The sequence below is a fragment of the Dendrobium catenatum genome, unplaced genomic scaffold (genome assembly GCF_001605985.2).
Source record: "Dendrobium catenatum unplaced genomic scaffold, ASM160598v2 fragScaff_scaffold_450, whole genome shotgun sequence".
Lineage (NCBI taxonomy): Eukaryota > Viridiplantae > Streptophyta > Magnoliopsida > Asparagales > Orchidaceae > Dendrobium > Dendrobium catenatum.
In genome coordinates, this window is record NW_021318912.1 from 622915 (window position 1) to 695003 (window position 72089).

Genomic DNA, 72089 nt, shown 5'->3' on the forward strand with positions numbered 1-72089 from the left:
GCGAGCCCTTTGATTGTGTTGCACTTGTTTCTTTTTTTCTTGAATAATATGGTAGTCTATAAAATAATAATAATAATAATAATAATACTAAACAGTCAAGTGTAAGTCACATAATTTGATATTTTTTACACTTGTATTAAAAAAATTTCATTATATTCTCAAATAATTTATATCATAATAGTTTTGAAACTATTTTGAGATTAATATAATAAAAATTCTTACATATAATATTAATCTTAAAATATATTTAATAATTTTTAAAATTTGAGGACCACAAAGGAGCGCACCATGAAGAATTGTGAAGCACGTTTCCACTTGTTTTTAGTGGGCCCACAAGTCATGCCTTTAATTAAGCCACAATCCATGCCTATTCAACAGGAATTTATTGTCCAAGCATTAAGAAAAACAAAACATTTTTTAATAAATAAATAAGTTCATATTGAAAAAAAAAGCACCGAGTTTTTGAAAAACTCAATACACCTCGGTACTGCGGGATTTTTACCTACGAACCGAATGTTTCTCTCATTCGGTCGGAGGACGTAATAATTGTTCCAATCATAGAGCCAATCATTACTCATTTTACTATGCAATCGATGATTCACAATTTTCATTGCAAAAAATTAAATCTTATTTATATTGTACTAGTAGCAATTGACATAATCGAAGCTAAGATAATAAACCTGTAAATTATGAGATACATAAGATATTTCTTAACATTTATGATTTATTTTGGATGATCAATAATATTACTCAAAGATGAGAACTTAGCACTTGTATATATATATATATTAGAGCTACATTAATCTTGACACAAACTCAAGAATTTTAATGTCCTCCCTAATATGAGAGTCATAGGGATTTTGTCAAACAGTTTTGTTTTATATCATTTTTTTAACCAAACAAATCTGCTGAAATTCCAACCCTTCACTGATTTATGCTTTAAAAATTAAGGCTTCATGTAAATTATTATGTGCAGTCACAGCTCGGTACCGAAGTCATTTTTTTGCTATGTACTGCTCGGTATAGAATGACATGACGTGTTCTAATTCTCCTCTGGACTGTTCGATGATCGCAAAGAATAATTTTTCTCATATGAGATAACTTTCTTATTTCTTTCTAAAATGACTTTTTAGTGCAAATATTTCTAGAATTAAAATTTTTTATATAAATAAGCTGCATTAGAGAGCAATAATAAAACTGTCCCAAACAATTACAAACTTCATTTGGGATAGCTTTCTTATGGCTCTTCTTATCCTCTCTCTCTCTCAACTCCAACTCCCCTATCTTAGAACATCTCCCAGCCCAAATACATTTCAACCTCTCTCTCTCTCTCTCTCTCTCCACACATCCCCAACCTTTCACCCCATCCGCTACACCGCCGACTAACCGCCGCCTCACCTTCATTCCCCCACCCACCACACCATCTCCTCCACCGACATTCGCCGCCCTACCCTAGACCTTACTCGTCGCCTTTACATCTTATATCATTAGCTTAGAGAATCTTCATATTGTATTTATAATTATTATAAAGATTAAGAATATTGGAAACAACAAATCAATAGAGATTACATATTATTTAGTGAAGGCTTAAAAAGAATTGGATAGAGAACATGATGGTGGATGAGAATTAGAAGATAAAGAAGGGAGATAGATTGATTCTTCAAGTCATGGAGATAGCAAAACTTTTTTACACCTAGTGGAGGTGAATGTCAAAAAAGTTGACAAATTAATAAAATTATCCTTAAAAGTTGATTACTTAGTCTACAATTAGGAGTTTCAACTAATTTATTAACTAATATAACAATAAGTACTTGATAACTTTAATCTCTTTTATAGCATTCTTGATCATGTAGTAATTAGAGTGTTGGTTAAGGACAGAAGGGTGTCTTGATGCATCATTATCGTACTTCTACATGAAAAATTATTAGGTGCGGAGTGTGCACCGTCCGCACAAATATGGGTACCTTGCGGTACCCAACGGTACCGAGTGTCGGTACCTAGCGTGGAATAAGGCTTGTGCGGACGGTTCTCCCCGTCCGCACTCCATACCTAATAATCAGACGTGGTTTGAGTTATAATTTAATTTATTTCATATGCTTTAATGAATCCATTTACATAATAGCATATGATATTACTTCTTTTTTTTTACATTTTAAGGACCATTATGAGGGATCTTTTTGATCTCTTAACATCATTCATAAAGATGGTTGGAAGCTATATGTAGTAAAATTTGGGTAATTAAGAAATAAAATTATTTAAAAATAACCAACGATTGGATTATCATGACATTGTTAGTAATTGTGGTTGCGACTCTAATTGCAGCATTAATGATGATTGCGCATAAGTTACAAATGTAACATTAATAAGACATGAAGGAAGACAAGAAGACATTATGATATAGATTTGGATGAAGGATGATCCTATTAGCATGCATGTTATTGTGTGAATTAGTCATGAGCGAGCGACGAAAATTGACGCAAAGAAAGAAAGAAAATGCTTGTTAAGCCAACTTGAACCTCCTTTTGGGATGCTTACCTTCAGGCTTAAGCCTAATCAGAAGGGGAAAAAAATTATAGTTAAGCTTCTCAGACTTGGCAATAACAAAAAATAGTAACATTTTGTTGACCTGTATACGGCAGTTTAAAGAAAACAAAAAAAAAAAAAATCATTTCGCGTACCTGCCCGACATCTGCACGACGATCGCACGTCGTCACCGCTAAAATAAACTCCCTCGCTCAGATAAAAAAAGAAATCGCGCAGCGAATGGAGGCCGGGGCCGAATTTTCGGAGCCCACACATTTGATTTAGAGTTTTAAGCTGGTTTAAAAAAACTTAGAACTCCAACAACAACAAGAAGTCTTTATCCCACTATATGGGATCGGCTACATGATTTCTTTTTCTTCATTGTGTCATGTTATGAGTCTAATTCTCATTTAAATCTAATAAAAAATGTCATTTTTAATACTTTCTAAGTCTTTTTACAAAAACCTTTACTTTTCGTAATATAGGTCAAATTTAATACATCTACTCTCCTAACAGGGTCATCAAAAGTCTGACGTTTTGTGACAAAATCATCTAAGACGACTCCCTCTAATCTTATTTGTCACTACAGCTATTTCAACCTTTTCACGTATACACATGTTTCACATTTTATCTCTAAGAGCGAGAAGCCACATGACATGAATCCAAAAAACTTAGAACTCCATAAAAATTTAAAAAAGGGGAATGTTAGAACTTTTATCAATCTTAGAATAATGTTATGTTCAGCCAATAAAACTCAGGTAAGTAAAAGCTGCATGATGTAATTTAAATGATTGGATTCAATAATTTTATACAGTTATATTAAAAAATTCCTAGTGTTATGCTTACATAATTGCCATAAATTCTAATAGAATACTGATTTTTTCAAATGTAAGTGTACTTCGTTGATTATTCTTATTGAAGAAATTTTCCTTCCAAAGCGTTTTCCTCCTTTCCCTTATTAATTTTGTCGCATGTTCCCTTTGTAATAAAAGCTAACTTTACTGTAATTAATCACAGTTTATGTACAGTCTGATACCTTGTCTGGATCAAAAGCTTCTTAGCAGAATCAAGCTAAACAGGCAATTAAAATTAATTTTAATTAATTTCAGGCTGCTCTCAATCTTCCCCCATTGCAATCAATTAAACTTCTATTTTATAACTACAGTTCTCTTTATGATTTAATTCATCTACTCAGTTTACTTGCATTGAAATGCCAATGGGGATGGACGAGCGGCCTTCAATACTTCAGAATCTAGTCATTGGTGCAGTTCCTCGGCAAAGCGCCAAAGGAGCATGACAAACGATCTTTAGGCTTCGTTTATGACAATTTTATTACTGCTTTCTAAGGCAGCTTTTTAGTATTAAAAATTTGTGTACTAGAAAACTACTTTAGAACGCAGTAACAAAATTGTCCCAAACGAAACCTCAATCTTTTACAATCTAGTTGTTGGTGCAATTCCCCTCTAGCTTTTAGTTGAGCCTAACTTTTGTAATCCAAGGGGTCGAGGTTCCGTCGATCTACTTTGTTATCCCAGTATATAAAAGAATAAATTACTCCAAGCAAAGTACCCCAATAATATAGAGATCAGGAAAGGAACTGATATAAACTCTCTCTCTTAATCCATTTTTTGACTCAGAATAAGCTTTCTAAACATGAAAATGTAACCACAATAAGGAAGAAATGCTTTTTACTATTATTTTTTCTGCTAAATAATTGAAGGTAAATGTGAGTCTCCTATTATTTTTATACAGTTAGCAAATCATAGGAAGCAATCATCTCAATCGTCCAAATACTATTTGAACTCTAATTTATGAATTTTCATTCTCCATTTTAAATTCTGCACAAAACATTAATCTATACTAAGTGAATTATTTAGCATTTCTATCACAACCATAAACTGTAGTGAACAAAACCACAACCACTTCTATATATGAAGAGAAGCAATAGTTTTTTGAAGATATAAAATGATAAGTCCAGTAAAATATTGAATTATGCTGATTAAAAATTAACATCAGCAAGAATACTTTGTGTTCTTTAATTTTTTATAACATTAAACTCGTACCTCCTTATACTTAACAGAAGATAAACCAAGTTAGGAGGCCATGAATAGGCGCCGACTAATCTACAAAGTTCAGCCAAATACACAATACAGTGGGAAATAAAGATAGACTAACCTTAGCTTGAAAAGAGATGATCAGGTTCTGTGGCAAATTATTTGTATGTAAAGAGTCTATCAGACTCTTTACAATAGTTCCCAATCAGAGTCTAAGGATGTCTTTGAATGCTGATCAGCTTGATGAGTCACCAGCTGCCTTCCCCTAGATGCTCGCCATCTTGAAGTAAGCATTTTCTTCAGTTTTTTCTGATATAGAAGAGCAAAATAATTGGTTCATGTTTTCAGACAAAATGGTGGGGAGAAATATATTTCGGCGGCGGTTTATTAAACACCGCCGGTTAAACCGCCGGTTAAAACCGGCGGTCAAACCGTCGGCTAAACCACCAGTATTACCGGTGGCTATAGGACCGCCGGTAATAGCCGCCGGTAATACCTGAATTTCTTGTAGTGATATCATAAGTATTGCCTTATGTTTTCAGACAAATGGTGGGGAGAAAAAGAAAAGAGTTCAAGAACAGTGTAATCAATAACCACTCAACTTAGGCATTCCATCAAAATATTATTATGGTAGAGACATCAATACAAGTTCAAAAATTATAAGGTAATCCACGAATAAGTCAAATTTTGACTATGCTAATAGAGACAACAGTATTTACATGTTTAATAAGGCGGCTTTCATAAAATCATATTAATACCAAAGCCTAGCACAAATCCACTCCTTTAATTTCAAATCCAGGAAGAGCTTCATAGAGGCCTTCATTTGAAATTTAGCTCAAATACGCTTTCACTATTTGCTAATCAAATTGGCTAACACCTTGCTAATCCTAATTTGTACATTGTCAAGCTGAAAATTGTGGGCAAACAAAACTTCATGGTAAAAACACACACGAGTCAGCATCCCCTCAAAAAACATCAAAGCTTTTGATTAAACCTATCCAAATATTATTCTGATATTCATATCTGTGTGGCATGAAAATAAATTCAAACGTAGGTAAAGTGAAATAAATTATAAAAAAAATACAATGCATGGGTTTTCTAATAAAGCGATCTGTTAGACCGGTCCCTAGTGGACCGGTTTTTGTTTATTCCAGGAGGGGCGGCGGTAAAGAGAGAGAGAGGAGTGGGGTCCACTAAGAATTCAAATTCAAACTCCTTGGAGGGAAAGGAGGGGGCGGCAAGGGCTCTGTAATAATTTTGACTTGATTAATTAATTGTATGCTTTAAGTAGGATGAGGGAATTACCAAAATTAATATATTTTTGATGTGATTCCCCATCAGATTTGTGAGTTTATTTGCTGATTTTGTCTCTATTGATGGAAATACATGAGATTTACAAGTATTCCCTATCACGATCCATATTTAAATCCAAGATAGTGTTCAGTTAACTTACATAATTAATAGTGAAGCTGATAACAAAATTAGTGATGAAAATGGATTATGCTGCAATATAAGCTTAAGCATGTAAAGAAATCTTAAAAAAAGTATAAACAACAAAAAAGAAAAAAAAATTGCATGAAACTGTGTACGGTATTAGATAAGATAAATACTGTGCATGCCCTTCATGAAGAAATGCTTCTACTCATCCTACTGATGCTAAAATACATAATTCATGTTTTCCAATACATCTCAATCAATTTGACAGATATTGCATCTAGCACTATAGAGAAATGGCTATGGATGATAAAACTAAAATTAATATTTATAAACACTGAAATATAAAAAATATACTACCTTGGATGACTCTTTTTTTGCCACTTGAGATGAAATCAAGGCAATTTCAGCCATTACCATCTCATCCCAGTCATTCTCAACCTTTACTGCTTCAAAATCATCTTCAAGTTTTACATCCTCAAAGTCGTTTAAGTCTTCGTTCTTCAGATTGAAAATGGAAGAGTTGCCAAACTCTTCCCTGCTAATTATATTTAAATTTTCTTGGAAATCTGCAGCTGAAAGCCTAGTAGTCAGCTAATGTAAAAGGAAGAAAAAGATAACAACAGAGTCAACTGCATACGATATAGTTGAGGTATTGCAGGAAGTATGACATATGTATTAATAAATACATCGAGACAGTCATAGTATCGTGGATATTGGTAACACAGAAAATTCATATGCATTATTTAGAGAACTTGGTTTCTACATATAGGAATACAAGAAACAAAAAAAAAAATCCTCAATTAAGGGGATTAAAAAAAGTGTATATCCTAATATGATGCTTTCCAAAGAAAAGATATCCTCAATTAAGAAGAAAAAAAAAAATCTTTACTAATATATTTCTTTTCAAAGATAGCAAATTCCAATCTTCTTATTTTCCCATAATATTACTCTCTCAAAGGTTGAAGTATATCAAAATTTCCAGCAAAGATTGAAAAAAAGAAGAGCTCCCAGAGCTTTGACAATTGTTCTTCAATATATTAGCTCCATGATTATTATAGTTAAGGTTCATAGGCCATGTGTCCAAAAACCTAAATTCTTAATCATAAGTTTTGATCCACATCATTTCACAAATGGAATGAGCCATGGTATGGTATTCAAATTTAGCAATCCATCTAGCTACCATCTATTTGCTTCTTTTTTCCCAAGATGCAAGATTATCACACACAAAAATACAATATCCTAAAGTAGATTTCCGGTTTTTAATAGATCAAGCATTGTCAGCATCGAAAAAGGCTTTGATTTTCTAATGATTTAGTTTCTAATAGACCAGACATTTTGCTAGAGATTTCTTGATATATCTCAAAATTCATAAGACAATTTCCAAAAATGTTTTTCTTTTTGGTTTTACATATGCTAATGACTAAGGATATGTAAGTAACAGTGACAATCCTAAGAAAAATGCTGAGTTTCTCTATTATAATAGCATGCTTACACCCAAGAAGATTCTTTTCTTCAAGGTCTACAACGCACTTCCTTGAAGAGAGATAAATACCCTTACAGCTATATGCATACTCAAAGCTGAGGAAGTGTTTGAGACATGGTGGAAATATCTTCTACATATAATACTTATTTCAGTGATGCCAGATATATCTCTCTTAGTGTGAATATGTCAACAACATATATAACAGACATAATAGCGTATGAGGACGAATGTTGAATAAAGACTTCCAAAACTTTGGCAAGCCAGAATGAAGTAATTGTTTCAATCCATATATAATTTTTTTTTAAAACTGCGAAGTTTATTCCTCCCTGAGTAACATGCATACGAGGTTGCTCCATATATATGGCATCAAGAATATCCTCATAGAGATTATTAACTATCCATTTATAATTTTGGTAATCCTTGATTACCAATAGATAGAAGGAAACTTACAGAGTTTAGTCATGTAACTAATGAAAAACGCTCAAAGTAGTTGATGACATGAATCGGAATAAGCCCTTTCACCACTAGGTGAGCTTTCTATCAATCAATGAAGCCATGAGGATAGGACTCTTAGTGCGAAGGATGTCAACAACATATATTGCCAAAATAATAATGCTTGAGGAATATGTTAAACAAATATAGAGTGGTCAGACGTACTAAATCATATGATTTAAGAACTTGTTTGAGGCGCACATCTCGAGGGCTTGCCTCAAGTTTAGATGCACAAGGATGGCCTCAAGGACTAAGCCTTATTGGCATCAATGAGGCTTATGCCACAAGGCATTTTCATGCGACTTCTTATTCAGGTTAAATTTTATAAAAAAAATTCATTATATATTATTATTATTATTATTTGATGTGATACATAAAATGAATTGCATGAAGTTAATAAAGAATTGTAAGCTAGCTAATTTTAAAATTAATGTTTCACAAGATTATATTATAGGATTTCTTAGTTGTTGTTGTTGCGTTGTATGTGGACACAAACTAGATTAGAAGGGCAATTTAAAATAACAACAAAATTATAGTAAAGCTAGATGCACAAGTAACAGAAATCTACCGGTTAACAAATAGAAAGTTCACCTTGAGTTCCCCCTCACTCCACTCTTGAGGGTTGTTTTAGCGGAAGAGTAATTTCAGCAAACTTAATGACGCCACTAAAGAATAGAAGATGCCTACGGTATTGCCCAACGAAAACTTAGCCAGAGGGGAAGAAGTCGGTGGATGTTAAAGAACTTGTCGCTGTCCGGAAGTTTGATGCTTGTCGATGGTTGACGTCAAAGTGAAGAGGATCTAGTCGACGTAATTATCAATAGTATGGTCGATCTCTAAGTTGAGGTTGAAGAAGGGGTGATCTCAACACATCTAATCGTCCTTGATGATCGTATACAAATCCATGTTCTCTTTCAGGATTGGCCATTCATGGGGAGTAGGTTGGGGTTGTGTATAGCTCCTTCCTTGGATGGTGTATGAAGTTCGGGAGAAGAGGAGAGGAGGAAGGGGAGGTTGGGGTGGTCGGCCAAGGCTAGGGGAAGAGGCCACTTTAGTTTCAGATTTTGGTTTAGGTGGGTGGAGGGGAAATAAATTAAAATTTGAAATTTAATTTCATATTTCATAATTGGAAAGAAAGGAATAATTTTGAAATTTGAATCTCCTCTAATTGGGGAATAAGTGGGGTGGCACACCTTGAAGGGAGGGCGTTGACTGAGAGCATTAATGAAGATACTTAATTAAGAGAGAGGGAATAAGGGGGTCGATCAAAGAAGGGTGAGGAAGGGTGTCCACATTCAACGAATGTGTCTACTTGCAATAAATGTGTGATTTGGAATTAAATCCACATTTTTTTTAGAATTAAATCCACATTAATTTCTGATTGGGAGTGATTTGGGGAGCTTCCTAAATAGATTTATTAAATAGGAAAGAGTTTGAATTTTAAATCTATTTGAACTCAAATGAGACTTTCCAAATTAATGATAGGATAAATTAGAAATATGTTTAAGAGGCAATTTGAATTTGGAAACAAGGGCTTGTGGGGAAGGAGGGGCCGGTGGCATGGACTTGGGCTAGGTAGGCCAGCGGCTAGGGAGGAGCCGGATTTGAGTTCGGTGGGGAAATGGGAGGGCAGAGAGGCTAGGAGCCGTAGGGTTGGGTGGAGAGGGGAGGGGGGCGGTGGCCTGAGGTGGAGAGGGAAGGGGGCCCGGTGGCTTGAGGTGGATGGGAGAGGTGTGACCGGAATTTAGGGGGAGGTTGTGGGTGGCCGACGGTATGGGGTTAAAAAGGCACCCAAATATGGACACTTCAACTGGAATGAGGTTACAGAGGAACGAAAAAAAAAAAAAAACAAACAGGATTGTAAGAAGTTATCAAATTTTACGGGGTCAGTAAAAAAGAAACTTAATCAAGGAATAGTAAGGTAAGGGTTTAGGAAGGGAGACAAAGAAGCATGCCTCAAAGACATTGGCGCATAGGAGCAAAGAGAAGCATCAAATAAAAAGGAGATGCAAAGAAGAAGCCAACTCATCCCAGAATTTCTCTTAAGCGAGGAAAACCTGGCAATAGTTCATAATAGCTTAGCAAGAAGCATAAAAGACAAATTGGCAATGATGTTTAGCATAACCAAAAAGTAGGCCAATTTAAGACCTAAATAAACAAGAGGTCTTCTTTGGCACCGATGTTAGAAACTATGGAAAATTGAATCTGAGAAGAAGTTCCGAACAATGTATCAAAGAAACTTTCTATTCGAGGTGGTGTCTCAACTCATTAAGCCCCACAAGCCCTCGTGTTCCCTATCATACAACCTTATGCCTCAACTATGTGAGATTTAGTACCTCGAGACATAGCATCACATGACCTATATATATGTTCTCCTCATTCTCACACCCACTGCCACTCCCATACGCCATCACAAATTTTCTCGCAACCGCACAAGCAACTCTAATTCTACTACAAAGCCCCTAAACAACACAATCCCTATATAATCTATCCTCCTAATCAAAATCTTCTCCTATTTGTGTTATAAGTTCGCCGGTACCACATGTCCTTTGCATCCATTACTGAGCAACATGTGCTCAATCGAACCACATCTGACCCCATCTCTTGCCATAAGTCCTCGGCTTAGAGCATCAACACTTTCGCCCTTCAACTGTATTGCAAATGGCTTGTCCTTTGGACATTGCCTTAAGCCATTGGAACTTCTCTCACCTCTAAAAGCATTTTACAGATAGCCTCTATCATAAAAAATAGAAGCATTTGATCTCATTCTCTATTTCTCATATATCTACAATCCTACGCACATTTGCAATCTACATTGTTCTATAGCAGCGAGTGCACCGATGTTCTTTTCCTACACCATGTTGACCTCAAGCATAATCTTCAATGACGCTCTCCATCAATACGTATGCCAATGCTCTTTATTGCTACCTCAATTCAAGGGGTTTCGTTGTGCTTTCTCGAGCATGGACATTGTTTCCACACAACCAACTCTTTGCATCTGATTCATGCTACTATCTCTTTCACGAATCTGTTGTACTCCTCTTGCAACACGCATAACTTGTGGGCAATTAAACCATAGTTTACATCATATTTAGTCATTGTTATTTCCAAATTTAAGCTAACATCTTCTATGCCACCTTGGGTTTGCAAATGAGGGTTACCATACCTAAGTTATCACATGCATTAGCTATTTATAGAAGGACTATGTATTATTTATTAATTTTATATTTCCTCATCATTGAGAATTCTCCTTAATTTCTTTTTTTCTTTATTATCTCTTCTCTTGCTCATATACAAACATATATATATCCTTGTGCTAAGAAGACAATACAACCTGATGTATTTCTTTCCAATTATCAAAATCTTCTAATCTAGATAAATTAATAAATGCATTATATGGAATCCAACCAAAAGAATTGGTGAGGAAATAGAATTGATGGACAAAGAAAATAAGTAAGAATTTGTCTAACTTAGACATCATGCATATCCAATTATCATGATAGAAGATATATAAGAAGGTTATACACAATGATCTTGATAGAAGATATCTTAACCGCAACCTCGACTACTATTTTAACATTATTGACAAAACATCTACCCTTATTATAACGAAAATTAAAAGAAAGCTAGGTAGCAAAGGCACCAAAGGATTACTGCTTAACGAAGCTAAAGCTTAAACAAGAGCCAATGTACTAGCAACTTTAATGTTCAAAGCACAACAATAATTTCATATACAAATTGAAATAGCAGATAAAAAATTAACTAAAAAAGATGAAACCCATAATATTCAGATAATTGATATATTAGAAAACAACAACAAATATAGGTACAGAATAGGCAAAAGAATACACAATCAAAGACAATTAGTAACCCATTATACCATTTTTTGTCAGGAATTCCCCCTCATTACGTCCTTTTCTCCATGTAAGTTTACTTCCATTAGATTCCGAATGACATGAGGCTTCCAAGGATTCTAAATCCAAAAAACAAATTGAATAACATGGTGATAGCTCACCAGTTACAGTACTTTTATGGGTCATGGGTGAATTTGCTTCAGCAAGCGATAGCGATCGAGTAAAATTAACATCGAGCGCAGCTGCATTAGAGAAATTCTCAGCTGAGTAATTCAATCCTTCAGCTCCGAACATAGGAGTTTCCACAAGCATACCAGTAGAAACCTCCATTTTGTTTGAAAACTGTGGTTCACTTTGCAATCTAACCTGGGCCTGGCTAAGATCTTCAGTAGAACGAGCTCTTTCAAACCTATCACAAGCATACTTTTCAAGGAAAATGCTCTCGTCAATCTCTACCCTTGCTCTTTCATGTACCATGGTACTATCTCCATGCTTTGAAAGTGAATCCACTGTGGAAGAAAAAGCTTCATCCAGCTCACTTGCAGCAAAAACTGTCCCATCAGAGGTACTCTTTTCAGACCCTGCGCTCAAATTTCCCAAAACTTTAGGTGCATGATCATGTTCCAAAGATAAAGTTTCCATCAATGGAGTTTCTTCTCCGAAAATACAAGAAGAGGGTTTTTCATGTAAAAGATCGCCAATAAGCTCTTCACCCATTTTTCCAGAAGACTTAACCAGGGAAGCATGCCCTGAAGTTATTTCAGAAAATAGTTCTAAAACATCATCAGCCTGGTCGCATAAGTCATTTACAACAGTATGAATCACCTTTTTGAAGTGTTCACCAACAGCATTGACATATTTTCCTGGATTCTGTTGAATTCAACAAGTCATCAACTAAAAGTTCAACAATTTTAAGGAGATATATTTATTTGAAAATAAAGTTACGCTTGAGGACTAAACACAATATTCAGGATTAAACTAGAATATATTTTAGAATTGCTTGTTATTGAAGAACGCAAAGAAAAAGTTTGCAAATGAAGCATCCGATAGCAAATGGTACAAACCTGAACCATGTTATTCTCTGTGCATATATTTTCAACTCTTTGGCATATATTTTCAGCCCAGGAAAATCCTTCAAGTGAAATCTTCATGAATTCTCCCAATGAAGGTTCACTATCTTGTTTCATGATGTCCAATATTACAGTCTATTCTGATGAAAGTTTTTTCCCCCTATCTTTGACACAATTGTTATTAGTTGCATACAAAATACATAATATGCAATATAATAACGAAACGTTTAGCATATAATAAGCAAAAAAAGGAAGATAGATAGACTAGAAGGCTTCACAACATTAATGACAAATTTGATATAATTAGAATAAAAGAACATTTTTCCCAAAAAATTACAATGAATGCATAAAAAAATTTAAATTTCCAGAGTTCTGTTCACCATTGTAAGACTCAATTCAATATAATTAACTTAACACTGGTGATCTCCAGTTCACAACCACCACTATTTGTTTGCCATCTTATCCTTCTACAAACTTCAACCCACCTGCCTGAACTAACCCCACCTTCCCTCCATCTACATTTCCACCACATAGAGAGACTACAGAAGACACCATTGTTGATTCCATGACCAGAACAGCCATCTACCATCAGCTCCCCTCCCTTTTCCTCCTCTATAACCACTCCAAAAGTTTCCCTGACCTAGGCCCATCAACAATCAGGTCTAATTGGGTTGGCATTGAGATCTCAATTAGACTTGGATCAGATTTCCAGTCAACTTAGAATCCCCTACTTTGTTAAAATGTACAAGCAACACAGCAAGTGATGAGGTATAATAATAAGCGTTTGCTATGTTTTGAACTAGGATGCTTCAGCACTTCAAATTATATGAACTTGCAATGTCTAACATTTACTGGACACAGCAAAGGTATATCAAATATTAAATCAAATTAATATATATCTGCTGATTTCGTTATGAGGGGACAGAGGATTTCAAGCATGACTTTCTCAATACCAAAGGGCAATACAATCCATAATACAACTCATTGGAAAAAAAATTCAATATTTTATTGTATAATACTTTAATGTTAAATTACTTTTCATAAAAGTAAAAGAACTTGTTGTTCATGATTTATTAACTATCACATTAGGATAGTATGATATCCCTATTAACTTTCATATTTGCTAGAGCCGTTTGGCAATATCATTTCTAAGCACATAATAGAACAACCTCCTTGTCACGGTTTTTTCAATTTCCTCTAAGAAAGAAGAATAACTACAGTTTTCAAAACCCCCGCCCCAAAAATCTCCAGCTATAAATTTTGTCATCAGAATGGAGTCCATCCATCCCCTTAGGTTCAAGTTAGCATCTTTATTCCTGGAAAAAGGCCTTATTTAAAAATAGAAAATAGAAACTACGAAGCACAGAGAATAGAAACGACAAAGAACATAATCAAACAAGCGATATTCAAATACAGAAAATTTGCCATTAAAAAAAAAGTCCAAACAAAAAGAACTCAAGTACTCGATACTACGTTAAAGACTGCATGCAACATAATACCTAGAAAGCCAAAAACCAAACGAGATTACCCCTTCAAGGCCTTGGACAACAAGAGAATACCAGAGCTCAAGAGAAACAAAGAGAAACCGAACGAGCTGTTGACGAAAACAAGAAAACCCACGGATGAAAAAGAGATGAAGGAATCTTTGAGAGGACATGGATCACTTACAGGAAGAAGGAAGCTGCGCCAAAGAAAGAAAGTTCGCGTGGAAAAGCTAAATTATCGGCGGACGGCAGTGGTGAAGGCCAGCGGGGCCTCTGCCCGCAATTGTGCATATATGTAAATAAATTTATATCCTAATTATTTGCGTGATGAACAAAAATAAAAAATTAAAAAAAAAAAATTATTCAAATTACCAATACCGACCACCCGTTACGAATACGAAGTGAAAGATACCTTTATTAGAATATTGAATGTGAATTATATTAAAATAGATTTAAAGATTATTAAATTTATTTTAAATTAAAAAAATATATACAAAAATAATACATAATTTTAATATATTTATATAGCGAACACTTAAAGTTTGATATTTACTTATATAATATTTTAGTGCCTCAATTACATCTAAATATTTACATAAAAAATGTGTATTTTACTTAAAAAAAGTAATACAAGTGGCTATTCTAATTGCTACAAATAAATTAAGCATTCTATGAATTACTTTATGGGAAGCTAATGTATATTTAAATTAAATAATAATTAATATTAATTTATTTACAATAATAATTTAATTCATTTTTAATTTAATTTTCTTCCAAATCTAATAATCTAAAGTTGCCTTAAGGCTCTAAAACATGAACTCCCCTATTTTCCCTTATGACTCTAAAATCTAACCTAATAACCCAAACCCTCATCTTTCTCTCCCATGATATTTTCTCCTAAAATCCCAAAACCCTCCGGCACAAAGACGCGAGAAATATCAGTGACTAGTGAGATCCAGCTAAAGAATACATCGACAAGACCATCGGTATATGAACAAAAAAAGTAATTTGTGGGACTTTACAAGTGACAGAATTAATGTGGAGAAGGCACATCGAGATCATATTAGAGAAGCTTTGAAGGGATCAAAGGCATGTAAATAAGAAGAGGAGTTCATGAAAATGGCTAATTTTGCTCTTGAAGATATTCTAAACATTTTAACCCAACCACAACTATGTGTCTAGGATTTGCTAACATAGATGCAGATTATTTCTTGCTAAAAACTACTATTGTGATTTCACAATTCTACCTTCTTATTATTTGTTCTACAATAATAAGTATTTTTCATGCTTTGACTTGGTTGGTCAACCACTTAAGAAAGTTCAATTGGAAAGCATTAAGTGAGGATTGTTGACCATTGGAAATGGGTAAACAACATTATTAATAAAATTATATTAATTTTATAAAAAATATAGAATCATAGCTTCATCCCAAAAGATTGAAGTATAGTTAATGATGATAAGTTGAATACTTTATGGATATTATTTTAGCACATTTAAGACAAAAAAAAAATCATGTTACATTTATGAAATTATCATTTTCACATTAAATTATTTTTTTTGTGCTAATTAGATAGGCATAATGATATTTTAAATATTACATATTTTTAATGTAGTATCATCATGATATAAGAGGCTATATGATACATACCCCAATTTTTTTCTAAACATGAAGTAGTTACTTGTTCAAGCATGATTATTCTATTGATCATTTATTGATAAATGGCAACATGGAAATTAATCAAAAAAAACTTTTAGTAACAAAAATGTTATTTCCACCTCTAGACTTTTAGTAAGATGTAGATTTATTATTTTAAAGGTTTTTAAAGATATTTTGGCTATGGTTTTAGTAAATTAGTGTCACACTTTTACATATTTTTATTATATTTAGTAGTTAATATATTCAAAGAGGATAAGATTATTTGATTTTTTATAATTCAAAATTATTATTGAGAATAATTTGAGAATAGTTTATTTGAAAAAAATTATAAATTAAGTTTTTATTTGGGACAATTTTCTTACTGCTTTTAAAATAATTTTTTAGCATCAAAATTTTTTGAATGAGAAGTTTTTATACTAAAAAGTTACTTTAAAAAGCTTAAAAAATACAATCATAAATAAAACCTAAATTTAAAATTCTCCTGAATATGCCAACAAAATAAGGGTTTGTATCAGAACTTTCTTATTGCTTTAATTTTTAAAAGCAATCACAATTTTATTAAGCTAATATTTTCTTAATGTACTTCAAAAAAATTTTATGATAACAAAATATATTTTATACCCAAAATTGCTAAATTACTTTTCCCACTTTACAATCAACTTCTTAAAACAGCCCCTAAATCTTATCAATTTGATTTATTGAATTAAAGTATTCACTCTCTATCTCACCGAATTTTAATTAAACATCGTTCGAATTCAAAGATTTGATAAATCTTTGGGAAAAAGGGTTTTAGGGATTAACGAATTTAGGTTAAAATCGAATTCAAAGATTTAGATTTTATTTGGGACAATTTTCTTATTATTTTAGACAACGACTTTCTTGCTCAAAGATTTTATAAAAACAATGAACAAACAATAAACAAAAAAATGCCCCAAACTAAGCCTTAAATTTTTTTTTTAATCTTTGGGAAAAAGGATTTTAGGGATAAAGGTATTTAATTAAGTTAAAATTCAAAAAATTATCAATAAGCTTATGTTCAAATCTATGGGTGCAAACAAGAACTAGAGTCATCCTCAACTTAAACTTTAATTTGCAATCAAATGCGAAATTGAGCTAAAGCTTAATTATATAAGTTTGAGTCAATTCATGAACCAGCTCTTTTATCATAAAAAGGAAAATCTTTCTCATTCAAGCAATTATTATAACAAAATAATAAATTAAATAAAAAAGATCAAAATCACTTTTTATAGGAAAGAAAATATAACTTCAAATGTTTTTAACATTTCTATACTAAATTTATCAAATTTTTATGTTGTTTGAGTGTATTTAATATTAACATTTTTTTAACAAGCTAGCTCTTAAGCTAACAAGTCGAGTCGAGACTAGCTTAAATTTGACTTATTAGCTCATCAAGTTTGTTCATGAGCTATTTATCAAATAAATTTGAGTTGACACACGAGTTTGAAATTTTTGTACTAAAAACCTGCTTTAGAAAACAATAAAAAAACCGTTGCAAACCAAGCCTCAATCATGCCCCTATTCACATCCATGGCACTTCAAAACTTTACAGCAAGTTCTGAAGCATGGCGGTGCTAATTGATACATTGTCACGACTCCTCACAAACATTATAAGAAAAACAGCATAAAATTATAGATATTATCATAATAAGAAAGTAATAATTTTTTCCAAGTTCTTGACAGCTACATAGTTCCACCCATGGGAAGTACAGAGGATGGGGAAGATAAGGATGATTTTCTTTTGCAAAATTGAATGAATTTGACTTACATTCAGATCAAAATGTACAGAAGAATGAATCCTCCGCAGAGAACTATCATGCTTGCCCTCCAAATGTGCTACATCAATGATCATTAACATCTTTCAGAAGTGCCCCTTGAAACGGCTGTAGATCAAACATAATCTGATAACCTGATCAGGTTGAAAACAGTAAAGAACTGTATGATCAATCAGAATCAGAAGTTGAAGTTGGACCAGCTGAACAAATGTCCTTTTTATGGAGTTCCAACATCTTCTTTTCAGGATTGCAAAGCCCTACATGACGAGTTTCAATAACGGTTAGTTCCTATATTGAACAAATATTATATCCACTTAGTACTCGAATATAGTCGAGCATAGAGCTTATAGGTTTAAAATGAATAAAGGTTGGTAAATATGCAAATTAAACTTTTCTTGGAAGGAATAAATTAGTTATGCATAAACATGACGTAAATATTTACATCTTAAATTAATAGTAATAACAAAAAATATTAAAAGCTGCGAGGCAGACTGTCCAGCGAAAATTGGGATTCCAAATAATGGTGTGCTGGATTCGGAAAACACAAAATCAACATAAACTGTCTGATGTGAAACAAACAGGAGTTACTTAAGAAATTAAAGAGAGCACATTAAGAAAATAATTCCACAATAAAGTTATTACTTATAACAAAGATTGGTCCTCGGAGTTCCTAGTCTTTAACTTGCTTTAGGCCAAGAAGAGCAAAGTCGATTAACCAAACAATTCAAGAAAACACAAAGAGTAATTATAAAGCTACGACGATAAACAAGAATCCATGATTTAATAAGGAAAACTTTCACCTTTGGAGCTCATACGCTCAAATAGTCTAGGCTTTAGCGGAAGAAGAGTCTCCGCATTAGAATCGAGGTCACTCCGAGGAAGAAGGAACCTAGGATCGTCGTTCTTGGATAGGTGGCCAGAGTGGTGGAGGATGATTGTCGTCCAATGATGATCCAACGTCCCTTTGACCTTTGCTCGTCGATCACGTCAACTAAGGTATAATGGATACGGTCGATGTATTCTTCAACGGTGTCGTCGAAATCAAATCTCACGTCAAAGAATGGCGATTGGAGAATGTCGACTTGATCTCGATCATCATGCACAAATCCAAAGTTCCATTCGGGTTCCAACATGCATCCTTGTCGGGAGATGAAGGAGCACCGTTGGAAACCAAGGGAAGAGGAGGGATGGATGTGGCGGCTAGACTGAGAGATCAAGAGAGAAAATTTCATGAATTCTGAAATTATTTCAGGTTTTGGGTGAGAGGGAAGGGATTAATTGTGAATTTCAAATTGAATCCCATTAAGGAGGGGGGCGGCAATGAGGGGAGGGATTTGGGGCTGATTTTGTGGGGAATTGGAGTTAATTAGGGAGAGAGGAGCCCATGAAGGGGGCCGACCACATTTGTAGGAGAGGGGGGCTTGAGTTTTGGTTAAGTGGGGACCACAATATTAATTACAGATTTTACAAAAATCTGAAATTAAATTTCAGTTTTCTTAAGGGGAGAAAACTTCCTATTATAGAGACAATCAATTGAATCAATTTGAATTTCAAATTCGAAATTGAAATTCAATTAAATTGATTGCATAAATTAGGGAGTCAAATTAGAAAACATTTAATGGCTCATGAAACTTTGGAATTTCAAATTTGAAATTCAGAGGAGGAGGAGGAGGAGGGGGGGTGCAGTTAGAGGAGGGTGGCAAGGGACGGCCACGGTGTGGGGGTTTGGCCGGCGGTCTGGGCGGGTTAGGGGGGAGGCGGCGGCAATGGCTGTAGGCGGGTGGCTGGGCTACTGCTGGCCGACGGTTTGACAGGGAGGGGTGGTGGAAATACTTGGAGGATGAGGTCGTAGGAAGGAAGCTTAAGAAAGAAAATATCACGGATGGATTTGCCTTGACTTCTCACACAAATTGATCACAATACAATGGGGGGAGAGGGTCTAGAACTCACAAAGAGATCTAGCTCTTCCCAAAACTCACTAAGAGATTTGAGAGAGAGATGAACTCACAAAGAGAACACAAAGGAAATTTTCATTTCATCAAAAGCTAACTCTTACATAAGAAAATGGCCATATATATAGGCCTCAAAACGACCAAGAAAACAAAAAACTAAAATGCCCCTGGGGCTACAGTAGCGACCAAATACCCATAAGGCCAAAAGCGGAAAAACATAAAATAAAATAAACTACTACATAAAATGACTAAAAATACAACTCATGATCGTGGCCGTCGATCTCCGGCATCTCCTGATGGTACATGTGTCGAAATCGCTGACAATGTCCTCATCACTGTCATTTGAAAAACATAAAATTGAAGTTATTATGAATGAGAATAAACAAGTGAAAATTTTGATCACATACTTCCGATGAATTTGCATTTACCTGGGTTGCAATTGGTTTTTTTTTTTTTATATATATTTGTTCAAATATTAAGATCTTGACGAAATTCCATAAGAACACTGCTCTTTTACCCTCAAACATTGCATGCCGTATTAAGGCTTATTTGTCCTATGTTCCATGTCAATTAATCAACACTATCCCCATCCGATCATAAACATGGAAGAAACAACATATCTAGGGGTGTCAATATTTGACACGGCCCGAAAGCCCGACCCGAACCCGAAACGGGTCGTGTTTGGGTTCATAAAATCGACCAGTTTCAAAAATTGGGTCGGGTTCGGTTTGACCCAGTAACCCGTTTTTAACCCGAAAATCCAAGATTGACCCGCTTTTGACCCACTTTTGATCCTAAAATCGGAGATTGACCCATTTTTTTACCTGAAAACTAGCAATTTTTTGTTTGTTCCGGGTCATTCGGGTCGTGTCAGGTTGACCTGGACCTGAAGCGGGTCGGGTTCGGGTCCGAAAAACCGACTCGTTTGCTGAAACATGTCGATTTTGGGTTTACCCGAATAGTGTCGGGTTAGTTTCAGTTCGACCCAAACCCGACCCGTGACCCGAAATTGACACCCCTAAACATATCCTATGATTGTTAGAAACTTAACCGGCTCCTGCAGTGCGTACTAATCATGATTGCCACAGAATTTAATCACGTGGTGGATGGAATCATAAGCCCATATGTCAGTAAGATGCTCAAAGAACTATGCAAATAAAAGAATTTAGTAGCCGAACATGCCTAGTAAGGCCAGGTAGAGAGAATACGGTACGTGGGCCCAAAACCAACCAATCTATCATGACGAAGCCATGGCCAGGGGAAACCTACACAAGCTTGGGGATCTGAACTTCCTTCCCAGTTCACAAGTTCTTTGTAGGCAAGGCCAGCCCATTAATCCACCAACCAATGGATTAGACCTAGTTATAACAATCAAAGCCCAGGACATCCCCTACCGTTTTATAAACATTAATTTGCAAAGTTACATTACTAAATCTCATCGGATCCAAGTATTCAGAATCTATATTCTGCGTGTTTGTTTTCAGTGATTGATTGATATCAACATCAAAATTAAGCTTAACAAAGCTAAGATCGAGTAAAAGCTCATGTGATTCACCAACAAACAGTAGGATTGTGCAAAATGTAATTTTGAGTCAATCCCATCTTGGCCAAGATCTCAAAAGCAATTCAACTCGATCTCGAGCAGAGCTAAGCCTAGCTATAGCTTGGCTCAATCCATTCTCATAAGAGCTAGTCTTGATTCGTTTATTTTGATTTGAGATCAAATTTAGACAAAAGTTTCTTCAATTTATATTGATTTTTGAACCAGCAGTCATCGTTATCATCAATAGTCTTATCCCAACCATATGGAGCCAGCTTTATGAATCAAAATTTTCCATTCATTTGTGCTAACTATTGTCTAAGATGTTAATTCTATTCTTGAATAATTCTTTTGAACATCTTTTATACATGTTATCTTTAGTTTCTACTCTATTGACACTAATTTTATTTCCTATTTATAAAGTAATTCCTATCCTTCATTGTAGATGTCCAAACAACAAAGTCTATTTTCTATTATCTTATTGTCCATAAAAATTACTTTAACCATTTTTTTAATATAATCATTCCTTAGTTTATCCATCCTAATTTTCACACATCCAGCTTAACATTTTCACTTATGTCAATGAGTTTATAATGTCCAATACATGGATCCATATGCTCAACTTTTGTTTTACTAATTCCAAGTCCTCTATATTCTAAACATTTTCTCAATTGTTTTAACCTTTCACATATTTTAATGGAAGTAACACTAATTAGAACTATTTCATTTGCAAAAAAACACACATCACACACTTACTTTAAATATCTGTTACAATTAGCATCATAAACAATACAAAAAATACATAAAATTAATGATGATCCTTAATGTATTTCTAATATAATTGAAAAATCTTTGATAACTCAAGCAGATACACTATATATATATATATATATAAGTTAGCCAAACTAAGAGATACGATTTTTTTCCTATTGGTAGATTGACGATCTCCCATGTTTTGTTCTTCTCCAGGGCCTGCATTTCATCATTCATGGTATTTTTTCAATTTTTATCAGATAAGGCCTCAGAAATATCTTTAGGAATATGGATATCTTCTAATGTAACAAAGAAATTTTTGTGTGACGATGAGAAGTTGTTGAAGGATATAGAGTTGTTTATAGGGTATAAGGGAGGTGGTGAGCTTACCTTATTTCCAGGAGATGGTTCAGATTCTTGGATCTGCTTTGGAGCACAGCTTGAGCTTGTACGTTTGGAGTAAACCTTTCCAAATCTAATGATAGCTTTGTCATTTGTTTCCCTAACTTGGGTTTCAGGAGGATTGTTTTCAAGTGGTGGAGGAAGGTCAAGAGGTTCTAGTTCACTTTCCTCATCTTCCTCAAGTTCAGTCTCCCCCTGAAGATGAGTTTTTGAAAAATAAAAATTTTGCTCATCAAAGGTAACATCAATAGAGACAAAGGTTTTTCTTGTGGGTGGATGATGACATTTATACCCTTTTTTGGGTAGCTGAATAGCCAACAAAGATGCATTTGAGTGCTCTTGGATCTAATTTTCCTCACTCCTGGCTATGAATATGAACATAGGCAGTGCATCCAAAGATTTTGGGTGCAAGATTATGATGGGTTCGAAACTCTGGGTAAAAAGAGGACAAGATCTCTATTGGAGTTTTGAGGCCTAAGGCTGTTGAATGTAATCGGTTTATGAGATACGCTGCAGTTAAAAGAGCTTCCCCTTAATAGAATTTGGGTGTATTGTAGTGAAATAGGAAAGCTCGGGTGGTGGCTAGAAGGTGACCATTTTTCCTCTCTGCAACCCCATTTTGGGGTGGAATGTGAACATATGATGACTCATGAATGATCCCTTCACTCTGGAAGTAGGAGGAAAGGGTTTGGTTGAAATAATCTTTGGCATTATCAGAGCAGAATCTTCGTAATTTTGTCCCGAATTGATTTTGGATCATGGAATGAAAGATGTGAAGAATGGTGCTAACATCAGATTTATTTTTAAGGAGATAGATCCAAGAGACTCTAGTGCAATCATCAATGAAAGACACAAATCAGCGTGCCCCAGAGATATTGGGGATTTTTTAGGGTCCCCATATATCACTATGAATAAGGTAGAAAAGAGTGTCACATTTCTCACTTTTGTTTGGGAATGAGGTTCTTTTATGTTTAGCCAACTCACAGGTTTCACAATGAAAATTTTTATTTTCTGAAAAAATTGTGGATACATGTCTTAGAATATCAAAAGATGGATGTCCTAGTCTATAATGATGAAGCCAAATAGTTGAATTCTTATTGACTAGGGATAACATAGAGCAACTATTTTTAGATTGGTTTGGTTCTCCAGGTAGTACAATCATGCTTTCTCCTTAGCAAGTCCAATCTTCTTCTCCGATCTCTGGTCTTGAAATAAGCAATAAGTAGAGTTAAATAAGGCTTGACAACTATGATCATTGGTAAGTTTTTTTATTGATATTAGATTTGTGGATAATTGTGGTACGTGGAGGACATTTTTCAGGGTGAGTGACGGAGATAATATGATGTCTCCTTAGCCAGCTACCGTGGTAAGAGAACCATCAACAATGATGATTTTCTTGTTATTTGGACAAGGAGTATAGTTTATGAGGTGGGTAGGTGAGTGGGTCATGTGATCTGTGGCTCCTGAATCAATTATTCATAATTCCTTTAGATGATTTCTGGAAGCACTTGAACTGAAAGAAATTGGAGTCTTACCTGAGAGTGCAAGTGAAGAAGAAGCATTTGGTTTTTCAAGAGATACCATGAGTCGTTTTAATTTATCAATATCTTCTTTATTGAATTCTCCAAGGCTGAATTATGCTTCTGGCTTACTTGTACTGTTGTTGGCATGTGATGTGCTCCTTGTTTCACCCTTTTGATTCCACTCATTGCTGGGGGGTTTTCCATATATTTTCCAGCACATTTCTTTTGTGTGTCTTGACTTTTTGCAATAGATACACCAAAATGAGTCCTTGTCTTTGAACTTTGAAGAATCTTTACCCTTCTCCTTCCATGAAGATTCTTTATTCATCACCATTGCTGAGCTTTCAATTGCCTTCGGTTTTAACATCACTCCTTGTCGGCTTTCTTCTACGCGGATGAGAGAAATGGTTTCATTGAGTGATGACGTCTCCTCCTTGCCAAGAATTTGAACCCTAACTTGGTCAAATTCTGCATTTAGTCCTGCAAGAAAATCATAAACTCTATCTCTTTCAATAAAATTCTTTAGGATCGCAACATCTTCCGGACATCTGGTTTCTATGCACCTATAGTGATCAAGTTCTTGCCACAGATTTTGTAGAATGGTGGCATACTCCATCACGGTCTTACTCCCTTGCTTTGTGCTTCCAACTTTGATTTTAATTTCAAAGATTTGAGCCGCATCTTGAGCTTTAGAGAAGGTCTGTTTGGCAGCATCCCATATGTCCTTTACGGTCGAAGGAACATAAATGTATCACTAATTTCTGAAGTCATGGAATTTCACAACCATGACATAATCATGGAGTCTGTTTCATCCCATGCCCCAAATTTAGGATCACCTTCTTTTGGTCCTCCTCTAAGGAGGTGATGTACTTTCCCTTTCCCCTTCAAGTAGGTCCTCACAAATTGAGACCACTTTAAGTAGTTCTTTCCATTTAGGCGATAGGAATGTTGCATGCTTTGAAGGTCACCTCGTCCTTGGTGCACCATCGACTCCTCCATTTGGTCAATACTTTGGGAGGAATTGATTTCTGACATTATGATAGTGATTAAGACTATCTACCTTGGTTAGCAATGAAGGCTTCCCGGAATAAATTTCCCTTGTCAACAATAAAGGTCGATAATAAGGATTTTTTTCTTTTTATATATATAAAAAACGAACCGTCCAAGCCTTAAAGAAGGCTCGGTTTAGACTTAGGGCACGGGACGGTCTTCTCCACCGAGCAGGAGCCAGCGACAGAGAAAGGACTCGCTTGTGACGAGTCGGTCTTCTCCACCGAGCGGGGCTGACGACGTTCCTTCGTCAAATTGGAAGTCGCGAAAAATTAGCCAGTCTTCCGGTTGGATCGGACGTAGCGACGGGAGCTTGCTCGTGCGATTCTGGCAGCAAGACGGAAGAGGGACTTCGTGCGGTATCCTCCTCTCTCACTCGATCGGCCGATACCTGCTTGCAGTCCTCTAGTCGAGCAGCGAAGGGTCGGACTCCTTCGTCTCGTTCTTGGATGTTCGACTATCCTCCTTTGACGACTTGTCCTTCCTGTCGGATCGGAAGTTTGGATCGGGACTTCCGCTTTGTCTCAGCTTCCGTCTTTGGCGTGTGGGGTCGGCAGCGATGCTCCGATTTTTTTTCTTTTCCTCCTCCGATGATCTAAGATCGTTCTCGGACGACAATTAAGGCCGTTGGCTCTGATACCATGTTAATTTGAGAGCAACGAGAGGGAAAAAGCTTAAATTTTATTATGCAAGCTACTCCTATTTATAGATCTATACAAGGTGTATTGATAAGGAAACAAATAATTCTAGAATAATGAGAATACAATCATTCCTAAATCAATAAATCAACTATGGAAGGAATTAATGTGATCCAGGCGATCTTCCCACGGATTACTGTTCACAGCCGTGGATTCTCTTTGGATCGTGAGGTTGAGATTTAACAATGGATTTCAAAATTTTTAGTACTTTTGCAAAAAGAATATGGTATAATATCAAAACAAGGTTTGCTAGATTAATACAAAAGTTACAAATTGGAGTTGGACAATAACTTGGTGATTACAAGAGTTATTAAGTAGTATAGCAAACCTAATTGTTTAAGAAACAAATTCACAAAATTATGACTTATTCTCAAGATTAGCCACATTTTCTACAAAATTCAAGATACTCAAAAAAGAAAAAAAAAAGTCTAATAGATTACGTGAAGTGCAAAATGTTTCCAGAAAAAAAAAAAAATCATTGAGCAGATCTTCAAAATGTGTAATGCAAAAGTTTTGGAATCTTGAATACTATAAACCTTGAAATTATCATCAATGGATCAGCTTAATCTACTCCGAAGTAGGATACCTTACTTCTGTAGTGCACTAAATCTTATGTAGAACCTTGTCTGGAGATTCAATAATTCGCTTGTGTTAACTTTTAAAGACCAACTAATTTATCATAAACATCCTTCTTTTATCAATTAAAATATTCGCTGCAGTGGAGTGAAAATTAGCTTCAAATACAGCCCTCTACAATGGCAGAAAATAATGTTGAATACCATAAGTTCATAATCAAATCTGATCCTTCAGCAGGGTATATGACCATGACTTTTAAAAGGCATTGAGTTGGTAGTTATGTAGCCTATGGGAAATCAATCAGAACTGGCTAACGATCCAAATGCAAAAAACCAACTTCATGCACTCTAATTGTTTCTAAATCATCATAGTCTAGGTATGCTAGAGTGTTTACTATCCAACCATAAAGCTACAACTCTCAATACCTCTGTGTTTGCTATCAATACAAATGCACAATAGAAACTAAGAATCTAGATTGCAGATTTCCATCATGTAAATAAATTGCCATTCCAGATGGATTTAAAGATTGGTTGAACAGGAAGTCACCTGCCAGAAAAATTTAAGCACAAGTAGAAATTGCTGGGTTGTTTCCTTTCCAAATGCATTTAAAGATTGGCCTAACAGGAAATCAACTTCTAGATAAAACTTGGGTACATTTATGAATGCGCCTAATCAACATCAAAAAGGAAGTTGACATCTTTTTAACAAGAGGAAAAAGAGCTAATGCATTTATTGCTCAGATAAAGCCAAAGGCTACTAGCATGAATTATTTTTTAAGAAGACTTTTTAGAAATTATGTTTTGAACGAACCTGAGCACCTGGGAATATCCCAAACAGCAATGGATGATGGAGTACAGTTTGGTGAACAGAGCGCTCTGTTATCCTCATGATTGACATTCATCGCAAGCATCCAAGCCCCAAGTGTAACATCTTCATTGCTGAACATGCGAAAACTGCCAAAAATAGTTTTATATCAATAATTTTTCATTTTGGAAGATAAACTAGGGCTATCAGTTACAGAAAGAAAATGCAATTTGCCTACTAAAAAACATGAACTCTTCGTATAACTATTAATTACAAATAATAACTTCTGAATGCGAGCACAGAAGTGAGTTTTCTATTCCTTCTTTCATAACTTTCATAAATTTCATTAGATTGAAATGAAACTTGTTTCTATCTGTTCAGAAGAAAAGGTCTTTGTATGTCTTATTGACTGAAAATAGTTACAAATAGGATAGGGGTATAAAAAGGAAAAAAATAAGGAGAATATTCACATCAATGGGGATATAAAATCATATATCACCTTTATAACATATTCTCTTTGATCTTTCCTAACACTACTTTCTTAATATCTTAACACTCCTTTGAAAGCATATACATTTATTAGCTCCAACTTGTTCAATAAGAAAAAAATTGATGGTGGCATGATTGACATAGTAAAGTGTAGGCTGAGTGGTACGAAAACCAAACTCTCCTAAAAGGTTTACTATCTTCATCAATCATTTCACAAACCGGGTGGGCCACAACTTTCAATCTATCCTCTGCACTAGAACTAACAACGATAGTTTGTTTCTAACTTTTTCAGGTAATCATAATACCTCCAACAAAATGTAATATCCTGAAGTAGACTTCCTACAGTGAACTAAACAAGTATAATACACATTCAATAATACTTGATCATTCAACTGCCGAATTATAGTATTTAAAACAATCCATTTTTAGAAGATTTTTTGGTATATCTTAGAATTATAGAACAATTTACAAAACTTCTTCTTAATATTTTTGCATGTGCTGACTAATAACACCAACGTTGAATGAGATGTGATGCATGATAACAAGCATATAAATCAACTCGTCAACTAACCGTCAATAATTAGATTAGTTATAAAGTAGCTCTTTCATCAAATGTGGTTTGAGTCTCTATAAAAGTTTGATTTGGCTTTACTCCAAGGCCGGCACTTTCTTTAAGAAGATCGATTTTTTTTTACCTTTGAGATAGTGATACCTCTATTTTTATAAGAAAACTCACTCCAACAATATACTTGGGTCGTCCCCAAATCTTTAGTAATAAAAAATATTTTTAGGTGATAAATTATCATAGGTATGTTGTTATGATAACTTCAGATGAGTAATAAGCCATTAATATAAACAACTATGACATCATGAGGTAGTATGTCTTATGAATGTTATTGCGAAGACCAATCTTAGCAAGGACATTGCCAAAATTTTCAAACTAGGCCCGCATACTCTATTTAAGGCTATAAATCATCTTCATGAGTAGATTTAAGGACATAAATAACCTTCATGAGTAGACATATGCAATTCTCCGCTTGAGCAATATATCAAGGAGATTGTTCGATAAAAACAACTTCATGAAGATCATCATAAAAGAAAACATTACTCACGCCTATTTGAAGCAAAGTCGAATCTACACTGATGGCCATAAAAAGGAAACTTCTAAGCACAAAACTAGGAGGACATGTCCAAATAATTTTTCCATTTTGTTCGACATTTGATAAGTAGATATTAGATATATCCTTAGCAAATGTATGTCTAGTCTAATCTAACAACGTGGATGGATGTCTTGCAATGAAGGAGGTCAAGGCCATCATGATTAAACTTGAAGTGGCTGAAACATAACAAGAAGAGTTTCTGGAGAAAGAGGAACATGAAGTGAAGATGACTTTGAGGGGTCAGAAAAGAAGTGTTTAATAAAATGAAAAGTGACCTTGGCCAGGATATGTAAAAAACATATAAGGGGACCAAAACAACAAAATTTTTTTGTGTGAGAATGCCCCAAAAACATACATCGAATGGCACAAGGAAAGAGCATCTCATATAATCAAATCGCATGAACAAAGAAGCAAACATAACCAAATATTTGTAGAGTTAGAGAAAATGGGGTTGGTTGGGATACAAAATAGAGATATGTGAAAAGTTATCAAAGAGAGGGGATAGAACCCAATTAATGAGATAGCAGCCAATCAAAACTGCATAATGCCTTAACTATCAAGAAGCATTAAAGTTTGAGCAACATAAAGTAGATGGTGTTTTTTGCATCCAATCAAACCGTTCTATTGAGATGTACAAGGTTAAATAACTGATAAAATTGTCAAAACATAAAGTTTGAAATAGAGATTGCATAAAATTTAGAGCATTGCTATTGCGTGAAGTTTTGATTAGTGTAGATAATTGAACTTTTATTTTTTGAAAAAAAATGTTTGAAATACATTTAGAACTTCTAATCGACATTTGAGTAAGTAGACTGTAGACCCAAGTAGACCAGAACTAAAAACAAATGAATATGACAAAATACCGAAATCCCAGGTGAGTGAGAATCACACTAGAGCCCTGATGTAGCATATCAAATAGATTAATCAAGTCAAGTTAAAGATCCAATTATAAAAAATCATGCCTAAATACCAAACAAGAGATCAATGAAAAGGCTTAATTACAAAAATATTCACAAGAATCTATGAAAAAAACCAAAATTAAAATTTTTAAAAATATTAAATCTTGAAATAAGTCTCAGACTATTTGAATGTGACCAATTTAGTCCCAGAGTATCACATTTCTCCAATTCAGTCCTCCAAAAAAATGAAATTTTTAAAAAATGATCCATCGTATAAACATTTTGAAACACAATTAATCCTAACTTGGCCCCACTTCTATATAAAATTAATCTTGATTTAGTACCGGAGGGATTGTTTTGGATTAATTTTATATAATTAAAAAATAAAATTAGAAAAATATGATATTTTGAGACTAAATTGGCCACATACAAATAGTTAGGAGGCCTTTTTGGAATTTAAATCATATTTATAATATAATTTTCCATTTTTAAAATTTCTGCATATTCTCTCTTGGGACAATGTATGGTTGGCCCCATTATGGGTTAGTATGGATAATTGCATGCATTTAATGATATTTCAGAACTCTTCCTTGCATTAAGTGGTCAACCACCCCATTTTCCTTCAAACATTTTCTCCTTTTATATTGTAATGTGGTAGCGCACAGATCATGTATTGCCTATATAATGGGGTATTATTCAATTAAAAATTTTCTAGTGAATGATTAAAGTGGTCTAGAGAAGTTCATTCTATGTTGGTTAGTACTAGGTGGCTTAGCTTGACTTTTGGTGGTATTAGTTGTTTCTCTTGTGAGTTCTTGTTATTCCTCTCAATATCTCTTCTAAGCCTCTCCCACATCATCCTTTATATCATAACCATTACCTAAGACCAGTCATTCACTAATCAAGTTCTTAAAACCACTTCAAAACCTTCATTGAAGTTGTCCACCAAGCTTAGGTAAACACCTACCTAGTCTTATTCTCAACTTTATAGGTCCTAAAATCGTATAAAACTTCATCTAAATCTATAGATCAAAACTATGCATCCTAACATACCTATCCACATCCATTTCCTTCCATTTATCCTCATAAATGGAGGGAACTAAAGAACTAAACCAAATCATCCCGAACTAGCCCATTTTAAGCTAATTTTGGTTCTTTCACTATCTTACCCATCAAAGATCATACCAACTAACCAAAAACTCCAAATCACAATCTCATACTCACAATAAAACCAATTACCTAAAGAATTAAAACAAATCAACTCAAACTAGCCCAACCTAAACTAACTTTGATTTTTCCACCATCTTATCCTCAAAGACTATAGCAACTCACCATAACCTCCAAATCATATCCTCATACAATAAACTAATTAACCACAACTATTTATAACCACCAATCCACGTATAAGGCCTCCCAATACCACTAGACCCTAAATATTTTATGGTCAAGATTAAAAAAATGACACTAATGACTAGCTGGGAAGATAGTAAATAACACAATGTTGTATGTTGAATTTATGGGTAGGACACTCAAACTTGGTAAGCAAAGAGGAGAAAAAAATTAATCTTGAATTCTATGAAGAAGAGAAATAGAAAATTCCAATGATACGAAGTAGTGGTGAAACAGAGGGTATAAGGAGCATTAGTGGTCAAGTAGTAGGTGTCGTCGATTTCAATATCTCCACTAATTGTGTTCCTCGTTAAAAAATTATGACTCTTGTTATGATAATGAATAAACATCAAGTTGACAAGAAAATGTGGAGCACATAAGATGTACAAAGTTCTCTTAAAAAATAAGAAAAGGGGAACCAACAACAGCAATAATAGATAGTAAAGATGATATGTGAAGGGTAAATATAGAAGGTGATTAATTTTCAAATGAAAAGGATAATATGAATCTAAAACTCAAGAATACCAACAAAAGCAGACGCAATGAATACAGAAGAAGAGACGATATAAGAGATAAAGAGAATATTTTAGTAGTTGATCATAATTTTCTATAGATATAATAACTAATCCATAATATAAGGCATTAGGTGGGATAAGTGGAGTCGAACTGGATGTGGAAGCATACTAAGCAGTGGAGAGCTAGCTGAATCTTTCTCAGCAACATTTAGGATGATGCCTAGTGTAGTTGCAATGAGGATGAAGGGAAAAAGTATTCTAGCCATGGCTTCAATTAGTCTTACCACTACATCCATGACTACCCTGGATAAGACTAGACACAATCATTAAAGCTACTTGATCAAGAGCTGGTGAGAAAGAGGAAGAGAGTTAAGTGATGAGAAGAATTCCAGAGAGAGCAGTCAAAATATAAAGCTTAGCAAAGTTTGCTAAGCTGGCCAATAATTGAAATTCTTTGTTTTGCTTTTGCCAAATAGTTAGTCAATTCTGAAAGGGCAATACTTAAGTAACTCGTCATATTTATCACTCAGAGTGTTATAGTATTCTTGAATTTATAGGTCATTTTTGTTGGGGGGAGAAGATCTTGAAGTAAAGAGTAAACCTGAGAAATATTTCTCCCTTGAAAGTAGGCGGAACAAAGAAGTTTCGTGTCTTCTTAGTTGAACTTGAAACATAACTAATAAGACAATTGAAGGTATCAAAATTATGTAAGGGCAGTACAGTTAGATGCTTGACACTTAAAAAATTTGATAGCATCACTATTGTTTGGAGGGCATGCGTTTAAGATGAAAAGGAATTTGTCATGAGAACCAAAAAAAAATAAAAGTCCCTTAAGCACAAGAAATAATTGATACAATTAAATTTGATTATTACATTGATAGGGCATAAGGGATTTGAATCATTGAGAAATATTTATGACGTTATGACACAGTTTGAGAGAAAATAGTTGGAGAAGGGAATTAACTTAGATTATGATAAATGAGCAAGAGTGCACTTAGGGTAATTGGCTAGTTGTGCAATGCATGATAAGCAAGAGGCAAAAACAAGGTCTTAGATCAATAAAGTCCAAGCGTAATCACACAAGCCCATAATAGCATGAGCAAAATTGAGCATATTGATGAAAAACAATAGGGAGGTGGTGAAGGTACGCATGAGTGAATCACTAACGCATGGATGCAGAGCATTGCAACGGGCATACATGTGAAAGGTAGTGAACTCACAACATTAAGCGACATATGTGATGGGTCATGCCAGAGTCACGCTCTAAGCACAATCGAGAGTAGCACTAGCATGGGTAGAGTATAGTTGCTTGAGAGTCAAGGAAACATTAGATTGTTGGATTATGATAGCAGGTTATTGGAATATGTATCATAACTTTACATTTATACCATACTGAGGAGGAAATTTCGACGTATTATTATGATTGAACATAAGGGCCTATAAATAGACATATAAAAAGGAAATAACAAGAAAATGAATGGAGGAGGGTAGTCCTATCTATGGGGATATATAAATATATCATTCTAATAAGATATCCAACAAAGATGATTTTTTTCTGATATCACTTTCTTAATTTACTAGGACTATTAAATGTGAATGAAAAGAATAAAGAGTTGTGTGTAGCCTCTTATGTCATTAAGCAAGGTAGAAGTGACTAATGCCTTTATAATCTATTATAAATACTAATGGTAAAAATACAATCAATTACAACTTGTTTGGCATTAAATAAGGTGAACTAAAGGCCTATAAGGCATAATAAATTCACCAAAACAAAATGAAAAATATTAAACCTCATCAATCTTTTTTAAAACCATGAAAAAACCTTGTTATTTTTTTCAAACATAAACATATAAAGATAGAATTATAAAGTTTAGCTCAAAACTCAGGCAATGAACAGATATAGTTGTCTCCCAATTCAATTGTTTCATAGATACCTAAGGAACAATGATCCATGGGTGAACAAAGAATTAGGATCTTAACACCAACATAACACTTCTAGAATTTAAATGTCACAAAATAAAACTCATCTTCATCTCAGCCCTTGCTTCCCATATCATTGAAACCCTAAACATGCTAAAACAACTAACATTTCCTATATATGCAAAGCAAACTTCCCTTTCTCTAATGTATGACCACATCAACCACTCACAACCATTTGCATGCACCAAGCAACTTAAATCAATTTAGTTTCACATGGTACCTGTTTAGAAAAAATCAGAGCACTCTTTCCAAAGCATGTTTTTTTATTCTCTTAATGTTCACACTCTAGAATACGTGAAAATACTGAGCTGGATCTCATATTTCATCCTCAAAGATTAACCTTAAACTTTTATTTCCTTCTCTTTCATAAAAAAAATTATCCACCATCCCCTCCAGATCCTACCCCTTCTCTTTGTCTGCATATTTTTGTAACATGAAGTCTTCCAGTTCAAATCAATTACATCATTCCGATTTACCATCAGAGCAACTCATTCCATGCATCTTTTTTGTTCTCCACCTATAAACTCGAAGGAATCTAGCTGAAGATATATTTCAAAAAGGAGGGAACTTCCTGTTGCAGTGCTAATATTGTTTGTGATGCCTGCATCCATGTAACAGAGATTTCATAGAGAGAGGAGGAATTAGGATTTATTAAGAGATAATACAACTGATAAATATATCTCTTAAAAGGTTAATTAAGAGATTAAAAATTGAATTCTCGGGATATCTTTGCATGCAAAAGTATGTTTATTTTGTAAAGGGACTCATGCAAATAGATTTAAAGGCTTCAAAATAATGGTTTTAGGCAACAAGAACAAATTTAATATTATACAACACATACAGTCAAGGACTAACATTTTTATCATAGGACTTGTTTAGTGACCATGATGTAATATTACTAAAAATCATTTACTAAAAGTCTAAAAGAAAACAAGGCTAAAACATATAAATATGGTGATGATTCAAAACAAATAGGAATTGTGGTGGGAATGCTATACAAAAATGAAAACATATTAGAAACAACAAAGATAAGAACATATGCTTGAAAAATCTATACTTTATTTATCTTCATATATTTAAATTATTGGTGCAAATGTAATTAAAAGGAAAAAAGAGTGATGTAACAAACCTATCATTTCTTAAAGATACCAAGCTTGCAACAACTTTAGCGGAGAGAGCATAAATGGGACCATATGCATGCAAAAAGTATTCACTCCCAAGCAAAAAAGATAGAGGCTCATACCTGAAAAATAATCATCGTATAGTAAATTCACTTGCAAACATATATAATGAACCATCATAAAGTGGTAAAGGATAATGTATCAAAATCAAAATATAAAATATATGCTCCTAAACCATGGTTTAAAATTGCGCAATATGTGGCTCGCCTTGAGGCCCACCTTTGTGCAATTCCAGTAAAAAACGCATCGATGCTTACGCCTCGAGTTTTTTTTATGAGGCTTGCGCCTCAACTTGGTTGAGGCCCGCCTCGCCTCACTGGCAAGAGGCTTACGCCTCACGCTATATATATATTAAAACTTACATAAATCTTGAAGTAAATGCCTGACATTGGACTCTATAGGAGAGGAGGAAGGGGAGAGAGCAGTTCACCATAATGATGATTCAAATGAAGAACCCCTTGGTGATGACAGTGCTGATGACTTATGAGTTCTTATGTGATATGTCATTGATATTTATTTTTGGAAATTGGAATTATATGTTAATGAAAAGAATACTGGGATTTGGGAAAGATAGAATTTTGAGTTGAACTATATTTAATGTTGTTTTATTATTGAGATATTTTGATTTCACTTCATATCTTATGCTTTTTTATGTTTTATATTATTCACTCATTAGTATATAAAAAATTTATCATTTTATGTTTACGCAGTCTTTTGATTTTGAGGCTTACGCCTCGTCTCACGAATGAAAAACGCCTCAATACCCGAATACGCAATTTTAAACATTGTCCTAAACTAAGACACTAGATTGTTTCAAAAGAGATAACAGGTTGACATCTCTAGAATTGACCCACATCTATATGAATAGTGGAATGTCAAGTTTCACTTATAGATCATATTTATGAAGGTTACAAAGTATTAAGAAACTCATTTGTATTGGGTATACAATCACGTAAATAATCTCCCTCATTTGCCACTATTGAGAGGTGCATTAAAATATTAGAAAGAAAAAACCGTAGCAAGAGCTTTCATGATAATATGAATTATAAAAAATGAAATAAAAACTCTTAATTTTTAGATATAATTCATTCAATAATGTAGTGCCATTAAAAACAGGAAATCAATATGAAACTCTAAAACTTATATAGCCAATACCAACCACTTAAGTTTGGGGTCCGTGAATACTGGGCCCTTCTTCATGCATCCAAGGTAAGTTTGTGAGTTTGCACGTTCTTTTGCTATAAGTAGTGAAAGGCGATCTGGAAAAAAATATTTAGAACCCCAAGTGAACTAGCAAGAATAAAAAATCACAAAAACATTCATTATACAAAAATAAATCACCTGGCCTTAAGTATATGTCATCATCAGCTTTAACATAGAAGTCACAATCAAACAATGAATAAGCAGATTTGAAGAAAGCTAACCTATGGAAAGAAAGTAAATTAGATAGTAAACTTTGCTGGCAAATAATAAAATAAACTTACATAGATTATCAGAAGAGATAGCACATTTCCTACGTTTTATATGGGAGTTTGCTATATTCCTCCTCAATGTCTAATAGCAAAAAATCGTCATATTCTTGAACTTCTCTTTTTAGCTCGGCCATCTTCATTTGATCTTTAGTCTTGCCTATCACAAATCGAAAAGCCAGACCAGTTGATTCTTCCAAACTATGAAGACACATAAAATTATCAAATGAGAATATGCATAACTCAAAACTTCCAGAATAATCCATTTTTAAGTAAAATAGAAAAAAATATCTTAGTAGTTTAAATTTCTAAATAGACATTTCCAAGAAAAAAAATCTACCAAATAATGGAATAACAAAGAAACTTCATCAAAAGAATGTTTCAAAAAAAAAGTGCTAGTGCATTTAGGATTAAATCAAGAGAAAGGCAACAAATCATGAAAAGAGCTATATCAAAGGGAAAAAAGTAGCATTCTTAATAATGAATTGAAAATTCCACACATCATAATTAAAAAATTATAGCAAGTTCAAACTCTACAACCTCAACACTGATAGCTAGCAACAACACATAGGAACCCCGACAAAACAAACTACTTTCTTACAAAGATTTAATTCAATTAGGATGTAGTAAATCCAAGTTTAGTAAAACTTAAAGGTGTTAAATTTTTAGAACTAATTGGCATCATATATGTTAAATCTGATTAAAATCTAACAAATTATTTGACTAATATTTTTGAGACTTCGATTTAAATATAGAAGAAGATACATAAAAGTGGTGTAAATCTCAAAAACCATACTTTCAAAAATTTACCCAATCCGATATTTAATGGTAGGATTTGCATAGTTTAAAAAATTATTTGGTAAAATTTAGCTTAGGGTCTGTTTGGTTGGGGGGTTTTTCTGGTGATCTTGACTGAATCTAGCAACCAAACAGCCCCCGAGTTCTAGTGATATAAAATAAAAATGCAAAAAAACAGCAACATCAATACAATTAACGGTGACTTATATAAGTCAATTAAGATACTAAAACAACTCCTAATAACATGCTTGATGTAATTAAGCGCGAAATGGAAGTAGAAGAATACAGGGGAGAGTTACCGGAGAAGACCTTGGCGATCGGAAGGAAACCACGTTTTCCTGAGAGATCTCCGCCTGCCAACAGATGCAAACCCCGTCTGAACGCCAACAAAGCCCATTACTTTGTGCCTTTCTCTCTGAACTCCGCCTACGCCGGCGCCGCCATTGAGGTCTAGAAGGCCAGACAAGGTGTCACTGCGGCGCTCCCAAGCTACGGAGATGGATATGGGATCTGCGGCCAAGCACTTGGGCCCGTAGATGAACCCTCTTAAGAAGGCAAAGGATCCGAAGAGGAAGCCAGCGAAGCCAAAGATCAGGAAGAAAACAGAGAAATTGAAGGAGGAGATGCGGCGGAGGCGGGAGGTCCAGCAGGGCAAGGTGCTATGGGAGTAGAAAACCTTGGGTGATTTAGGCATGGCGCACTTCGGTTCATAACAGTTCGATGAGCCTGAGATCCGGGAGGAAGGAGAAGGGGGGAGCGGGGTCGTCGGAATTGGCTTGCTCAGTTCTTGGGTCTGCCGCGATAAAAAAAAAAAATTACAAATATTCAATAAAAATACAGGCAAGTATCTTGACAAAAAAATATTACATTATTTTTGGATAAGATGCAACTGAAAACCTTAAAGCTTATTACTGCCCAACTATAGAGAGTCAATTTCTTAGTTTCTTTTTAAAATAATTTTGTTATGGTAATCTCATCATGAAGCATTAAAATGCTCTCTTTTTTCAATGACTTGCATTTTATAGGTCAAAAAACATTTTCATATCTCTAATAGTATAGGCTAACTTAAGATAATATTTTTAGAGGCAAAGTATCAAGCATATCTTGATCTTGAATTCCTCATTATTGCAAGCTCTTCTTGGCATTTCTAATTACCCTTCCAACCCTCATTATAGCTCAGCCATCTCTTCATTCCCTCCAAGATTGTCAACCCTCATTATAGCTCAGTCCTCTCTTCATTCCCCTCAAGATTGTCAAATAATTAAAGTGGCTTAATTATATTGAGTTAGCTTTTTGTAATACATGTAGAAATAGGTGAGACTAACATATGGAAGGCAGCAAACTTCTTGAATATTGTTATAATTTTCATATTGAGCTAGAGTGGTCATAAAAAATTTTATTTGAATAAGATGCTTCATCTCTCCATCACTTTGTTATTCTTTAGTAGACATTACTATATGCACTGCTTCCAATATCAGTACCATTTGCGCCAACATTATTTTCAGGGAAGGCCCCTAAAATCTCATAATCACTAGAGCGTGATCCAAATATGATATAAATATATAGGACACCAAAATTAGCTCTTTTTCTCTTCTCAGTCACCGCTATATATCTCCCACTCTACTCTATATTAATCAAGGTAAAAACCACAACTATTCCTTTTGCATGAAAAAATGAGATATTTTGTTATTGGTAAGTATGATTGAATGCCTTAGGTTGGATAAGTGATCAGCCCATTTATTAAATTAGGTTATAAGGACTTTAAGATAGGACACTTGACAAAATTTTATAAATGAATTTGTATACATGTGTATGATAATTTATTCAAAATAATTGATACCACCTTACAAAATTAAATGTCCCAACAAATTTGAGTCAACAAAAAATGACAAAGAATTATGTTTTCAAATTATCCTTATCATAAGGGTAGGAGGAAATGACAGTACTACCACAATCATTTGATCACTTCAAGATGCATCAAGGCCAATCCAAAATATTCATAAGATTAAGCACATGTCATGAGATGTCGATCATATAACATATGGTAGTTCAATACAAGGCACATAAAAGTCCAATCTCTCGATCATTCTCTAGTTTATATTTTCATCAACATATAGACATTAAAAGTGAGGTTCCATCCATTTGTCCACCACTCCCTAAGGTAGAAAATTACATAGAAATCTTTAAAATAAGATGTCTCACTTCTTCACCGACTAATTGACTAATGGATCAAAATGTTCTTTACATAGGAGAATTTTTTTCTTGCTTGGATCTCAGATGTGAATTATCTTCTCATCCACCATCAATTTTTATTCAACTATTAAACTATCATTTACCATCATCTATATAAATATCATTTTTGGGGATGGTAAAGAGTGCTTCTATTGCAAAGTATGATGTATTCTTTTGTATGAGTGGCCACTCTCTATCAAAAGGTAAACTCCATTGAATCAGCTTAAACACTTATGAGCCCTTAATCTTAGTCACATAATTAAGCATTGGAGGGTCTTCACAAGGATAAATATCTAAAGTTGTTCTACTAACCTTTTTATTTTTTATTTTATAATGTGTAATACAAGTTCTCAAGGCTAAGACTACTTAACCACCCATGTTGAACAAACACTCAAATGTTATTTCAAGATACTAAAAAATAAAAATAACAAAAGTATAGATTTTAAGGGTTTAATGAACCTCTTTTGTGAGGAAGTTATGACAAAGTTTATATAAGGTCAATTATGAGTCATGTGGTACAAGTTTATTTAGGTCATTATGAATTATATAAAGCACACCAACATTGATTAATATTGATGTCAGGGATGATTTTTAAAGTAGTAGATAAAAAATTCCAAATATTTCATTTTTATTTATAGAGATAATATTCTTTACTTGAAGCTTCTTATAAGCACGTCCTTATAGTTATTTAACCCAATCACATGTTTGAGATACTTATCAATAAAGGCTTATTTTTAAGCTCTTTGAAGATTGAATGATATGAATTCTTATAATTTGATTGATGTTATGATTTTGAAAGAAACATGGCTTATAAAAGCATGAAAGATGATAAACACATTCAAAATCATATTGTTCCGTCTTCTTAAGTTTTTCAAAGTACCTTGATCTATCATGGGTTCTAAAAGTCCCATAAACTTTAATTTTGTTTCCTTTTTTTCTCTTGGATATTCAAAAAATGATAACTTTTTTTTTATTTTTTTGTCTCCTCATACTTTATTCTTTTATTTTTGTTATTTTTATTGTTGTGTATGATTTGTTCGAAAATCATATTTGGTGGTAAGGTCTTTAGTAAAAAAAATCTTTTTTGTCAAATCTAATAAATTAATAATCAACTCTAAATCAATTTAGAAGAAGTTTTTATTTAATTAAATTTCATGGTGTTTGAAATAATTAACAAAATGATGATCTTTGATCTTTTTTAATGAGGCATAGAGTTGATCTTTTAAGCTATCAAATCCTCTAACTAATTTAGATTCATAAAGTAATATACGATCAAAGTAAAAAATTGATATAATTTTCATTAATGTTTGTTTAATTTTAATTTGATTGGTGATTATGAGTCTTGGAATGCTTAATAAATCATTAAGTCAAGAAATTAAATGGAGAAGTGAAGTTTAAATTTACCAAAATGACATAAATCCTAGAGCCACAATGCCCGGAGAGGCAGTACCGTCGAATTTGGCTCTTTATTTTGGGAGGAGAAAATTAGGGAGTGCTATAATGCTGCACAGCACCATCACGGTGCTGGGTGGTGCCGCCACAGTGTCAAGCCCTCTGTTTGTGAGATTCTAGAAGAATATTGTAGACTTTCTTAGAACACAATGGAGCTCAAAGGTGGGCACCATGGCACTACGTCAAAATGATGATTTTTATATATATAAATGTCTAAATCCATTTATGAAAACATTTATGTAACACCCTAAAATCAATTTTTCAAAGAATTACATATTTAAATATCTTAATTAACCAATAAGAGCTTCTATAAATTTAACAATATAAATCAATCTAGTGGAAGCAACTAAAAATCATATACATCAAAATATAAAAATACATTCATCCCTCAAAATTCATGTACAGAAACTAGAAGATCAATTATTACATTCGTTCAACTTTCTAAACTTCTGACTTTGAAATAATAAAAATAAACAAACTACAAAAATAAATTAAAACTTTAATTCTTGATCTATCCTCACTAAATTGGATCATAATCTCTTCAAATAAATATGTAAAATCATAAAGTGAACTAACAACTCAATAGGTTACTAGAACCTAAAACTTAAATTATTGAAAGATAATATGAACATTATGCATGTTATCATTCAATTACTATCAATATGAACATATAACTATAAAAGCATGTAATAATCTTCAAAACAATAATAGGTTATATGATAAAAAAAATCAGTACAACTGTATATCATAAGATAAATGATCAAAAACCAAGTTAATAGTGATCAATAAGTTATATGAATCATATACCTACTAGTTACAAAATAATTTATATAGCATCTTATTATATTAGTACACCTATCATTTTATTTACATGTTATATATTATCTATGATATGCATTATATCATGGAAATCACGTGATTCATATATATCAATACATTTGTATCAATTTTATTAGTCTTATCAGATATTTGTATCAATCATAGCCTATATCTTATGTAATTGATATCATATCAATTATGTAATCTATCATATATGCTCCTATAATATGCATAGATAAGCAATGAAATTAATGTAAACAAGATAGGACACGTGGCTGCTTGTGATGTTTTCTTATATCTAGTCATATAAGCCATTCATATAGGAATGAGTCTAAATTATATTAATCATGTGTTGCAACTCGAGCTCACTAGTTTATGTTTTTGATAATAACAAACATTCTAACTCACATCCATATGTCTACTTGTATTTGCAATGTATTTTTATTTGTGTGCGTACTAATATTTCAGAAACATCATTCACCATCCAACAAAGATTCAAGGCTCAAGATTGGGTAGAATATGCTATACTGCAAATATTTTTGTAATATTCATTGATGTATTTGTGATTTCTTGAGTTAAGTCCTATAAAGGTGTATGTTATCTTGGTGACTATGCACATACACACTCAGAGGGAATGAGATTGATTCAAAATCAGATGTTCAAATTTTGAATTAATCATATTATATGATTTATATCATATTATAAGATCAGCTCATCTAACTAACACTATAGGAAATTCAGCTGTTACCAGAGCCTATACCGGCGGTTTTCTAGACGCCAGTAATAACGACGGTTTAGCCGGCGGTTTGGCCGCCGGTTAATACCGGCGGTTATTCAAACATATGTTGCTGGAACTAGTGGCGATCATAAAACTATCGGATTAATCGCCAGACTTAAATATGACCGGCGGTATTGTACCGGTGGTTTACCGACGCTCTCCGGCGGTTGTTCGGTGACATGCCGGTGGCTACAACCACCGGAAAATGCCGTCGACACGGACCACTGGTTAGCCGCCGGTATGGTTTCCGGTGGTTAACGACCGTAAAGCCGCTAGTACTAACTCCGGTGATAACTGACGGCATCGACTGCTGGAAAGCCGTGGGGGAAATAAACCGCCGGAAAAATAATGCTGGCAACGGTTTCCGACACCATTTTTTTTTGACGGCTTGGCAACCGCCGCAAAGCCGCCCGTTTTTTTTAAAATCGTCGGTAATACCAGGTAAACCGCTAGAAAGAACCGTCGGTAATAGCTAAATTTTTTGTAGTGTAATCATACTGGGTGATTTAGATCATACAAGATGATCATTTATGATCATAAAAAATAGTTGCCAAACATAATTTAGATAAGATTTTGAATTTCATATTTTATTCTAATCATTCTGGATGATGTACATCATACTAGATGATCTATAACAATTATGCCTAAATTAATCATGTGATTAGGAGACTAATTATGATTAATTTGTTCAATCCGATCTTCCAGGATGATTAGTGAAGATTGTACTTGATGACTCGAGAGATACATGGGAATATACTTAATCATCTCAGATGAAATACCATAATTTTTCTTCTAATCTTTCAGGATGATCCCCAACATCATATTGGAAGATCCTGTGATCCTATAGGATAATATTTGCTGCCAGAATTGAGTTTCTAGGGTTTTTTCAAAATCTGCACATCATACTGGACGATCCTGTGATCTTACTGGATGATCTTTGATGCCAAAATTAAATTTTTAGGGTTTTTTAAATCTCTCTTTTTAATATTTCTCTTTGGCATACATTGAGTCTCTATTCTTTTGGAGAAAACTTGATGAGAGAGCTTTGAAAAGAAGAGAGGAAATAGTGGAGTTTAAGAGGGAGAAGATCCTTGTGTGTTTCAATGGAGTGTGGAGGGGGTTTCATACAGTTTCTCTGACAAGCTTGCACACGGTTGCTCTGACAAGCTTGCACCTCAATAACATCGGATTCAAGGTTTATCTTGAGGGAAATTTTGGGAGGAAGAAGATTTCTTTGATGTCAAAGGACCTGGCTACTCTGCCGCATGTGGGAAGATGAAAGTGATTCAAGGTTCTCTGCCTGTGAAAGAATTTGTGGTTCTCTGCTATCTCCTAGAGGAAAAAAAAAAAAGGATTACAGTCCTCTACTACACCAGCCAGGTTGGTGGAAGAGATTTTGTAAAGACTTCTCCGCGTAGCTGTGGAGACTAAAGGAGAGTCACTAAAGGTTTAGAACAATACTTAGAGTGGGTGACTCTGGGGAGTGGATGTAGGTTAGGTTGACTGAACCACTATAAATCTCTAATGTGTTTGTTCTTGATTTTATTTTTCTACACTTTATTTTTTACATTTATTGTTGTGATAATTTTGTGGTTGAAATCTCAGGTTTTTTATTTTTATCAAATTACTTTGCTTCCGTATTAAGGGATAAACTTATTTGTTTCTCAGATGTTGAAAAAGCTTTATAAAGGGGGTTCTCTTTTTGTTTAAAGAAGTTTTTAAATTACTAATTCACCCCCTCTTGGTTAGTCTTAGGAATAATTGTTTAGGGTTTAATAAACCTCACAAACTTTTATCATGTTTCCAAGAATAATTCATATAACCAGTCATTTAGGCCAGGTGGCTTTCATCTCAGAAGTCGTCACTCCTGCTTGTCAGCATATCATATCATATCAATCTATCTTCTTATGTCCCCTTTCAATATCATTTAAGATTTACACAAAAAACCTTATTTTAATGAAAATTCATTTGTCCCACCTCATATATAAGGTAGCATATATCCAGCAAACATAAATTAGGCAATCATTTTTTGTCAGCCTTTATTACATACACATATTTCACAATATATATAACATAGTAAACAAGTGATATTATGCTCAATATTCAACTCATTGCATCAATCTAGCGTGTGTGTGTGTGTGTGTCTATATATATATATATATATATATATATATCATAATGAGTGGCATTCATAAGGAAAATTAGTATACTCTTTTCACATGTATATAATTATAACAAATAAATTACATGAAGTATCCATGTCATACACTAATATAATGAGATTTTAACAATTATTTACCTAATTTTTATTTTTTATTTAATTTTTCTAAATTAAAAAATTTCTCTCAAAATATAAGAATACCTGGTGAAAATTTAATATATTCTTATCAATATATGTAGAATGGTTAAAGCTATAAAATATTTAAAGTTATACGGTGGAAGTTTACTAAAAATTAAGATAAATAGAGAAACAACCATCTCACTTGGTTACAACAATTCACCCTTTTCCTTATGGGTTAATTTATCTTTAAGTATAGACTATCCTATTAAGATTCTGATAATTGAATCAAAATCTACTCAATGATATTAACTTTATCAAATAAAAATTTGAGCATATTTTATCCACTAAGTGTATCTCCTGGAGGTTTCATTGAGTATAATTAAACTTAGTGGATAAGTTTTCTTTGGGAGATTGATTAATCCAAATTGTCTATTTGATTTTAACTTCACTTTTGACTTTGGTATAACTTCTTAAGATTATTTTGTATTGGTAGAATTAAGATTTGTTGGTCCTATAATACTATATATCTTTACTTATGTCTTTTCATGAAGTTTTCTATACAAGAAGAACACATTCATATTATCTCTTTTACCCCTCAATAGGGTTCATTAAGGATTTAGCATAGAAAGGAAGAACATGTTAAGCACATTGAGGTTAAAGCCTTATCAACCTTATTACAAAAATAAGATTAACAAGATATTGACCCTTATCCTGAGGACAAAAACTTTCATCATTAGGATAGTCAACCTATTTTGTGGTTAGTCATCCTATTCCTCTTGATATATTTCTCTCCATAGAATTAGTTTACTCTATTATCTGATAGTCTCTCTTCTCTAAGATTAGTTTCTCTCTTCCATTTATGAATATTTTCTTATCATCTATTACCTATATGAAAGTTTGTTAGGGATGTTAAGCCCTTATGAGCTAGTCCTAAGGCTAACCAAGAGGGGGGTGAATAGATATTTACAAATTTCTCCAAACACAACCAAATAATCACCACAGAAATTCAAATGTAGAAATTAAATGTGAAAAAATAATAAGAAAGAACACACCAAATTTTATAGTGGTTCGATCAACTTGACCTACGTCCACTCCCCTGAGCCTCTCCTCCGGGTATTGCACTAAACTCAGTATCTCTCCTTTTTCCCCCACAATAAGGCAGAGAAGCCCGTATAAAAACTCCTTTCCACTGACCCCGGTGAGGCAGAGAACCCAACTCCATTTACTTCCTCTTGAAGCAGACAAAGAATCCAACTCCTTTTGCTTTCTCCTGAGGTAGGCAGAGAACCCAACTTCTTTTGCTTCCTCCTGAAGCAGGTAGAGAACCTCAATCAATTACTGAAGTAGACTTGTCTCGAACCTCCAAGGAACCAGGGACGACGACCGAAGAAGACGACTCAAAGCCTTACTTGGAGAAACCTTTATAAAACTCCTCACAAACTACCCCCTCATAAGATCCTCTCTCTCTCCCTTGCTCTCCCTCTCCTCTTGGCCCTCTCAGGTTAGGATAGCAACAAAGATCTCCTCTTGAGAAAATAAGAGATCTTTTAAACAAGGGCTCCAAATTTGACCTAATATGTAACTAATCGTTAAATATTGTCCATGATGATCGACCGATCATCCTGTATGATCAGCTCAAATTTAGGTTAATTAGCCAGGACATTTTTGGAGAGTCTGAACAATTAGAAGGTTCATTTATTCTGATCATTCAAGATGATATAATATCATCATGTACGATTAGTTTAAGTTATAAAATATCATCCAGACCATCAACCTGGATGGATGTCTGGATGATGAAAAAGTAACTTGACCGTCTAGGATGATCTCATGATTGTCTAGTCCGATTAGTTTAAAATGTCACATATCATCCAGAACATCGCCTTTGATTGATGTCAATATGATGAAAAAGTAACTTGATCATTCGTGTCGATCTTATGATCTTCTGGGATGATTAGTACAAAATATTACATATCAGCAAGAAGATCACCCTGGATGGAGCTAGGCTGATTATGGATTGTCCTGGAAGAACTAAGGTTTACTTAACTGATTATCCCAGACAATCCTGCGATCGTCTAGGATAATATGATCGAGCAATAAAATCTTTATTGTAGTACATCGTCCAGGAAGATGTCCTAGATGATGTCAAAAAATAGAACACGCCTAAAAGGTTATGCGGCTGTTTCTTTTTTTTTTTATCTTATTATCCTGGACGATGATAATATCATCCAAGATGATTTGCTTAATTGTGTATGCCTTAACCAGGATGCCCTAATTTAGGGTTTCTATTTTTAGCAGATCATCCCAAATGATTTGGGATCATCTCGAATGATGTGATGAAAAACAAAAATACTAAAAATAGATAAAAAAATTAATTAGCGTATGTGTCCTGAGCTGACTTGATTTTCACTCAATCTTATGGACCTGAAATGTTAGTAGGCAAGATAGTCGTAGAAAAATAGAAATGTTTTCTATCATCAAAATTATATCCCATGAAATTAGATTTACAACAATTTCCCCCTTTTTAATGATAACAAATAAAAATAAATTAAGAAATTTAATTAAAACATTACAAGGAAAAATAATGTGAATCAGGAAGTTCAAATTTTACTAAAAGACAATCACAGTACAACTAACCAACATAAAAGAGGAAAACTAAACAACAAAAAAATAGTACAACTACTCTCCCTTTTAACATCACAAGAAGGATGAGGGAATTAAAAAAAGAAGCTATCAAACGGAACAAAGTACATCATAGAAAAAATAATATAAGAAAATAAACTACAAGTATGATGACCCCTGATCATCCGAAGGAGGTGGTGGTGGTGGCTGAAAAAAGCTAGAAAAAGTAGCAAACTGCTCCCCAAACTAGGTCATATCTTAGTCGTGCTGGCGCTGCTAGTGAGCCATATAAGAGTCAAACCAAGCAACATCCTCTGCATGTTATTGTTCATGTGCAGAACCATAGGACTCAAACCATACCTCCCACTGGTAAAACCGCTCCACCATCTGATCCAGCTAAGAGTGCTGGTAGAGTAGAGCAAGTGCAGGAACAGGTGTAGGAGCCGCCTTCTCCTCTGCTCCCTTAGCTTCCTCGTGCTCTAGGTGGAGACAAGTACTATGAAGAATGTGAAAAAATTATTGGCATAGAAGGCAGACTGAAAGTTTGGAGGGGCGGGATATTAAAAGTTGTATTTAGATTCCAAGACATAAGTTATGATGTGTTCGAGGACAATGTTAGGCTTCCTCCTATGTTCTTGATCCCTAATGCTCGTGAGATACTCAATATAGCATAAAGTTAAATTAGTTACATTGAATTCACAATGGGCTATGATGTAGAAAGTGGTGATCGAAAGGAGTAGAGTGATGTGAATACGATCACTAAAAGTTCGTTAGGGATATTAAGCCCTATAGAACTAGCCCAAGCTAACCAAGAGGGGGGGGGGGGGAATTGGTATTTTAAAAATTCTTTTCACAAAGAAGTAAAATCTCATAAACCAAAATCACACCACAAGAAAAATAAGCGCGGAAATTTAAAGTGCGGAAGCAAGAAACAAGAACACAGAAATTTATAGTGGTTCGGTCAACTCGACCTACATCCACTCGCCGGAGGCGCCCTCCGAGTATTGCACTATAATCATGACTCTCCTTTAGCCCCCACAGGGCATAGAACCTATCTCCTTTTGCTTCCTCCTGAAGTTGGCATAGAACTACAATCAGATGCTGAATCCTTACCTCTACCGACCCTTCCACGGAAGAGAAACTCTAGACGTAGAAGAAGCAGAGCGATCCTTGAAGCAACCCTTGTGAATCCCTTCATAAGCTCCCCCTCACAAGATCCTCTCTCTCTCTTTCTCTCTGTCTCTCTCTTTCTCTCCTCAAGGTCTTCTCAGGTCAAGGAAGTAGTAAAAGATTATTTAAAAATATTGAACAAGAGCCCTTAAATAGAAGAGCTTCAAAGGAGCTCATTAATTGCAAGTTGTCGACAATATCGTCCAGGCCGATATGGACATCGTCCTGGCCAATCAGTACAAATCTCAGAAGATCAGCCAAAGCATCGCCCTGAATGCAAAATGGATGATTGAAAATTTGCTTGATCATCCAGGACGATCTCACAATCGTCCTGACCGATAAGTACAAATCAGAGGAAAATCGTCTAGAGCATCGCCCTGAATTCAAGCTGGCCGATATTTATCGTCTAGAAGTAACTAAGGTTTTTGAACAGATCGGCCCGGCCGATCCTAAATTCGTCCAGGCTGATATGATTGTATCAATAATTCTTAATTACTTCCTTGATTTGTCTGATCAATTAAGGCATAATTGTAAAATATCGTCCAGGCCTTTCCAAGATCGTCCTGGCCGATTACAAAAAATACATAATACCTTAATTATTTATGGCGACAATTTCTTTTTGTTTTGAGCTTATCGTCCTGGTCGATACACGTATCGTCCAGGCCGATTGGCTAATGACGACTGCCTTAATTAAGAATCCCTGATTAGACTTTCTGTTTTAAGCCCGATCGTCAAGGACGATGTAAAATATTGTCCTGACCGATTTGAGTAAAAATAGAAATTTTAAGTCTCTCAAGTGTGTGTGTAGGGTTACTTAGCATTAGTCACACCAAATATTATAATTGACTTAAGAAGGGAAAAATAAAATTACAGACTGACTCAACCCTAATCTACCCCTTCTTGAGCTGGCTCCGTTTTTCCTTCCGATCTTTGATTCCTGAAAAGTTAGAAGTAACTTGCAGTCCAAGAGAATCAATAGTGTTTGTCAATCATCAAAATATAAGTCATGAAAATAGATTTGCAACAATCACCAGCTTTTGGAAGAACTGAAGTACGAAGGATATGTTGGATTATCCTAGCATCTTTGAGTAAGCTGTTAGACTCCCCAACATGATATGAGATAGTAGTGTTCCTAAGAAAATGATTGGGCAAAGCCCAGCCAAAATTAGGTCTTGTGACAAGAGATGAAGCTTGTCTCATTAGGTGGACAATTGCAGGTGCTCGTGATAATCTTGAAACGTGATCTCAACATGATGCTTATTAACATAAGATTGAAGAGCAGTGAAGGAGGAGTTGATTCGAAGGCTAGAAAAAAAATTCAAAAAGCAGCTCTGAATTGAAGGGAACGATACATGTAAGGAGAAAAGTTAGAGAGGTGTGAGCAAAAAGGTCGAGAACTGGATAAGAAAGCGTACGCGGGTTGACAGTCCGTGATAAGGTGATTCGACTGTCTTGTAATGGAGATAGGCAGCTTGGTCAGCTGCTTGGAGATAGGAAGCTTGGCCAGCTGCCTCAGTGAAATGAGGGTTAAGGTTGGCCCTAAAGGTGCTTCCAGCAGGCATACGAGAACGTTTACCACCAGACATGAGCACAAAGAATAGAGAAACAGTGAAATAAAGGATAAATGGAGAATACTTGGGTGAGAAAAAATGTTTGAGAGCTATAGTTTATAAAGAAAATGACCGATCGTCCAGGATGATCATAGAATTGTCTAGGACGATCAGGTGAAATTATTGCGTCCGGGATGATTGGTAAAAAAGGCGGTAATATCATACAGGATGATCAAACATCGTCCGAGACGATTAGACACAGGCGATCATCCTGAGGAGTCATGCCGGATGACCATTGAAAAAGTATATCATCTAGGATATTTAGGTGGATCATCCGGGATGATAGGTAATTCTAGATCGTACCGGCCGAATTTAAAATATGTAACAAATTTTGCCATGTGGATCTCTAAGATGAACAGATGGATTGTCCAGGACGATCACCAATAATTGAGCAGAAATTGGAAAGATTATCTAGGACGGGAAGGATCGTCTAAGACGATAACAAATAATTGAAGAAGAAGATGATCAGATCGTCTAGGAAGATAATGGATCATCTAGGAAAATCATGACAGAGAAGGCATATCAGTCGTTAGATGGGATTTTAAGAGTGGATTGAATGTGTCATCCAGGACGATATAAATATCGTCTAAGACGACGTGACCAAAGATTAAAATTCTAGAGATGAATGTAGATTATTAGAGAAGGCCTAAAAACATAAAAAACAACAGTAATAGATAAAAATAAAATATAAAAGTATAATAAATATAACAAAAGGAACAAAAATAAAGGTTTTTTTATTTAATCAAAGCACGAATATGATAAATTCTCCAGGTGATTGAATTAAAAATTTATAAGAACGAGTTAACATCATCGATATCCGAAAAATGATAGAATAGCTGATCCTTCTAGTCCTAGCTCTGACTTCTCTCAGGGCAAATCGTCTTTTGAAAACAAAAGACCTAACTCAGAAAAACCAATTGGATAAGAAAAAGAGATCCGTTCAAAACTTGGTTCTAAAAAAAAATATCTTATAAAATAATATACCATAGTAATTTGTCACAATCACAAAATTTAAAATCAAGCCTTTGAAAATATCAAGTGTCACATGAATTCTTCTATGATTTTAAGGTTTGAAAGAGAAGAAAGCTTGCCTTTTATGGGCTCATTTTATATCTCTTGTCAATTGATTGACACACTTTTTGCATCTTTTGATTTTTGATACACATTGTGTATCTTTCAATTTTATTTGTTGGCCATTGCGTATTTTTTTTTAAATATTATTTCTTTGGAGCTCATTTTATGCTCTTGACATTTTTACAAGAAAGATCCCATTCGAAACTCTTAATACTCTCAGTTTTGAGTATATATTCTAGATATTAGAGAAGAAAAACTCACTATCTAATATAAGAAAGAATAAACCACAAAATAGAATCAAATTCATATTATAAATGAAATAATAAGATTACAAAAGTTTAAAAGTAATATAAAGACTTTGAATATTATATATAACAAAAGGAGCTATTACTTGTGTTCAAACACAAGGTGGTTTGACCAAGTATTTCCCTATTTCGGTTGGGTTACATCAAGGATCTGGAGAAAAAGGATTCATGTAGCTGACCCCACGTAGTGGGATAAAGGCTTCATGTTGTTGTTGTTGTTGTATAGATTACTGTAGTAAGTTAGAAAAGATCTCAATCATAAAGTCTAGTTATTAATTTGAAATAAATTTTTGTTTATAAAAGAGAATTACACCTCTAAAAGAGATTAGAGGAAGGAAAATAATTAATGATGTTTCTCCCTTTAACTGATTTAAAGATGTTAGACATTGATAATAAATTTTCAAAAACAAAAATAATGTATAAAATATTATTTCAGTTATGACCAAAAAGAAAAAAAATAAAAGGAGAACATCAGAGATAAAAACACTACAAAATATCAGCAAATAAAAAAATCAACACACCAAACCAAAAAAAAAAAAGAATAGAAAATAACAATGAGCAATATATCAGAAACATACATATCAGAATTTATTAAGCAACAAGTTTATGCAATTATATGTTGCGATCCTCCGCTGTCCATGCACCACATGCTCTCAAGAGGCCTTTTGTGAGAGCAAGCCTATAAAATCATTAAACATTAGATTTAAGAACCCAAATAAGTTTGGGTCTCTTTTTATAAAAAGAAGAATGCGATGCATATGTGTTATACTATGAATCATGTAATTTGGGTCTCCATACCCAATGTGTACTACGGTGAAAGTGCATGTGTGTGAAATGTGTCCAAGCATGCCACATAAAAAATATCTAATACCAGAAAAAGGATTTACTAATTTACTCGGGTTATAGTGTCTCCTCCTAGGTTTCAATATTTTTGGCTTTGGATCTAGATTTAAAAACTATTCAGGTATGGGTGTATTCCTATTTTTCTTAAGTGCATTCAGTTCATCTTTAAACCTTAAGTTAGCAGTTTCTAAAATGGCATTATAAACTCTTAAATAGTGCTCCCTATGATTAGATTCATCAATATATATTTTAAAATCATTTTTAAGTGATGTGTAGGATGCTTTTAATGAATCATGTTCAATGACCAACTCAGAATGCTGTTTATTTAACTAGTCAAATTCATCAAGTAAATATATGTGATTGTTATCAAGTGTGGAGAGATGTTTAAAAATAACTTCATGCTCCTTTTGCATATTTAAAAAATCCAATTTCAAACTAGCATGCAATTTTTTAAGTTTCCTATATGATGCATAAATTTTCTCATAAACTTCAAGTAATTATTCATAGCTTAGTTCATATAACTCTTATTGGTCAAACTAACCAAGATGATCACTAACCATCAAGCATAAGTTTGTTGTCTCCTCCTCAGCTTTAGTCTTAGATGAGTCAGATTCAGAATCCGCCCAGAATGCCTTTTTGAACCGCTTCTTGTCCTTCTTAAACTTGGGTTTCTCCTTACCCTTCTCCTTGCTTGGGAGAGCTTTAAGTGTAGGACAATAGACTTTGACATTTCCTGGTTTTCTGTATTCAAAACAAATCATATCAGAAGAACTTTTATAATTTTTGCTACCCTTACCTTTATTCCACTTCTAATGGTGCTGTTGATTCCTCCTTAGAAAGCTTTTGAATTACTGAGTGATTAAGGCAACATCATCGCTTTCAGACCCGAAAGAATCAGTGTTCGTATTGTTAGCTTTCAGCGCCATAGTTTTCTCCTTCTTCTTCTCACCTACATCAAGTTATCTTTGGATCACTCATTGCTTACGCTCATTGCTCGTAAGCAATGAGTGATCCAAGTAAATTATCAACATAATAAGTATTGAAATCCTTATATTCAATAATTACAGTAATCTTAACAACAAAATAAGAAGGCAAGCATCTCAAAATTTTATTGACTCTTTTATAGTTAGTTAGAAATCTTTCTAAGGCATGCAATGAGGTGATAATTTAAGTAAACCTAGTATACATGTCAAAAATCTATTCAGTAGGTTTCATATAAAAACATTTGTAGTCATGCAATAAAATATTCAACATAGATTGCTTAACTTCATTTGTTCTCTCATAAGTAATACACAATTTATCACAAATTTTTTTACCAGTAGAACAAGTTGAAACATGCAAGTAATCTTTCAATTTTAAAGCACAAAAAAATTAGTCCAAGCACTTTGCATTCAGTTGCGCTAAATCACTATCATTAAAAGTCCATTCAATAAAAGGAAGTTTAATTTTAATGCAATTAAATTCACGTGATGAAGGTGAATAACCATCCTTAACAAGCATCCACATATAGTAATCAATCGATTGTAAAAACATAGACTTACGAGTTTTCCAAAAATTAAAAGATATATTGTCAAATAAAAATGGTCGAGTAATAGAATATCCTTCCGTAGTATTATGATTACCAAAGTTAGCCATTGATCGAAATTCAAAAGTTTTCAAAAACTCATTTTTATGAATCCCGCTCTGATACCACTTGAAAGTTCATCAAGTATGTTAAGCCCTTATGAACTAGTCATTTCAAGTCTAACCAAAAGGGGGGTGAATTGGTATTTAAAACTTTCTCCGAAAAAAATCACAAACACAACCAAATAATCACCATAGAAATTAAAGTACATAAATTAAATGCAGAAAAATAATAAGAAAGAACACACCATATTTTATAGTGGTTCAGTCAACTTGATCTACGTCCACTCCCCGGAGCCTCTCCTCCGGGTATTGCACTAAACTCAGTGTCTCTCCTTTTGCCCCCACAACAAGACAGAGAAGCCTGTATAAAAACTTCTTTCTACCAACCCTGGTGAGGCAGATAACCTAACTCCTTTTGCTTCCTTCTGAAGCAGGCAGAGAACCCAACTCCTTTTGTTTCCTCTTGAAGAAGGTAGAGAACCTCGATCAGTTGCTGAAGTAAACTTCTCTCAAACCTCCAAGTAACTAGGGATGACGATCGGAGAAGACGTCACAGATTCTTGCTTGGAGCAACTTTTGTGAAACCACTCACAAACTCCCATCACAATATCCTCTCTCTCTCCCTTGCTCTCCCTCTCCTCTTGGCTCTCTTAGCTCAAGACAGTAGCAAAAGATTTCCTCTTGAGAAAATAAGAGATATTTTAAACAAGGGCTCCAAATTTATCCTAATTTGTAACTAATCATCAAATATCATCCAAGACAATCGACCGATCTTCATATACAAATAGTTCAAATTTAGCTCAATCAGCCACGACGATTTGGGAGAGTCTGGAAGATTAGAAGGTTAATTTATTTTGATCGTCAAGATGATATTATATCATCCTGTACGATTAGTTCAAGTCATAGAATATCATCCAGACCATCGCCCTGGAAGGATGTATGGATGATAAAAAAGTAACTTGATCATCTAGTATGATCTCACGATCGTCTAGGCCGATTAGTTCAAAATGTTACATAATGTTCAAAACATTGCCTTGGATGGATGTCTAGAAGATGAAAAAATAACTTGATTGTCTGGGCCAATCTCACGATCGTCCGGGACGATTAGTATAAAACATCACATATTAGCCAAAAAATCACCCTGGAAGGAGCCAGGCCGATTATGGATCATCCAAGAAGAACTAAGGTTTGTTTAACTGATCATCTCGGACAACCCTGCGATCGTTCAGGATGATATGATCGAGCAATCAAACCTTAAGTATTTTCCTTAGTTACTGAACTAATTTAGGCATAATTGTAGTACATCATCCAAGACGATGTCCAAAATAAAACATGCCTAAAAGTTTGTGGTTGTTGATTCTTTTTGATTTTATCCTATCGTCACAGACGATGATAATATCATCGTGGATGATTTGCTTAATTGTGATTGCCTTAGATGCCCTAATTTAGGGTTTCTATTTTTAACTGATCGTCTAGGATAATTTGGGATTATCCTGGACGATATGATCAAAAATAGAAAACACTAAAAATTAATAGATAGAATTTTTTTATGAGCGTGTGTATCCTGAGCTGACTTGATTTGCACTCGATCTTGTGGACCTGAAGCATTAGTAGGCAAGGCAGTTGTAGAAAAATAAAAATATTTGCTATCATCAAAATTATATTCTCTAAAATTAGATTCGCAACACTATCTTCATAAGATAGTCCCTCTTCCTTAAAGATGTTATCCCCTACACTCATATATTATTATTATACTCTATTTTGCAACTTTATAGGCTGTAAAGCTTTTATTCTCTAACAACTTTATTGGGTTATATTTTTTAGATATTTCAATAATCCATACATTATTTGATGTGCCATAATATAAGTTTATTATATTATTGAATATATTTTCCTTAATTTTCATTCTCTTGAGTTTTCTTATGCAAAAAATACCTTTATAAAATTAATAAATGAGCATATAGGAAGAAGGATTTCTTCATGCTCAGGACTTAGGTCAATTTAAGTTTATGTGTGTGTCTCCCTTATCCTAAGGGCTCACACATATTCTCTACTATTCAACCACATACTTGCAGCCGAACTGATGCTTACACTCAGTTCAAGTTGATAGAAACAAGCATGGTTTCTCTTTTGATGATCACAATGGTCTCATAGTAATGATCACTAAGTATAGCAATATTATGAGCTTCCAATCGTGTTCCTAGGTGTTAATGCTTCAGCTGTTCAGAATTTTATTTATTATTATGATTTTGTTTGGGGCAGTTTTTTTACTGCTTATTAAAGTAATTTTTTAGTACAAAAATTAAAATTTTGATATTAAAAAAAATCTTTTTTTTTTGGGACATTTAGGCCATTTAAGGCAAACACACACACAACGCATAAACATAGACTCGAACCCTGAACCTCTTAGTTGGAAGCCTAAGCTCTCAACACATAGGCCAAGGAGAGCTGTGTTTAAAAAAAAAAATGAAATCTTTAAGAAGCAGTAGAAAATTTATCTCAAATGAAGCCTATATTAACTCAGTTAGCGGAATAAAGTATATTCATTGGTAAAAGTAAACAAGATGTTCCATAAATTATCTATGTTGGAAAAAGTAAACAAGATATTCCATAAAATTGTCTATGTTGGAAAAAGATGTACCCATGGTATAATGCTCTTATCTCAGTTTTCATTGCTCAAATTAAAAGCATGATATAAAATAAATAAATAATTTAATAATTAAAAATAAGAGATTTACAGATATATCATAAAATTCTTATCTATTTATATATCTAATATCTAAATCTTTGAATTTACTAATATAACACTAAAATTTCTAACTCATATAAAAACATATATAATATTAACTAATTTAAAGTTAAACACATATTTTCATACATAAATTTTAATTTGAGTGCCTTAATAATGTCATAATCGAATGATCTCAGACTTGTTGGATTTATCTTGCTCGATTTAATTATAAACACTAGGATTTGAAGATCGTCAGCTCCCTTAATCGATGAAGCTCTAAGTATTTTTTAAATGTTTTATTTGAGCTCATTTATATTTAGATCCGATCACTTGTAGTATTGATAGATTTGTCTTGTCGTACATTCTATTCAATTATAAATTTGTTGAAATCGAATTTTAGGTGATCCTGAGTTTAATTGTGGATGTTTCCAATTTCAATATTATCTCGAGAATCTTCCTAATCATATATAGTTCTTAGAGAAATATCAAATATTAACAATTTTAAAATAAAATATATCTTTCTTAATGTGATTTAAATATTAACGTGGTATGTAAAAAAATATAAAAATTTACCTAATATATATTACAAAAAATTTATGTATTTACATATCTAATCTCCCTCACAAATGTTATAAAAACCATGGCAAATCCATCAATTATCCACTAGTTCTTTTTAAGACTTGCACTTGCTTTTCTTGTTAGTCCAATAAAACCTGTTGGAAGATACATGAATGGGTCCTCTTCTTTTTGCGACAAGCGCCCAGCTTTTCCCTATAATTAAGGAACCAAACAACCAAAAAGATTACATGGGGCTTCCAAACAGTCCAACCTTGGACCATATCAACGCTTTAAATTTCCCAAAACGTTCAGCTCCGCTCTTTTTGCCTTCAAAAGGGAAGGGTAAGTGATCGATCGACAGAACTTTGTGCAAAATGAGAAAGAAAAGAGCTTGGAAGATGACAAGCGTTGATGACAGGATAAGGTGGCAAGGCTAGTCGATCTGTCTATGTCACCACGTAATGAGCACATTATCCTGTTCACTTTCTAGCTTTTTTACGTACATGCATGCAATAACTTGGCCTTCGATCGTTCGGAAAGTTTTCTTCTTTTTGAAAAAAAAGGAAAGCCTTACAAATGTGTGATCAAATGTGTGCAGTTAAGTCAAATCATTGAAAGGAAAATAAAAAAAGAAGATGAATAAATGTTCCCCCAATTAGACCAAGGCTGATCAAGAATTCCAATGCTAATGTAGCTGGAAATAGAAGTGAGGAAAGCCACCAAACCAACGAGAACAGAAGATGGTGTAATAAAAAATCACGAGAAGCCTTGTGCACTGTTCATAGTTGCGCTAGTCAAGTGTAGAACGTGGTGTATTATTAAAAAGGGATAACGCACAATTGGGTTGAGTGAATCAGCATCGCTTAGATCTTATCTATGAAACTACTGAAAAAATAGATATTTGTGCTCCCTATTCATGATTATATAGAAAGGAATATTTGAGATGTAGGCTTGCAGCCTTTGTGAAAAGAGTATGAAGCTATGTTAGCAGGGGCAGAACTAGTCTTAATTTTCATGGGTGACAAACTTATAACTGTTGGTATCACCTCGAATTTAGCTTGACTCTTCACTACAAGAAAATGAGTCAATAGCGACCCCTATTTGTTCATATTCTTGATCGTCGTACACTTTGCAAATATATAATATATCGGGGGTCCAAGGGGGCAGTGCCCTCTAGCGGGGTTCGACCAGGGGGCAGTGCCCCTGGAACAAATTTTGATTGTAAAGATATTTTTGAAATTCCAATTAATAAAAAAAATGATGAATTATATTTACAATTTGCTAGAGGTAATTGTATAAAGATCATAATATTCTAAAAAGGCTAAGCCAGTATTATTACTACTATGGTTATTAGTAGCTAAGTGGACACTTTTTTTGTTCACAATCTTCAACAAACACAGATTGTTCACACAACATTTGTGAACAAAAAAAGTTAAGAAGTAATCAGTCCATACAACATTTCTTCAATGTCATCTTTCATGGGTAGAAAATCAGACCTCCATTTTTTAAATAAGAATGGCTTGTATTGATGAAATAGGGGTGACATTCCAGGCCATCTCAAGATAATTCTAAATATAAGAACTTAAACAGAAATAAGTATTCTGCAAGAGTAAGTAGCTCAAATGAACTTTTTAAGTTTTCACAATTTACAGACGACATTTTCAGGGCGGTTCCAGCTTCTTTTTTTAGGATGAGCAAAAAAAAAAAAATTTTATGGGGGATGAGCAAAGATTCTTAGGATTGATAAAAGTATGACAAAAAAATTATTTTAGGGGGGGGGGGCAAAATGCCTAGAATACCTAAAATATTCCAAAATATCCCGTCTAAATATTTAAAAAATTCCCACCCTAAGCTCTTGATGGATCCGCCCATGGACATTTTGGAGAGTAGATGTATAAGATTTAACCTATGTTAAAAAAAGTAAAGATAGGCCTAAAAAGATATGATTAGAATATATTAATTAGAAATGACATTTCTTTATTAGATCTAAATGAGCATTCGACTCTTAAACGGATACAATGGAGAAAATGATTTATGCAGTCGACATCACATAGTGGGATAAAAACTTGATGTTATTGTTGTTGTTGTACTGACAACATTTTTGAGAGAATAAAATAAGGTCATTTACTTATCATGTAACCTACTATGTCTACTAATATTTTTAAATCAAATTTAAAATAAAAGAAAAAAATTACCTATTTTAATCCGAATAACTCTTGCTTTTTATTAATGTCGTAGCAATCTTAAAAAAAAAAAAAAAAAAAAAAAAAAGGTCGAAATCTAATCAAATCTCAATTGACTGTCCGATCTACATATCTCAAGCTAGTTGCCAGTCATTTCTAGCAGCACCTTCGGGGCTCTTTTAAGCTTTTACTGGTTTCAATTGTTTTAGCCAATGATAATTTTAAATTTAATTTTTTTAATATTCAAATTTTGCTCTCAAGAACATTATACATGAAAGACTTTTTCTTATATAAAAAAATAAAATTATGCAAGAATAATCTGGGACGTGTTTTGCATCAGAACGAATTAGTCTTTGAATATACAGCTTTCTTGCTGCTCTTAAATATAATTTTTTAGTGCAAAATTTTTTTAACTTAAAAGTTTTTTATTAAAAATCTGTTTTAGAAAGTAGTAATAAAATTATCCCAAATGAATCCTATGATTAGCTTAGTTTTAGATATCATATATGACACTTAGGCTTCGTTTGGGACGGCTTTTTTCTTGCTTATTAAAACAGCTTTCTAGTACAAATATTAAAATATTTATACTAAAAAGCTGTTTTAAGAAGCAGTAAAAAAGCCGTCCCAAACGAAGCCTTAGTAGCAATATTAGAAAATGATAGATAGAAAAGTTATAATTTATAAAACCTAATTTTATATTATGAAAGAGTTAAATGATTTATTTATTATTAATACAATTAGATATTTTTTTATCTCAATATCAGTAATTAACTAAAATATCATTTATCCACTTATCTCAATTATATTTTGTTGACAGTTATTTATAATAATCATAACAGAAAAACCTCCTTCCACTTACTTTACATTTATATTAAAATAAATTCTATAATTTAAATTCACCATGATAAAATTTTGATTATAATATATGAATATAGTTTTTTTTTCATATAAAAGTCAATGTTACAATGAGATCAATAAAATGATAAAAATTATTAACTTCTATTTTAATAAAGAATAAATAATAATAATATTAAAATAAATAAAAAAGCTTATATATTTTTTTAAAAGAGTAGTTATTTGAAATTAGAAACTTTTGGAACAAAATGCTTTCACATTCGCTAAAGTGATGAGTTGGGTCTGACCCAGCAGTATGGGAAAATACAGCACTTTTAGTTGAAAGGCTTGCCTCAGACAGACCAACAGTGCATTATGCGTTAGGCGTGGAAAGCTATTTGAACTGTCATAATGTTAAAATTTCTTAAAGCCTTCTTTGATTCAATGTTGTACTTTCTGAGCGTTTACTTCAAAATTATATTATAATTCACTTTTGTTCAGCTCTTCAGTAAAAATAAGACATATATATATACACACATGCCTACGAATTGTTCTCTTTCTACTTACAATTTGGGTCACGAGTCGGGTTCGAGTCTAACTCGAAATTGGCCGACACTGGTTGACCCAACCTGAATTTGCCCGTTTTTGCATGCGGGTTAGGTTTCTCAACCCGGAGCCGACTTGCGTGGGTTGCCGGGTTGTCTCGAACCGAAGGCTGTGTGAGGCATCAGCGACTCGAAGCAAAGGCAGCGAGGATAGTCGACGCGATGGTGGGGCGGGTAGTCGACATGACATTGGCAGTCAGACGCAGTCAGCACGAGCACCGACATGCGTGCAGGGAGCTTGCTTTAAGCGATGTGGGCAGTTAGACTTGTTTTTCCAGGGTTAACCCGGGTTGAGTTCGGATTTTCGGGTCATCTCGAACCTGACCCAATTCAAAATCTGGTCAGGTCTAATCTAAAATATTCATATAGGGTTTGAGTCAGGTTTTCATGTCGTGTCAAATATTGACACTCCCGCTTACAATAATTATTAGATTTTCTCATATATTCTGGTGATGAAAAGAAAGGAGGTTAAGTGAGAGAAATAATTTATACAAGCTTTTCTTCAAAGAGATTTCATTATTTCTGATTCAAGTATGTATTATAGAAATGTTTATTTCAGCATAAACATAATTTTGTGATTTTCATGATTGTTGAAGATTTTAATTTTTCTAATATATATTTTACATGTGGCATCAGAGCGAGGTTGAAACTATCATGATTTTCCTTTCAATATAGAGATTAATTCTATTAACTTTTCTTTGCTCCATCTTATTATTTATTTTACGTGTAATATTTTTGCATTCATATTGCTTAAAAAATTTGTTATTCACTGATTCCAATTTTTTTTTTTTTAAGTTTTCCGGATTGAATGAAATCTTGATAAATGATTTCATGACCAAATTTATTGGAATATCGTGATATATATATAGGGCCAAACTATTATGGACTAGATCTTACATCACCAATTGAGATACTATCTTTCATGATAATTGATACATCATAAAAAAATTATCTTGACCAGACACAAATCTCGAGAAAAAATAAAGTTGAAAACTTTCAAAATTTAAATTGGGACTATATGAACTCTAATTTCAGCAAATTTATAGTCGAACTAAACGTCTCAAAAATATGAACCCAACAACATCAAAGTCGACTCAATCCGAGACCAAATAGGTCCAAATCGGGGACCCGAAGCCGAAGCTCTGTTGGAAGGTTGAAAGCACAATTTGAATTGCCAAACAATTTCCAAACATGACATGCTTATAGTCGAATCAAGTGGCTCAACGAGATGAATCTAACGAGCCCAAGATCGTGAAATTCTGATATCATTAAGACATTCAAATACCTAGTAAACGATCCACCATCAAGGGATTCAACATCGGTCATCCATCCAAACCACTCTTAATTTACCCTTGATCTTCATCTTATTTACGAGCCATGCCACTCTAGAAAAATCTATAAATAGAGTTCCCCCTTTCTCATGAAAGGGGATGATAGGGCTGCAAAAGAGCCGAGCGTTCGACGAGCTACTAGTGGCTCGGCTCAATAAGAGTTCGTTTATGTTCATTTGATATGTTAAACAAACAAGTTTGAACACCTTTGATAGATACTCGATATGTAAATAAAAAAGCTTGAACAACCTCCCGTTCGACTCGTTTATGTTCACGAATAATATCGTTTAGAGCTCATGAGCATGCTCAAAAAGAAGCTCAATAAAGAAGCTATTTATGTCATATTTAATTGAAAATAAATATTATATCTTATTTGACTAATAAGATAATTAAATCTCATGTTATTAAACAATATATATATATATATATGTATATATATATATCCAATTCTGCCAGACCACCACTCGATGCCAGAGTTCTTCCACACCACTGCCCGACGCCAGAGTTGTGCCGGACAACCATGAGATGCCGAAGTTCTACCGGACAATCCCCCACTGCTCAGAGTTCTATTGGACCACCACTTGACCCTGTATATCTGCCCGACCACTAATTGACGTCAGATCTCTGCCCGGCCACCAACTGACGCCAGATTTCTTCCCGAACCACTAATTGACTCCCAGACTTTCTCTCGACCACCAACTGACACTGAACATCCGCCGTACCACTGCATGATGTCGAACTTTTTCTCTATATCAGGCTTTCGCTAACTGTCAGACTTCTACTCGGCCACTGAAGGATGCCAAACTTCTGCTCAGCCACCGACTGTCATTGAACTTTCTCTTGGCTACCGACTATCGTAGAACTTGTCTAACCTCCGCATGGCTCACAACTGTCGCCGGAATTATGCTAATCCACCAACTGATGCATGACTTCTGCCCAGCCACTAAAGCCAGACATCCACCCTGCTTCCAATTGTTGTTGGACTTCCACTAGATAATGGTCCTTTTGACCTCTATCTCCAAACTATAGTCTTTCCTATAATTGCCCAAGCAATATTAAGAGAGGTAAGAGAGAGATCGGAGACGGATCTTGCCTCTTCACTCCTCCTCGACCACCACCCAGAGTTCCCCCGGACCACCGCCTGATGTCAGAGTTCCACTAGACAACTGCTAGACTCCAGTTCTGCCAGACCACCACCCGATGCCAGAGTTCTGCCAGACCACTGCCCGACGCCAGAGTTGTGCCGGACAACCATGAGATGCTGAAGTTCTACCGGACAATCACCCACCGCTCAGAGTTCTGTTGAACCGTCACTTGACCCTGTATATCTGCCCGACCACCAATTGACGTTAGATCTCTGCCCGGCCACCAACTGACGCTAGATTTCTTCCTGAACCACTGATTGACTCCCAGACTTTCTCCCGACCACCAACTGACACTGAACATCCATCGTACCACTACATGATGTCAAACTTTTTCTCTATATCAGGCTTTCGCTAACTGTCAGACTTCTACTCGGCCACAGAAGGATGCCAAACTTCTACTCAGCCACCGACTGCCATTGAACTTTCTCTCAGCTACTGACTGTCGTAGAACTTGTCTGACCTCCGCATGGCTCACAACTATCGTTGGAATTATGCTCAACCACCAACTGATGCAGGACTTCTGCCCAGCCACTAAAGCCAGACATCCACCCTGCTTCCAATTGTTGTTGGACTTCCACTAGATAATGGTCCTTTTGACCTCTATCTCCAAACTATAGTCTTTCCTATAATTGCCCAAACTCTTAAATATCGAGATATTGTACGCTTTGGCCTAAGAGCCTCACGTGTTTGTCTTATTAGTATAACTTCCCAGTAAGTCAACCATCCCAAAATTACTCTGGGATGAGTACACTTAGCTACAAAGTTTATTAATAAAATTTTAATCATTACACCAAAATGTTCCACAATGTTTATGAGTTTAACTTCTTCTACTTAAGGAGTTTCATATTTCCAACCTCTGATGCCCACTGGCTATGGTCCTTCCGACTTCCTTTGCCTATCGGCGCTGGTCTTTTCGACGTCCATCGCCTGTTAACTACATACCTTTCAACTTCCTTCACCGACTATGGTCCTTCCGACATCCGTCACTAGACAAAGATCATTCTGACCTTCATCGCCCATCGACTACGGTCCTTTTGAACTCAGTTGCTAGAAAATGGTTATTCCAATCTCCGTCTCCTGCCAACTACGGTCTTTCTGACCTCTTTCAGTGATTACAGTCTTTTCGACATCCGTCGCATGACAAAGGTCTTTCCTACCTCCTTCTCCTACTACGATCCTTTTGACCTCCTCCTTCAACTGCAGTCCTTCTGACCTTCGTCACCAGACAATGATCTTTCTTACCTCTGTTGCTTACCTATTATGATCCTTCCAACTTTCTTCACTGACTACAGTCCTTCCGACCTCCATCGCTATACAAAAATCTTTCTGACCTCTATCACCAGTCGATAATAGTCTTTCTAACTTTTGTCAAGTGGCTCGATGAGATGAATTTAACGAGCCCAAGATTGTGAAATTATGATATCATTAAGACATTCATATGCCCAGTAAATGGTCTGCCATCAAGGGATTTAACATCGACCATCCATTCAAACCACTCTTAATTTAGCCTGATCTTCGTCCTATTTACGATCCATGCCACTCATGAAAAATTATAAATAGATCCCCCCTTTCTCATGATGGGGGGTAGGGCTGCAAAAGAGTCGAGCGTTCGATAAGCTACTCGTGACTCGGGTCAATAAGAGCTCGTTTACGTTCATTTGATATGTTAAATAAATAAGTTTGAACACTTTTGATAGATACTCGATAGGTAAATAAAAAAGCTTGAATAACCTCCCGTTCAGCTCATTTATGTTCACAAACAATATCTTTTAGAGCTCCTGAACATGCTCGTTAAGAAGCTCAATAAAGAAGCTCATTATGTCATATTTAATAAATAAATAAATATTATATCTTATTTGAATAATAAGTTAATTAAATCTCATGTTATTTAACTATATATATATATAGTTTATTTTTTTTAAAATAGAAACTTAAGTAACTTATTTATAAAATTATTTTTAAAAAATAACCTCTCTCTCTCTCTCTCTCTACCTCTCGAACGGCTATTCAAGAAGCTTGATGAGTTTTGAACAGAGCTTTAGAAGTGTTTTGACAAACGATCTTGAATAGGGTGAAGCTCGACTCAGTTCGATTTGTTTTTAGCACAAGGGGGGGGGGGGCAGGGGGGTGGCAAGCAAAAGTAAGAGAGGTAAGGTAGAGATCAAAGATGGCTCTTGCCTCCTCACTCCTCCTCGACTACCACCCGGAGTTCTGTTGGACCACTGCCTGACGTCAGAGTTCTACTAGACAACTGCTTAACACCAGTTCTGCCAGACCACCACCCGATGCTGGAGTTCTGCCAGACCATTGCTTGATGCTAGAGTTCTGCTGGACAACCACAAGATGTCAGAGTTCTGCCGGACAACCACCCACCGCTTAGAGTTTTGTTTGATCACCAGTTGATGCCAGATCTCTGTTGGGCCACCAATTAACGTAGGATCTTTGCCTGGCCACCAACTGATGCCGAATTTTTTCCTAAACCACTAATTGACACTAGGACTTTCTCCATACCACCATCTGACACCAAACTTCCGCCATACCACTGCCCGATGTTGAAATTCTTCTCTACACCAGACTTTCACTAACCATCAGATTTCTACTCAACCATCGAAGGATGCCAGACTTCTGCTCGGCCATCGACTGTCTTGAACTTTTTCTCGGCTACCAACTATCGTAAAAATTTTGTCTGATCTCCGCATGGCTCACAATTGTCACGAAAATTACGCTCGACAGCTAGGTGATGCAGGACTTCTGCCCATCCACTAAAGCCGGACATCCACCCTGCTTCCAATTATTGTTGGACTTCCACCAGACAATGATCCTTCAGACCTCTCTATCGCCAGACTATGGTCTTTCCTATAATTTTCCAAACTCTTAAATATCAAGATATTGTCCTCTTTGGCCTAAGAGCCTCACTGGTTTGTCATATTAGTATAACTTCCTAGTAGGTCACCCATCCCAAAATTACTCTGGGATGAGTACACTTAGTTACAGAGTTTCTTAATGAAATTATAATTATTACACCAAAATGATTTAGATGTTTATGAGTTTAACTTCTTTTACTTAAAAAGTTTCATATTTCTAACCTCTGATGCCCATTGACTATGGTCCTTCCGACCTCCATCACCTATTGGCAATTATCTTTATGATGTCCATAGCCTGTCGACTACGGACCTTTCGACATCATTCACAAACTACGGTCCTTCTGATATCCATCACTAGATAACGATCATTCTGACCTTCAACGCCCACTGATTACGGTCCTTTTCAACTCAGTCGCTAGAAAACGGTTATTCAATATCCGTCGCCTGCCAACTACGGTCCTTCTGACCTCCTTCAATGATTATAGTCATTTTGACATCCATCGCATGAAAAAGGTCTTTTCAACCTGCAATACCCATCGACTACGATCCTTTCGACCTCCTTCTTTGAATACGATCCTTCCGACCTTCATCGCTAGACAATGATCTTTTCATCCTTTGTCGCTTGTCGACTGTGATCCTTCTAACTTACTTCGTTGACTACGATCCTTCCGACCTCCATCACTAGACAACAATCTTTCTGACCTCTATTCGCCAGCCGATAATGGTCTTTCCAACCTCTGTCACCCATTGACTACCATCCTTTTTTCATCCTTCCACTAACTACGGTTCTTCTGACCTTCGTCGGTATACAATGGTCTTTCAAACCTTCACCTTTGATTCAGGATACACATAGCTTTTTCCCCCTCCTAATCAAGAAAAAATTGATCTCAGAGGAATTCGATTTGACCTCTTCCAAATATGTTAACATTATTGAGCAACACTCTAACATATAACATCATATATGTCATATATCTTTGGTAGATTCTCTCGACCACTTCCATAGAGGTTAACATCAACGAGCAATGCTCTTACATAAAATCTCGGACAGGTCATACATCCTTGGTGGATTATGTAAACCTCTTTAATATAGGTTAACGCCATTGAGTAATACTAAGACATACAACCTCTGATATGTCATGGTGGATTCTCTTGACCTATTTCATATAAGTTAACATCATCGAGTAGTACTCTATTATATAACCTCGGATAGATCATACATTATTAGTGAATTGTCTTAACCTGTTCCACATAATTAATATCAGTGAGTAATGTCTGATATACAACCTTAGATAGGTAATTCATCCTTAGTGGATTCTCTTAACCTATTTCATAGAAATTGACATCTTTGAGCAATGCTCTGATATACAAACTCGGATAGGTCATACATCATTGGTGGATTTTCTTGACCGCTTATATATAGGTTAATGTCATAGAGCAGAACTCTGACATACAATCTCAGATAGGTCATACAACCTTAGTTGATTCTCTTGACATCTTTTATATAGATTAACTTTATTGAGTAATGCTCTGACATATATCCTCAGATAGATCATACATCCTTTATAGATTCTCTTGACCTTTTTCATATAGGTTAACGTCATCGAGTAATGCTCTGAATTACAATCTCAGATAAGTCATACATCTTTGGTGAATTCTCTTAATCTCTCTCTATATAGGTTAACATCATAGAACAACGCTTTGACATACAACCTCAGATAGGCCATACATCTTTGGTGGATTCTCTTGAACTTTTTCATATAAGTTAACATCATCGAGCAATACTTTGACATATAACCTCGAATATGTCATACAACCTTAGTGGATTCTCTGGACCTCTTCCACAGAGGTTAACAACATTGAGCAATGCTTTGAGTGGACAAAATTCTCTCTTTAAAGATTCCATGAAAGTAAGCGGTTGATAAAATCAACACTCATATAAAGACCTTAGTAGACTAAAAAGCCTAAAAAAGGTATAGGGGGAAACATATCAAAACATGTCTTAAAGATGCATAAAAAAGTTAGTTTCTTATAGGGATAAGTTCATTTCAAATGAAAACATCAATCTCATATATTAATCTCAACTTCATATACAATATCATTAGAGCTTATAAAAATTTTATAGCAGATTCAAGTGTATAATTATTCTCACTAAAAGCTAAAATTAATAGTACATCATCATTGTCCATACAAGTTAATGTCATCAAGCAAAAAATAACTTATAAAAAGGTTAAATATCCTTGCTGGATACTATTAACCTCTTATTTACTGTACTTTAAAGCATCTCCTATACCTTCTAATTCAAAGAAAAAAAAAAGTACAATCTGATCATCATCAGAACACCACTCAATTGTCACTATTAATGTGTAGTCAAGCTATTAACAAGGCACACTGCTTCGACCCCTTTTATTAGGGATGTCTGATGTCCACCCATGTTAGTATGGATACATTTTGCTACTAATATAATGCAACTTGACTACCACCATCATCAACCTTTTTCCTGATGTTTGTTGTGGGTCCTTCACTTCATATTTGCCAACATCGGCTTATTATTCGACTACTATTAGTATATCCTCTAACTATGTACTTCAGCTCTCCTCCTGAATATCAATCACCATCGAACTTCCACTCGAATGTCTATTGGCATTGGACTTACACTCTATCATTGAACACCGCCGCACTTTCACTTGGGCACCGATCATCATCAGATTTTTTATCAAATATCATCAAATTTTTCCAAAGGTTGTGTTGCATATTTTTGGGCTTTTGAAGCAATGACATTCGAGAATAGTGTGCTACTGATACATAATCAAAAATTTATCTTGACCAGGCTTGAATCTCAAGGAAAAAATAAGTTAGAAACTTTCAAAATTAAAATTGGGACCATTCAAACTCAGATTTTAGCAACTTATAGTCAAATTGAATGTCTCAAAAATACAAACCCAACGACACCAAATTCAACTCAATCTGAGCCAAAATATATCAAAATCAAAGACCCAAAGCACTGATTTGGATTACCAAATGGTTTTCGAACATGACATGCTTATAATCAATCTGAATGGCTTGATGAGACAAATCTAATGAGCCTAAGATTGTGAAATTTTGATATCATTAAGATATTCAAATACCCAATAAATGGTCCAAAATCAAGGGATTCAACATAGGCCGTCCATCTAAATCACTCCCAATTTACCCTTGATCTTTCTTATATTTACATGCTATGCCACTCTAGAAAATTTTTAAATAAAGACCCCCTTTCTCATGAAGGGGGCCCCAAGCCAAAGGAATAGAAGTAAGAGAGAGATCAGAGATCGCTTTTGCCTCCCTGGTCCTCCTCGAGCACCACTCGGAGTTCCATCACACAACCACCTAACACAAGAGCTTTGCCGAACAACCACCTAGCACAAGAATTCTTCCAGACCATCGCTCAACAATGGAGTTCTGTCGGACTAGTACCAAATGCAAGAATTCTGCTAGACAATTACCTGACACAAGAGTTATGTCAGGCAACCACTCACCACCCAAAGTTTTGCCAGATCTCTGCCCGGCCAGTAAATGACATCGATTCTCTACTTGATTACCAACTCACATCGAATTTCTTCCCAAAACACTGATTGATGCCTAGACCTTCGCCTGAGCACCAACTAATGCTGGACTTTTGCCAGACCACTGCCTGATACCGGACTTCAGCCAGACCCCTGTCCAATGCTGGACTTCTGTTAGACCACCAACGGATGCTCAAAATTTTGTTGGACCACCGCCTTACGCTGGACTTTTGCCCGACGCCATACTTAGCCAGCCGTTGGATTTCCACATGGACACCGAAGAATGCCAGTTTTCTGCTCAACCTCCGATTGTCATCAGACTTTCTCCTAGCTACCAACTATTATAGGGCTTTTTCCGGACCTTTGCCCGACTCATAACTGTCTCCAAAATTACCTTTGACAACCAATTTATGCAAAAAATCTATCCAGCCACTAAAACCAAATTTCCACCCAGCTTCTAATTAATGTTGGACTTCCACCTGACAATGGTCCTTCCGACCTACAGAGTTTCCTAAAAAATTCCAACCATTACACCAAAAGGCTCCTCGATGTTTAAAAGTTTAACTTCTTTTACTTAAGGAGTTTCTTATTTTCAACCTCTGTTGCCTACTAACTACAGTCCTTCCGACCTCCATTGCTTGTCGACAATGATCTTTCTAACCTCCATTACTATCTTACTACAGAATTTCTGACTTCCTTCTCCGATTACTATCCTTCCGACCTCCATCACCACAAAATGATCATTCTAACCTTCGTCGCCTATCGACTTTGATCCTTTTGACCTCCGTCTCTAGATAACGATCCTTCTAATCTTTGTCGTTGCTGACTACTGTCCTTTTAACCTCCTTCATTGACTACGTTCCTTCCAACATCCGTCACCAAATAAAGGTCTTTCTAACCTCTGTTGCCCGCCGACTACAGTCCTTCTGACCTCCTTTATCGATCATGGTCTTTCCAATCTCCGTCATCAAACAATAGTGTTTTTGACCTCCGTCGCTTGCCTATTATGGTCCTTCTAACTTCTTTCACCGACTACAGTCCTTCTAACCTCCATCGCTAGACAATAGTCTTTCTGACATCTATCGCCAGCTGACAATGATCTTTCCAACCTCCATCGCCTGCTGACTACTATCCTTCCGACCTCCTTCGTCGACTACGATCCTTCCTGAGTGTTCGTGTAGGATGTTAGACCTTATAGAACTATCCTAAGGCTAACCAAGTTGGGGGGAGGGGGGGGGGAGGTGAATTGGTTATTAAAAATTTCTTATATTTTTGAAAACCCTTTTAGATCTTAAAAAAAAATTAAATTACTAATCCTAAAAAAATGCTATTGTTTATAGAAATGATTATCACATATGATTTTCCAACCAAAAAAATTTAAATGCAGATAAATAAAAATGCAGAGAAAAATAAAGGCAACAGAAGAACACTAAATTTAATATTGGTTCGATCCAACTAGACTTACATTCACTCCCTGGAGACTCCTTCTCTAGGTATTGCACTAAACAATAGTGACTCTCCTTTTTCCAACATAGTAAGGTGGAAGCTGTCCCCTTTTATATAATATTTTTCACTTTGTCTGATCAAAAAAAAGAGTGATGGAAGCTTACCGTCATGTCCTTTTTCACCTTCCTCATGAAGGCAAAGCATCGTCGCCTTTTACACTCTCCAAGTAATGATAGCATACCTTCAAATCCTTTTTCATCCTCCTAGTGAAGGCATAGAACCTTGGTCCAATCTTGAAGATCTCTCTCAAGAGCCTCTAAAGAAGTTGGGTAGAAACTTAAAGAAGACAAAGATATCCTCACTTTGGCAATCTTGTGAATATCTCACAACTTCCCTTTTTATAGATCTCACTCTTCACTCATAAAATCTCTCCCAAACATACTCTCAATGGTCCCTCTCAAGAGAAATTCGAAGCAAAGGATAATAATAAAATTTTTAGGACTCTTAGAAAACATTTGAAAAACCGTCCAAAAATTGAATTTTTCAAAATAACCATCTTATGATCGTACTATACAATCATGGATCGTACAATATGAAGAATTCAAAAAATTAGGGCTTCTTTAGGCATGAACTTGGACAAACTCAGTTTCGTATATTGTTAGTTATCTGTACAAATTTTTATCGTACTGTACGAACATTTCAAAAATGATTGTGTTCATTCGGTATGATATGGTATAAACATAATTTTGCACTCTATTAGTTGTCTATATGAACTCACATCGTATTGTATGAACATATCAAAAATGAATGTGTTTTTTAGTATAATCTAGTATAAACCTAATTTCATACTATATTAGTCGTATGTATGAATTTACATCATATTGTGAACATATCAAAAAATTAATATGTTTGTTTGGTACGATCTGGTACGAACATAATTTTGTATTATATTAGTTGTCTTTACAACTTCATCTCATATAGTATGAACAAATAAAAGAATTGAAATCATGATTTGT

At 34.6% G+C, this 72089-nt stretch overlaps 2 protein-coding genes across 10 annotated transcripts; both read right to left on the reverse strand.

The window, feature by feature from the left end:
• Positions 1-4453: 4453 nt before the first annotated feature.
• LOC110093562 lies at positions 4454-14678 on the reverse strand. 7 transcript variants are annotated; one of them, XM_028694308.1, is made up of 6 exons: positions 14582-14678; positions 14442-14507; positions 12908-13073; positions 11870-12713; positions 6369-6586; positions 4454-4886 (listed from the first exon to the last, which is right to left on the reverse strand). In XM_028694308.1, exons 3-6 carry the CDS (start codon positions 13028-13030, stop codon positions 4767-4769), a joined length of 1305 nt encoding a protein of 434 aa, XP_028550141.1. In that variant the 5' UTR covers positions 13031-13073; positions 14442-14507; positions 14582-14678; the 3' UTR covers positions 4454-4766. The 7 variants fall into 7 exon arrangements, with proteins under 7 accessions (XP_028550141.1, XP_028550140.1, XP_020674140.1 ...); XM_028694307.1 differs by having other exon boundaries at positions 14413-14507; XM_020818481.2 differs by having other exon boundaries at positions 12908-13077; positions 14413-14507.
• A 3005-nt stretch (positions 14679-17683) lies between these two features.
• Positions 17684-37838, reverse strand: LOC110093558 (probable beta-1,3-galactosyltransferase 14). 3 transcript variants are annotated; one of them, XM_020818475.2, is made up of 7 exons: positions 37335-37838; positions 36276-36387; positions 36100-36182; positions 35918-36017; positions 34707-34820; positions 27152-27294; positions 17684-18104 (listed from the first exon to the last, which is right to left on the reverse strand). In XM_020818475.2, exons 1-7 carry the CDS (start codon positions 37717-37719, stop codon positions 18016-18018), a joined length of 1026 nt encoding a protein of 341 aa, XP_020674134.1. In that variant the 5' UTR covers positions 37720-37838; the 3' UTR covers positions 17684-18015. The 3 variants fall into 3 exon arrangements, with proteins under 3 accessions (XP_020674134.1, XP_020674133.1, XP_020674135.1); XM_020818474.2 differs by having other exon boundaries at positions 36276-36428; positions 37325-37838; XM_020818476.2 differs by lacking the exon at positions 34707-34820 and having other exon boundaries at positions 36276-36428; positions 37325-37838.
• Positions 37839-72089: the final 34251 nt, after the last annotated feature.

Bases quoted from the DNA above. Each gene is read 5' to 3' on its own strand.
- LOC110093558 (XM_020818474.2), bottom strand. From the start codon at position 37,719: ATGCCTAAATCACCCAAGGTTTTCTACTCCCATAGCACCTTGCCCTGC. The intron at 36,183-36,275 runs GTAGGAAATGTG...TTCTTTCCATAG, and splicing joins AGCAAACTCCCATATAAAAC to GTTAGCTTTCTTCAAATCTG. The intron at 18,105-27,151 runs GTTCGTTCAAAA...CTCGTCATGTAG, and splicing joins GGATATTCCCAGGTGCTCAG to GGCTTTGCAATCCTGAAAAG.
- LOC110093562 (XM_020818479.2), bottom strand. From the start codon at position 13,030: ATGAAACAAGATAGTGAACCTTCATTGGGAGAATTCATGAAGATTTCA. The intron at 6,587-11,869 runs GTATAATGGGTT...CTAGGCTTTCAG, and splicing joins GGAATTCCTGACAAAAAATG to CTGCAGATTTCCAAGAAAAT. The intron at 4,887-6,368 runs GTATATTTTTTA...CTTCTATATCAG, and splicing joins AAAAAGAGTCATCCAAGGTA to AAAAAACTGAAGAAAATGCT.